Here is a 72,089-nt window from a genome sequence, read left to right as displayed (position 1 = left end):
ATGATTTGCAGTAGTTTAAAGATGTCTCGATTACGTATTAAAACATAGGCTGCATCGGCGTGCTTACAGACATAGAAAAAGAATTGCGATGTTAAGGATCTCTACATTTCTATCTTGTCTGTTTGTTTCAAATGGGATTTTTTCTTCAAGGAATATTTGTCAAAAGGAGGGGGTAATGTTTTTTTTATTTCTAATTTTATTTTAACGGGTTTGAGATACTGCACAAACAAACAATTAACCTCACCCTTTTTCAGTAATGCATTTACGAGTGAATCGGTGATTGAGTAAAGACCAGTGGCAAATATTGCTGTCAGTGTGTACGTTCAGTCGATTCGGGAAGATCATTTCAAATGAATTATGTGTTCGGCAATGATGATGAATGAGTCTTGATAAGGGGTTATTAAGGCTACGTAAAGTGTTTTTATCACAAATAAATATATCAAGTTTAGACAAATATTTCTGTAAAGAACTTTATTAATAAGTGTTATAAGTATCAATTTTATATAAAAATCGTTTCTTTTTTAATAATGCATGGTACAATTAATGTTCTGAATGCCTAGTTTTGTGTACACTTAACCTACACAAGGCCTACATCCATTGTCGACTGCATGTAGACAAAACATGATTTAAAATACATATAAACGGCCTGAGTCACAGAGCATATTACGTGTTTTGTGTCAAAGTGCGAAACGACACAAAGATGCAAGCAGTATTCTTAGTAAAATACAAGGCGGTTTGTACGTTTTTTTCATCATTGTCTATTAAAAAAATGTATCATTATGCACAAAAGAAAACCAACGTTGAAAACAATTTTAAGAAACACTATTTCCATTTTAACTATTATTAAATGAAATGCCACACATAGATGTAAAATGCATTTGTTTTATAATGAAGACACAATTAATATAAAAAAGAAGATGTGATATTATTGCCAATGAGACAACTTCCCTTGTTTCTTTGTTGTTATCGTTTTTCAAGAAATACACGTTCTTTTTTATGGCCAACAGATGTGTTGACAATGAAGCAGCATTTGTTTTTTTTAAGTGTTCACCACATTTTTTATGTTATTACGAGTAGACAGGAAAAAAAATATTACAGTCATTCCTTACAATTTGATTCTAAATTCTTTTTTAAACTGGAGTAATTCATGAAAAATCGTTGATGACGTCACGGTCACATGACAATATTATGTCTATGAGCTGATAAACAAACCAACGTCAGCCAATCAGAAGACGCGTTACATCCATAATTTAATTATTAAGTTATAATTTTCTATATGTCGACATACCTGTTAATAACATCTAATGTTAAAGCAAACATCGGATAATCCTGTAATATTAACACTTGATTTGATCCATCCATGTTACACTGATAAATCTTGCCCGTATATCGTTCTATCCAATACACATGATTGTATAATGGGTCAATTGCTATACCTATAGGGTTATTTGCCATTGTCACATTTTCTGTCTGGTACGTATAGTTTGATGGATAACGAAACCTTAAAAAAAAAACTTGCAAAACAAATTGTTATCAGTATCGTTACTCGTTTATATCGTTTTGAACATCGGTATACTACTGTTGCCTTTATTTATATATAATGAGAAAGTCTTAAAGGGTACAACATGACCAAAAAAAGAGTAAAATCATGATAAAATATTAAATATTTCGAATAACTTGTATAAGATAGGGGCGACATCTAACAGAGTGACATTCATTCAAACTTATAAGTCGAAATAAACTGACTACGCCAAGGTTAAAAACACAACATAAAAAGACAGCGACTAAGTTTCACGAACCCCTCTAAAACTGAGGTGTGTTCATCAGTAGATCCTGCTCCACACGAGACATCCATCGTGTTGCTCATGCAAGTTTAATTGCGTAGGTCACATTCTTGAAAAGGGGACATGATTGCAGTTATGACATTTTATACATATACGGTATCATCTGTTAATCAGATGTTCCGTAATGGTCAACGAAATCGAGATGACATCCGTTCAATTAACAAAATGAAGATTTCAACTTAACCATTTGGAACTATTGGTTCAGTAGCGTCCTTATGAGCATCACACCTCTCTCTAGAAAATCATCATAGGAAAGGGGCCGCTGTATTGTTGCTACATAGAAATGGGAAATTCAAAACCTGAAAGTTGAAATCATCTCTTTTATTTTAAAGGTTTGCTTTTAACAGACCCTCATTGTAAATTTCTACATGTAAGTCAAGATATGAGGCCGAAATAATTGTATCTATTGTATCTTTTTGTTCTAACTACATTTCCTTTCTCTTTTCAAGAATGACTTACCGAATTACACTATTTAACGGATTTGTAATAACATAACCAACACGACGGGTGCCACATGAGGCGCAGGATCTGCTTACCCTTCCAGTGCACCTGAGATCACCCCCAGATTTTTGTAGGGTTCGTGTCTTTAGTGTTCTATGTTGTGTCTGGTGTACTATTATTTGTTTGTTTGTCTTTTTATTTTTAAGCCTTGACGTTGTCAGTTTGTTTTCGAACTGCGAGTTTGAATGTCCCTCTTGTATATCATGCTTGATTGGATAGATATCCTACATAAGTAAGATGTAAAATTAGGTTGATGTGTGGTAATCAAACTAAAATATTAACCGTGGTCGTTATACAAATTATAAGATTTTAATATGCTGATATTTTTTTTCAGTATTGCTGTTTTTGAGGAGGAATGAATTCCTTTAACGTGTGCGTGCGAGTCCGGTACTAAAAGCTTAGTTACAGTAAAGTGTTGGTATGGACTTTTTTTTCAATAATGACTTCTAAGAAAAATGTTCTTTATTGTTTGTATCCAAAACCTTTCTCGGGCAAGTCTGTCGGCCCTTAACCAACCGTCGTTTCGGCCTATGTCAGTGATGATAAGGTTTTTGAGATCAGACAATAGGTGCCCAGGTTATCTAAATTGACGATTTACGGGGAGGTAGAGCTTGCGGGTGTAGTCACTTCGATACTCATTCGTGTGTCTGTTGAATGACTAGAAACGTTTGGCACGATTTTGATTTTTTTTATCCCGATTTTTTCTGTCGCTTAATCGATTAATGACTATTATTACAACTGTATCATCATTTAAAGGATGAAACTCGTATATATGTACAATACTGTAACTTTGAGTTTCCGGATAGCAATTTAACTGTTTTTAAAAGTAAAATGAATTTCATTTTTTGAGAACTTTAAATAACTCACTATATTAATTATGTTATGTCGTAACCATAACCATCGTTCCTATTAAATACTGAGGTTTTACAGCTTTAGAATGTGTATGATACAGAACAAATTTCTTGAACAACACGAATATGCATGTTAAATTAAAGGTGAAGATTTAAGAGAAGTTATTCAAACATGCATATAAACTTCAATACTTTAAATGTATAATACGGATAACATATATTGATGTATCATTCATACCATATTTTGAAATAAGTCTCAAATAGTTCGACATACCTTAATATGTCGTTTTTACTGTATCTTGGAAAATAAATATATCCATTTTTATAATCATAATCCATAGAATCAATTTCACTCTCTAGATTGGTCAAAAGATGTGTGACTGTCCTAGTCTGCAAATTTACTTCTGTAATCTTACCAAGCGTTGAAACAATAAGTTTGAATTGAACACCTTCAATGTGAATTAAAAATATATTATATATAATTGCCACAACGCTTTACTCTCAAAATCATAACTTATCAAATATAAGTTGCATCATTACAGAAAAGACATGGTTCTGATTTCTTCAAAACTGTGAACTTGTTTGTTTTTCATTTTCCTATGTATAATGGTATCCGTCTTCGCTTACTACATTATATATACACGATATAAGAGTACACCTTTAATAACGTTTATTGTGCGAAATGTACAAGTACGAAGCAATATCCCGTCAGAATGGGGACGTTTAAGATGATATACGTAGAAAAAGCGCCACACTTTTTTGTCGTATAGAACCCTTGCAACAAACCTCTCAGTGGTCCGTGCGTGGCCTATTGCAAAGCATATTATTTTGTTAATCCAATTCACCATCAATTTCTGGTTGGAGTCTACATAGTTGAAACATCTTCATGTACATATTGTATTTATTGTTAATTTGTTGTCATCCTTAACATTCGTGAATAAATTTGAGAAATGTAAGATACGTTGATTCATTTCATGTTTTACTGGGTTTATTCGTTGTACTTTTAAAGAAGATTAAGTTTGTCTTATTATGCCATTCTTTTCTTATTTAACCGTATATATTTTTAGAATTGTTTCTGGTATTTTTTGCTAATTGATTGTAATATTTTATTTGAAAGTGTTTCTAGTACTTACCTTGACCAATAAGGCAGAATAAAATAAACAGTTCAGACAAAACCACTAACTTGCACTTCATGTTAAACTGATCTAAAAATAATCTCTTCAGCATTTAATAACAGTTTTATATAAAATACATTACATTATGCAAACTTGATCAACGTCATTCATACCTCTTCGTCTATTTGTTATAAGTGAACTTGATTTACATTATTTTTATTTGACTCATTGCCCATCTCGTCAGATTTATAACTGTACACCTCTTTTGAGAATTTTTTTCTGGATTTAAATGTTAAAATGAACTGCAGTTGTAGAAAGTATGAGGTAGGACTATCAATTACTTATATTGCGAACAAAAAAAAAACAACATAGTAATTTTAACTTTCCAGTATACAATAATTGGCATGCGCACATTATTATTCATCCAAAGTTACACTAAACTAACTGCTGCAGCAATACCATATACGTATATTCTGATCCTGTAAGCAGTTAATGAATTTTGTTTGTAGTGCTATAGAAATATTACCAACAAAATGACTCTTCACATTATACCCAACAATTATATGTGTCAATAGTTCTCAGGAAATGCATGATGGAAAGTTTTCGAAACGATAGTTCAAGCTGAATTTAACAAGGAACAGTCAGAAAACAGATATACCACCAATTCGTTGAACATAATAAACATGGGCATTATATGACAAAAAAGAAACTGTGAAATCATGAATACTAAAATTACTCAAACATCTTAAAAATGAGAAAAGTAAACTAACACAAATACTAAACTTCAAAGATAATTGAAAACGGTCAGTCACTTATACAAAATCACGATATACTTTGGTTGAAATGCAATAAAAGTTACCAATTAAAGGGAGTTGACTCTTTAATTTGCAAAGATTCTAACAAAAACATGAATTGAAACCTTTCGAGTTATGAGACACACAGGCATGACAGACGTACCATTTTCTTTTATCCAGGATATGAGTGAACCCCAAAAAAGTATGGTTTTGTTCGATAATTTTCAGTCATGTAATGCATGCAATTTTCATTAACTGTCAAACAAAAATCAATCTCACCACATTTTTGTCATTTTTTTTTTACTGTAGTGTTGTTTATGTATGTGAATTCATTAAACCTTGCTTTACACATGGTGTCAGTGAACGTTGGTATGTGAAGGACACTTAATATAAAACGTCGTTATGTACTTGAAGTCAAAGAATGGTGTTATGATCATGACGTCTTTGAACGCTGGTGTGCACATGTTGTCATAGAAAAAAAAACATAATCACCGAGGCGAAACTGTGTAAAGTTACTTACCTAGTCAAACTTCAAGAAACTTGCATTCCAGAAATGTTTTGTAAACAAGATTCTTTCACCATATGCTTCAGTATCTCGTTACTGCAAAATGTAAGTGTGTGCTTTGTCCACATCAACGTTATGGTAGAACACATTTCGATGTACTTCAGTGGTTCTGAAAATAAGCTATTTAAATTGGGTGATATTGAATAGGTGATATTGTTATAAACATATTCACAGTATAGTAATATTGAACATATATAATTTTGTTCCAAAACGTATGATTGTTATTTGTTTTTACATGTTCAAAAAAGGGGAATTGAAAATAAATTGTCTGGACCTTTATATATTTTTATATATCATTTGTAAATGTATTTTAAATCTAATCTGATCGTGTACATTTATAATATATTTGCTACTAGACATTATACAATCAGTCCACCCACTCCTTTTAACAAATACAGATATTAATGTGTATAGATTAACTACACTCATATATAACTTTTTTATTGCCAGGTTGAACATATAAAATAGGAGCCGCTTTTAAACTTTCCCTGTAGCATATGCAGCTGTACAATCAATCATATTTGGTTTCAAGCAACACACACTCGAAGTTAAGACAAGGTTTCTTAAACTGATCATGCAATATAATTCTTGTATTACAATCATGTTGTTTTTGTACCAACTTTTATAATCTAGCAGAGCAAAATAATCATCGAAGTGCATTGTAATTTAGAAAATGATTCTTGGTTGTGGAAGAAACACACAAACAGAAAGGCGTGTCGAATAGGCAGATTGATAATAACTATGTCTATACGATGAATTAGATGGTATCCATCTGATGGTTTATTTATTCTTTCAACTGTTCAGTTGAATAGTTTAAGACTATACATATGATCTAAGTTATATCAAATATCATGTATTGGATGCTTATCCTCATAATTACCGTTTGAAAAGGCCAGGATTATTGTTAATATCCATAGTAGCCAGTAAGAAGTCGTTGGTTAACGCTGTCTTTCAATTCGTAAATCTTTTATGATATCAAAAAGTAAAATCTTAAAAATACTGAACTCCGAGGGAAATTCAAAACGGAAAGTCCCTGATCAAATGTCAAAATCATAAGCTTATACGCATTACACAAATGCAAAACTTGGTACAGGCATTTCCCTATGTCGAAAATGGTGGATTGAACCCAGTTTTGAAGCTCTTACTTGTAAGACAGTCCCATCAAATTCCTATTTATTGACAACGATACGTGAACACAAAAAATAGACATAAGAGGTAAACATGACAAAAATAGGGGTACAACAGCATACTTGGATGAAGAGTTGTCTCATTGGCACTCATACCACATCTTCCTATATCTGCAATGTATATATCAAATGTTTTATCCCCACAAGCGGGCTGTCTAAACTCAACATCATAGAATTTTTTTTTAATCTGTTGGGGAAAAAAGTATGTGAGGGCGGGTCCGTCTAATAAGGAAGTAGGTTCATGCAAAATAGCATCTTATTTCTAACATCTGTTGCCTTAATTATGTTAATTTATAGTGTTTGTTTTATGGTTTTTTTTTATCTCTTCTAATGTCTTGTTTTTACTGTATACTAAAATGAATGCAATACGTATATAATGTTAAATCGTTTCCGTATTTCTCACTTAATTCGGATATTGCGTACTGATTTGTTGGATGTATTCTAAACACTGTTGATCACATCTCCTTTAAATATTTGACATGCAGTGAGTGCACTTGTTGAAGAAAATAAAAGAAGGAACAAAGCGTTTTTATCTTTACAAAGACGCAAGTCATTTAAGATCTAGTATGTTAGTCTCATAAACGAAGTGATTTCGGAGTTAACACCTTTTTACTGTAATATAATATAGTTTTTGATCAATTTCATTCTTTAAAGAATGGTTAATACCTTTGTTTAAAAAGGACATCGATAAAATCAGTTGTGTGTTACTTAATAATTGCGTGTTAAGGACAATTTAGAAAATAGTTTCCGCAAAATGTTCAATAGCTGATATTTCAAAGTCAAGGACACGAATGCTGGTCAATTTTTGTTATTCTAAGTATATACTATCAATATATAACAATATTTGAAAAATCCTGTTATTCTAAAGCGCAGTAGTGAACTTCCTTAACACGCAAATATTAAGTAACACACAACTGATTTTATCGATGTCCTTTTTAAACAAAGATATTATTACCCTTTCTGTAAAGAATGAAATTGATCAAAAATTAGAAAATTGCAACACGTACTATCAATGTTATCAACATAAATATATTGTTTTTGTTATCAATTACAACTACATGAATTATTTCCATAATTTTTACTTCAAGGTTAAAGGTTACCGAGTACAAAAAACAATAACGATGTTACGTCAGGCTTACAAATACCCATTATATAAGAAAACAATAAGACATTAAGTGTATAAAATTTTCGTTTCTACGAGCTGTAAAATTCATACATAAATTCAACAGTAGTATGCCGCTCTTCAAAATTCATCAATCGATTGAGAGAAAAAAATCCGGGTTACAAACTAAAATTGGGGGAAATACATTGGCTCAAAACTGTCCGACCATCTGTAAAAAATTAAAGACGAAATAATTTTTGATTAAATTATATGTTTACCTTCACAATGTATTTTGATCTCGACCTAGCGATATTTACAGGTCAAAATATCCTGAGTTGAATGCTGGTAGTCTCCAATCTCAACCACTTTCGGTTTTCATGTCTGGTATCGCATCATATGTTTGATTATTCATCGTGACGTTCATGATTTTTAAATAATCCCAAGTATCTATTGTTTTTGTGAGTAACTGCAATTCACTTTCCATTTAGATGATTTGAAATAGTTGTTGTTATTATGAAGATAATGCAGTTTGAAATTTTGCGAATGGAGACATCCTTTTTTTCTGTATAAAAACAGCTTTCCACCTGCAATCTTTTGAAATTGAAGAGTTTTCTTTCTTTTTAAATAACCAAAACCATTCAATGAAAATGGGATCATTTTAATCTTTTTTAATTCACATTGATTTTTTCATAAGTTGTTTTATCTCTACAGTTGAAATTGCATCCTTTTCGAATATTTGTCAAATACGGTCATTTGATATATCAAAATGAACGTATAGATGCGCTCTTCTTAAAAATGAAATTTTATCCCGCTTTTCATTCCAGTTGGAGGGTCTGGGATCATTTAGTACAAACACATAAAAACTTCTCTGACGTTACATACCAAATGAATGTCCATAAAGCGTACATTTGAAATATCGAATTGACTTTAGGTTGATAGGCTCATTCAGCCTGAGATGTGAACGGTTTCAAATGGTATCTGATTATTAATTATTCTTCATAAATAATGAAAACATCACATATCTAATAAATGCGTTCGAACCACAAGCTCTTCTTGATTTACCTTCATTTAATGAGAATATTTGAAACCAAAGGATGTACAGTCCTTGGATGGTGTAAACTTCCCACTAACACCATACACCATTACACCATACACCATACACTATTATACCATACACCTTGTATCATTACACATTACACGTTACACATTACACCATACACCATTCCCCATTCTATCTACACGATCCAAAATTACCCATAACGCAATTAAATTTCAAAATAAGATTATTAATATTGTTTATGTTTACAATCCGAAAAATTAAAATAAAATGAACTTCGTTTTCAACCAATGAAATGTTGTACACCGTTCATTCACACCATTCCCGATCGCACGTTACACAATCACACCATTCCTCATACACCATCACACCATTCCCCTTACACCATACACCATAGCATCATACACCTTACACCACTGCACCATATGCCATACACCATTACACCATACACGGTTTTTTGGGAAGTTTACACCATCCAAGGGCTGTATAAAACTGAAACAGTTGCATAGCTTTATTATCACAAATGGTCAAATAATGTAGAATCGTACTACGGCCTTTTTCTAAACAGAAGAGCAATCCGTATGTCTTTAATTGTATTCTGTAGGACCATTTTAATCGTTAACTCTCGTATATGTAGCACCCTATTATCATCTACTCTATGAAACCTACATGTCACACATCATTATTCTCTATCTAAATTTATACCACTTCTATTACTATGTTCTTCATATTTTAACACCCTATAATTCAACACTATGAAGCAATTTATTATTCCCTATTTCTTATTCCAGCATTTCAATATTTTGTATTTTCCATGTTACAACACTTCGTTATTTTTTATTCCTGATATTGTTTAATACCAGCATCTTTATATTTTTTGTATATGGTCGCACCCAATTATTCTCTATTCGTTGTATTGTCAAACACCTTTGTTTTCTATTCTCCATAATGTCGAACCCCATTATTTTCTATTCTTTTCTATTCTTTGTATTTTCGCACCCCATTATTTCCTATTATTTGTATTGTCGCAGCACATTTTCTATTCATTGAATTATTTAACTCCATTATTTTCTATTCTTTGTATTGTCGCACCCCATTATTTTCTATTCTTGTTATTGTCGCAACCAATTATTTTATATTCATTCTATTTCTTAACCCCATGTTTCTCTATTCATTGTATTGTCACTACCCATTATTCGCTATTTGTTGTATTGTCGCACCCCGTTATTCTATATTCTTTGTATTGTCGCACCCCATTATTCTATATTCTTTGTATTGTCACACCCCATTATTCTATATTCTTTGTATTGTCGTACCCCATTATTCTATATTCTTTGTATTGTCGTACCCCATTATTCTATATTCTTTGTATTGTCGTACCCCATTATTCTATATTCTTTGTATTGTCGTACCCCATTATTCTATATTCTTTGTATTGTCGTACCCCGTTATTCTATATTCTTTGTATTGTCGTACCCCATTATTCTATATTCTTTGTATTGTCGTACCCCATTATTATATATTCTTTGTATTGTCGTACCCCGTTATTCTATATTCTTTGTATTGTCGTACCCCATTATTCTATATTCTTTGTATTGTCGTACCCCATTATTCTATATTCTTTGTATTGTCGTACCCCGTTATTTTATATTCTTTGTATTGTCGTACCCCGTTATTCTATATTCTTTGTATTGTCGTACCCCGTTATTCTATATTCTTTGTATTGTCGTACCCCGTTATTCTATATTCTTTGTATTGTCACACCCCATTATTCTATATTCTTTGTATTGTCGCACCCCGTTATTCTATATTCTTCGTACCCCATTATTCTATATTCTTTGTATTGTCGTACCCCATTATTTTCTATTCTTTGTATTGTCGCACCCCATTATTCTATATTCTTTGTATTGTCGTACCCCGTTATTCTATATTCTTTGTATTGTCGCACCCCATTATTCTATATTCTTTGTATTGTCGTACCCCGTTATTCTATATTCTTTGTATTGTCGCACCCCATTATTCTATATTCTTTGTATTGTCGCACCCCGTTATTCTATATTCTTTGTATTGTCGTACCCCATTATTCTATATTCTTTGTATTGTCGTACCCCGTTATTCTATATTATTTGTATTGTCGTACCCCATTATTCTATATTCTTTGTATTGTCGTACCCCATTATTCTATATTCTTTGTATTGTCGTACCCCATTATTCTATATTCTTTGTATTGTCGTACCCCATTATTCTATATTCTTTGTATTGTCGTACCCCGTTATTATATATTCTTTGTATTGTCGTACCCCGTTATTCTATATTCTTTGTATTGTCGTACCCCGTTATTCTATATTCTTTGTATTGTCGTACCCCGTTATTCTATATTCTTTGTATTGTCGTACCCCGTTATTCTATATTCTTTTTATTGTCGTACCCCGTTATTCTATATTCTTTGTATTGTCGCACCCCGTTATTCTATATTCTTTGTATTGTCGTACCCCGTTATTCTATATTCTTTGTATTGTCGTACCCCGTTATTCTATATTCTTTGTATTGTCGTACCCCGTTATTCTATATTCTTTGTATTGTCGTACCCCATTATTCTATATTCTTTGTATTGTCGTACCCCATCATTCTATATTCTTTGTATTGTCGTACCCCATTATTCTATATTCTTTGTATTGTCGTACCCCGTTATTCTATATTCTTCGTACCCCATTATTCTATATTCTTTGTATTGTCGTACCCCGTTATTCTATATTCTTTGTATTGTCGTACCCCGTTATTCTATATTCTTTGTATTGTCGTACCCCGTTATTCTATATTCTTTGTATTGTCGTACCCCATTATTCTATATTCTTTGTATTGTCGTACCCCGTTATTCTATATTATTTGTATTGTCGTACCCCATTATTCTATATTCTTTGTATTGTCGTACCCCATTATTCTATATTCTTTGTATTGTCGTACCCCATTATTCTATATTCTTTGTATTGTCGTACCCCATTATTCTATATTCTTTGTATTGTCGTACCCCGTTATTCTATATTCTTCGTACCCCATTATTCTATATTCTTTGTATTGTCGTACCCCGTTATTCTATATTCTTTGTATTGTCGTACCCCGTTATTCTATATTCTTTGTATTGTCGTACCCCGTTATTCTATATTCTTTGTATTCTCGTACCCCGTTATTCTATATTCTTTGTATTGTCGTACCCCGTTATTCTATATTCTTTTTATTGTCGTACCCCGTTATTCTATATTCTTTGTATTGTCGCACCCCGTTATTCTATATTCTTTGTATTGTCGCACCCCGTTATTCTATATTCTTTGTATTGTCGTACCCCGTTATTCTATATTCTTTGTATTGTCGTACCCCATTATTCTATATTCTTTGTATTGTCGTACCCCATTATTCTATATTCTTTGTATTGTCGTACCCCGTTATTCTATATTCTTCGTACCCCATTATTCTATATTCTTTGTATTGTCGTACCCCGTTATTCTATATTCTTTGTATTGTCGTACCCCGTTATTCTATATTCTTTGTATTGTCGTACCCCGTTATTCTATATTCTTTGTATTGTCGCACCCCGTTATTCTATATTCTTTGTATTGTCGCACCCCGTTATTCTATATTCTTTGTATTGTCGCACCCCGTTATTCTATATTCTTTGTATTGTCGCACCCCATTATTCTATATTCTTTGTATTGTCGCACCCCATGTTTCTATATTCTTTGTATTGTCGCACCCCATTATTCTATATTCTTTGTATTGTCGTACCCCATTATTCTATATTCTTTGTATTGTCGTACCCCATTATTCTATATTCTTTGTATTGTCGTACCCCGTTATTCTATATTCTTTGTATTGTCGTACCCCGTTATTCTATATTCTTTGTATTGTCGTACCCCGTTATTCTATATTCTTTGTATTGTCGTACCCCATTATTCTATATTCTTTGTATTGTCGTACCCCATTATTCTATATTCTTTGTATTGTCGTACCCCGTTATTCTATATTCTTCGTACCCCATTATTCTATATTCTTTGTATTGTCGTACCCCATTATTCTATATTCTTTGTATTGTCGCACCCCGTTATTCTATATTCTTTGTATTGTCGCACCCCATTATTCTATATTCTTTGTATTGTCGTACCCCATTATTCTATATTCTTTGTATTGTCGTACCCCATTATTCTATATTCTTTGTATTGTCGCACCCCGTTATTCTATATTCTTTGTATTGTCGTACCCCATTATTCTATATTCTTTGTATTGTCGCACCCCATTATTCTATATTCTTTGTATTGTCGTACCCCATTATTCTACATTCTTTGTATTGTCGTACCCCATTATTCTACATTCTTTGTATTGTCGTACCCCATTTCTTTCTACTTGTTGTTAGATCTCTAACATTCTCTATTCTTTACAAATGTAGTGTAGCATCCAAGTATTCTATATTTTTATAGAGTAGCACCTCATTAGTCATGTTAGTGTCTATTCTCTATAGTGTAGCAACCCATTACTCATGTTATTCTCTTTTCTTTGTTTTATATGTTCACATTACTAGTATCCTCTTTTATTTGTTCTGTGGCATCCCGTCAATATATTTTCCTTATAATTTTCGGATCCAATTATTTTTTTGTGTATTTCATAGCACCCCAATAGTCTCTTGTCTTACTACTCAAGAGCCCTGTTATATCAATCTTTATATTGAACCATCACAGTATACTATGTTCTTTTAATTTAGTGTGTATCCATTCTTTTGATGTGTTTGAGCTTTTGTTTTTTGCCATTTAATTAACAACTTTCTGTTTTGAATTGACCTGGGAGTTCGGTTTTTTTGTGATTTTACTTTAAGCACCCAACTGTACTCTACTCTTGATAGTGTTACAGCTCATAATGCTTTTCTTTATTTTGTGTTCTTTAGATACTCATCTCAACCATAATGCAAACCTACTTAAACAATTAGACTATCTCTTTAAACATTATTATTTACAGTAAATGTATGTATCTGTACTATCTGACACAAACAATAGAAATGTATAATCGGTTAAAGTTAGTTTGATAACTTCTCCATCGGAACGGAAAGGGAGTTTCCGTATTTACAATGAATGATGTCATGCAGTGTACATTATATCAATATAAATTCATGATTATTTTTAATTGACTAACTATGCAAAAAGAATATGTGGTTTATTGCAATTCAGACAATATCCACAAGAGACCAAATGACACAGAAATGTATTATGCAGTTAATGCTTACCTATTTACGAAATAGCTTTCAATATTACACAAACATGTAATAATGAAAGAAAAACGTATGAATTGCCTGTTTTCGAACTTAATAAATAAATTAAAAAGAACATCCTTGTTTAAATCCTATATCAAGAAATTGTTCAGTAAAATATAGTTTATCAGTTGTATTATTTCAAGATGGTACAATTAAATCGAATCATGTCAACACACACATTTGTTTAATGCATGCACGTTCTGACGTATTGTTCACTGAAAACAGCCTACTAAAATCGCCTTTTGCATTTTAAGACGGTAAATGTTTTTGTTCAAGTTTCTTTTAGAACTTCTCAAACACAAGTTGGCTTATATTCTGCTTTGGTAATTAAAGCCATTGACCAAAATACTTGAACAGCAGTATGGCTAATGCATATATATGTAATCTCAATTTACATTTTTCGAATGTCCCCTGTTGAATATATTTATTACTAACATCATAGTCTGTGTTACGTTCACAAGCTTTTCCGATTGTGTTATTAGTGTGTATTATAAATGTGTTGTGGTACTCATTCTTGCATTCTCATATCTGTTACTATTCCTTTAAATGTTTCATTTAAATTAATGAAAGTCCTTGTAATCATTCTTTTGGTAAAAATTTGAAATACGAGATAACTCCAGAATTTGGCTTCACCGCATGTAGTGTGTCTTTTACAAACCCATACGCTCTTCTTTCGTGCCATTCATTTTTAAAGTTCAAGAAGTGTAGTTGTGATCAATTATTTCCACTGCCGACATATCTATCAAATATAAATATAAATATTTAAAATATGAAGTTTTGTATGATATTCAGGGAAACAATCTCTATTACTGATAAATTGCATGTAAATTAACAAAATGAAGGTCATCGTGTAGGCTTCCATATAGTTAATCAACAATTATAGGACATAAAACATGATAAATATATGTTTTCCATTCACCTCAACTGTACACCTGTTTATAGCTTCAACACGCAATGTAAAAACTCATAAATTATACTTGGCTTATAATACTCTCGTTATAGTTTCTACCCTGTATTCGCTTTTAGGTAACGTTATTTGATGTCGCGTGTACGTTTGTTTTGCATACAATTGATGCCGTACGTTAAGGAAGAGTCTGTATATTTTAAAGGGGACATTTACACATGATTGTTTAAATAAATGTGTTCAATGATGTCTTTTTGTTCACATGTCTGTGAATTTTAAGATGCCAGAATTGACAATCAAACACATAGAAGATCTGATAAATCATCGTTTAGAAAAAAATATGAAAGCGGGGGCGAAAGATACAAAATGGACACTCTGAGTCATAGATAATAAATAAACGAAGAACGCCATGGCTTACAAAGAAAAAGACAAACGAAAGTAGGTACATAAAAGTACACAAAATAGAAAAAATAGAAAAATGAAATTAAGGACTACGATTATGAATTGTACGCATCATATGACACTAAGAAATTTTTGGAATATCATAAGTTTCTATTTTCACTAATTTGAACATGTACTTTAAATTAACAATACTTACAATGTTGGATATATTCAACAGATGGTTAATTTAAAATCTGTAAGTCCGGTACGTTAAGCAAAATCTTCGTATGAAAAATAAAATGTCTTTGTTCAAAATACAGGTAACAGGATTCACGTAAACACTTGTTTGTATACTCATATCATTTAAAAAAATATGTACTGATTCTGTTTCGTCGTTGGATACTCTATATTTTAGTTTTGTGTATAATTTACTTTATTATTTTGTAGACAAGTGTTTGTGTAATGTGATATACTCTGTATATTCTAGTCTGCGGATAAAAAAGCTGTTATGCAGTTGATACACACTTGCAAGTATCACATGTGCGCGAAAAATAATAAGAAAAAAAGTGTGTTCAGTTTAACTGTAGATATAAGAAGATATGGTATGAGTGCTAGTAACACAAATTACGTTCCAAGTTACAAGTTGTAAAAAATATGTGTATATTTTAAAAAAAACCATATCTTCTTATTTAAAATCAATTTGAAATAACAATCATTTGGTTGTGCATATGTACTTTTAAACATGTTTGTGCTAGTTTATATAACACACTTTGATCAGAGCGTCACTAATGAGTTTTATGTAGACGAAACGCGCGTCTGGCGTACTAAATTATAATCCTAGTACCTTTGATAACTATTTGAATTACTCACCTGTGAATACAAGAAGAGTTAATTAAGTTCATGTTTGTAAAAACCTCATATTTTAACTCATGTCCTTAAGGAACAGGGAATCATGATTATATCAAATCAATAAAACATATGTTTGTTTAAAATCATTATATTAACATGTACAAATTTAAACATATGTATAATCAAATATCAATAATTCATAAGATGACGTTCATTGATTTGCAAACCATTTCTTCATGGAGTAATATAATTCGAAAAAAAGAAAGTGGATACAGGTTTTGTTTCAAATATCACATGATCAAATTAGTCAAACCAAACATTAAAAATGTATGACACAACTTGACATGTAAGATTGATGTTAACTTGTAATTAAGTATCTAGAAAACATCTTAACTATATTGTAAAATGTCACTAATGTTCATTGTCAATGCCCTCGAAATTAGATTTTCGAAAGAACAGAGATCTGCAGTTTATTTTATTTTTTATTATTGTTTCCTTTTTTAACTGGAAATTGATTCACTTGATCGTGTAGGTATACAAAGTAGCGTATGCTTATTCGGTTGTACTATTAGGTTGGCTAGGTTGTTTTGTTCATTGATAACTCATATATGGTCTTGAAGTCATAAAACTTTCGACTAAATTTTTATTTGTACTCATACTCCAAAATTAACCAATCAAAATGCTGGATTTTAGGTTTGGAGCATGATTTTTGTGCTTCGAGCACTGTGCAAAGTTTTATGACTTCAACCCCTGATGTCTGAGTTTGGAGCGTGAATAAATGACTGCTCTCTCATATTCATAGACATCTTTTAACATTAATATTGGTTGTATAACAATTTCGTTAATTAAGCTGTTTAATATAAACCCCGAATTTTTAATGTTTAACGAACTACAAAGTTTCTATATGAATGTATGAAGACTTACCATTTACGACGAATAAGGTATCTACGAAAATGCAAGGTTTCATCATTCTACGAAAATTGATAAAAACAAAAGTGCATACATGAAGCTAGATACTAGTGGTAGTTAGCGTTAACATTCTTTTAATTTAAGGTGGTACCCAACACTTTCACTAAAATTAATTTAGCTCGTTTAATTTTCATAAAATTTTGACAAAGTATTTACTTTCACCCTTTGACAAAAATATATAAAAACAAACAAAATTTTGAACCAACCATTTTGTCAGAAATATTACACTGGTTATATAGCAATTTGACAAACACTGATTTTGATCATTGACAAGCTTAATATTCCCTTTACACTATAACGTAATTAAAACGTTTAGATGATTTTACAGAGTTATCTCCCTGTAGTGAAAGGTACCACCTTAATGCGAATTAATAGTTATGAGATAATGTTGATCATATAGTTGTAAAGCACAAGCAGTACATAACTATTATCCGATATTGAGACATAGACACAAAAAAAAAGGTAATCATCGTTAGTGAATGACAGATAAAAGTTGCAGATAAAATTGTATAAATGATATAACTATATAATATAGGCATTATATATTTAGGTCAATAATTCAAACACTTTGATGCAAACATTATTTTAACATATTCATCCTTATTTAGGGGCAATATACATTGTGGGTATGCATGTGACAAATTACTATTTACACATATTGAATTTCATATCATCAAATTAAAAGATATAGCCAACCATATATGAATTGATTCGTTTAGACATATCGAAATTTTTTTAACCTATTTGGCTTATGTGTCATGTAATCTTATCATTAAAATATTTAATTTATTGTCTGGATATATATCGACAAATGCATGCAAACATGTATATGTATCATTCTTTGATTAAGTTGCGAACATTCAAATACGAAATAACAGATGATTTTAGTCTATTTTGTAGGGTTTTTTATATCGACTTAATTTTCAAACAGTTCAAGATTTAGCAGAGAGTTTTTTCTAAACCCGAAGTATGTTGATACATGTTATGTTTATCATTTGCAATTAGTGAAATTTAATTTTGTGCAGAAAAAAAAGTGGTATCGTTAATTTGATTTTATTTAGATCGATCGACAAATATAAACATTATACAAATATGTAAGATAATTAATTTTAACCCTTTTTTCTAATACGTTTATTCTTACCATCATGAAAAAGTACACTATTAATTCCAGTCGTATCTGTGTGTATGACCTCTGCCATTGTAATTGGTGATACTGTGACCTTTAATATTTGATTACCACTTGAGCAATATATTTTGCTACCATAAACATTAATTCCTATGTTTGTTCTGGTTTTATTCGTGCTGACAACTTTGATAGCATTAGCTCCATTGAGATCAGAAGATTCTAAATCCCCTTTTTGATATTCCATCCAATACAAACGATTCTTATAAGCATCTGAAATAGCAATGGTGGTCTTGGATTCATTATTAAACATCAGTTTTTATAGTTGAATATTACAATATGGTGTCACATGGCATTCATGTCGTTATTATATTGAAATATAATAAACACACTTATTATCTGAAATCGCAATGGTGTTCTTGGATTTTTGTTTCAATTTCAGTTAGGTAAAAAGGGGAATTAAAGGTAAAACGTTTGGCATCTTTTGTGTAAACGAAATGTGCACTTTGACAATATATGATGGTGATATTATTTTCCTATTTCCTTTACGTTATGGAAACTGTTGCTCATTAATTTACGATAAGATATTTGTATATTAAGTCACAATATCTGTATAAGTACTTAGACAAAAGAAACAGCGATTTAATTCAGTTTTGATAGTTGAATATTTAAATATGGTGTCACATGGCATTCAAGTCGTTATTATATTGCAATATAATAAACCCATTTACTTGTTCACATTTTACAAACGATTAATTGCCGTGTTTATTGGTAATTACAGGTAATACATAACACAATGATATAAATACACACATAGTACTAGTTATACGTATAATGATAATAAAATTGTTTATTAACAGCCTAGATATCGGGTTCAACAATGATTTTGAATATAGTTTCGCAGTAATCAACATTGCCCACTATACTTTCTCAAATCGAACGTTGCAACAAAGGTTGAAATTGATCTTTTTTCTTGGAATCAACACCAGTCTTACATCATAACAAACTGCAAGGAAGTTGCGTCTAAAACTTATACTCAAAATTGATTGGTTAGTTATCTCTGATTTTATCTGAACTAGTGTTTAAATGTTAATTTAGAATTTCTATTGAATGATACTACAAAATTGAAAATTAAAACTTAATAATAAATATCTGCATAATTATTACCAGTTCTACCAAAAATAGAAATACCCAAAATGTAATTTAAAGCTTTTTTTGCTGAGATTCAAAGAGTTGTACATCAATAGGAACTGTGTAATATGTAAGTATGCTATAGATGCCCTTTGCCTATTTTTTATATTATCATTGTCATGTTGACCTTCTCAAATTTAACTACTCTTTTGTTAGAGAATAGAAACTTGAATTATAGCTCAACTGTAATTGTTTAACATTGGTTGCTCTCAATTCATAAAATACTCGCTTAAGGAAATATTATAAAAATATAGCCTTTGTATGAGGTTGATACAATGATATATTGACCTGAAAGAAGTATATTGACTGAGGACGAAGTCCGAGGTCGATATACTTCTTTGGGTCGATATATCCTGTATTGACCTTATACAAAGGCTATATTTGTTATATTATTAATTTGTTTCCTTGACAATAACAACATATAAGTTGTTAATTCTTTTTAATTTATTTTTTTGACATCTTATGTATTTGAAAAAAAATTTCGTCAAAAAATCGATCACAGATATCTTTTGTTTCAAAACGTTTAAAGACATCATGAAATTCATTACATGACGTCACCAAGTAAATCGGTTTCTAGATATTCTAAAAATAACAGTGCAATATGCTTTTTGCTATCCGCCGTTTTCTCTCTACCTTCAAAAATATAGTTTAACATGTGACTATCCCTAAACGAATCAAATTTGTTAAAATATACGAATTAATAATATTAAGGAAAAAGTAAAATCGCAAAAAACTGAACTCCGAGGAAAATTCAAAACGGAAAGTCCCTCATCAAATGGAAATGTACTTTCAAACGAGATTATGGTACTAGGGTTAGGCGTAATTTCGTATCCTTCCATAAACGTGAACTAATTTTAGTAAGCAAACGAATGGTGACATAACGCTCCTATACTCTTTTTCCATTACATGTTCAAAATACATTGTTGTATATTCTTTTCGTGGTTTTACTTTACATATAAATGTAATACATAATTTATCAATACTACATCAATGCTTCAGATTTATAAATATTATGAATAAAAACAAATTTGTTGTTTTTATATTATGGCCAACTAGATTGAAAAACGTCCGGCTGCCACCTCAAAAAAGAGGCTCTTAAGAGCCTGAATCGCTCATCTGATTTTATTTAGCTCAATTCATTCAGCAATAATGATTTATATTTTTGAATTATAAGGTATATCGGTGTTTGCCTAAAAATGCTACTAAAATTGTTTTTGTTTTGGTCATTTATGCCTCAAAATAAATATCCAAATTATGTTATTTGTGTTTAAGAAACAAAATATAACAAGCATTCTGTGATAATACATAATCCCCTACTGGTTAAAAAATATTGTATTGGAACAAAATTCTAAGTTGATCTATAAATTGCATGATGTAAACTAAATCAAGTCAATATCTTCAAGCATGACAAATAAAAGTGTTGAACCTGATTATTACAGTGAATATTCTAATTCAAAGGACCATAACTCTAGAAAATAATCAGATATGAACAACATTTGAACTTCATCGGTAACTTGTCGGGAGAAAATTATATAACAATTTTCAAATCAATATCCTCAAGTATGATGACAAAAAGTGCAGGAAACTTGTTATTTGGGTGAATTTTCTAAGTCTAAGGACCATAACTCTAAACAAAATCATCAGACAAGGACAACATCAAACTTCAACTATAACGTGTCAAGATAAAACTATACATCAATTATCAAATCAATATCTTCAAGAGAGAAAAAAAGTGCGGACAACTGATTATTTTAGGGATTTTTTAAGTCAAAGGAGCATAACTCTGCACAAATTTAAATAAAATAATTAAGAAAAAGGAAAATGTCTTTAAAGTAAACAACCTTCTTACAGTAGCCCAACAATACATTCTGTATTTGGCCTGAAAACTTCATAACAGATATATATGTACCTAATAATCACGTTAAGTCCCTTTCATGTTTCCTCTAACTGCTTTAGTTTATGAGATATAAGCTAACAACTGCATTTGACTCTTATGTTCTTATTTTAGCAACAGTGGTCATGTGTGTTGATAGTTGTTGATAAAATTTCAGATAGAATTTATAAACCAGTTACCCTAAGGAAGATTCAATTAAGTAGAGAAGTATAAGGCCCAGTCATTTCAGGTGACGATTTTTAAATGTAAGCAAATATATTGAACAAATTGTGTTAATTTGTATTCAAAGGGCAATAACTTCTAAGGGATCAATCGACTATTTTGGTAATTTTCACTTTTTTGTAGATTTTGCAATGTACTCTGCTAAATGTTTTCTGGTAGCATTTTATCTGTATCTTCGAAAATATTCAAGATAATAACCCAACACTGCATACTTTCCTTAAAATTAACTTATAAGTGGCACCAACCCAACAATGGTTAGTTTGATTTGTCTAAAAATTTCGGGTCTTTACCTGTTCAACATTGTATCCGTAGTCAGATTTGCTCTAAATTATTCAGTTTTTAAAATATAAGCCGAAAACTGTGTTTGACCCCTTTGTTTTATTTTTTGCCATGGTTGCCATGTTTGTTGATGAATCAAAACTTTGGATATATAAATAAACAAGATACCCTAAGGAACATTCATTTAAAGTTTGAAGGTATTTGACCCAGCAGTTTCAGAGGAGAAGATTTCTTTAATAAAAAAAAAATGGAGAGGCGATAACAAACGACGGACAATAACGGGCGCCAAGTGATGGCCAAGTGAGCTAAAACAGTTTGACATAATTTTTTTTTATAATTACACAAAATTTCCAGAGTTCTCTTTTTTGATCGAGGCTATCGATCATCGGAACCACACATGTTATACACATGTCGTCTTATTCTTTTAACACAAACCGTTGTGTGTACATACCTATACCCAAACCAGTGACATCTACCGACTCTTTGACAGTCTGCTTTTCACCACTTGTTAATCTATATCTTCTTATTTTGTTTGTCTTTGTACTATAATACAACCAGCTGCAATTACATAATAAAAGGAAATGAAATCAAACCTGAAAGAGTTATGAATGGATGGTGTTAGTCGACATCAGATCAGGTGTTGGCATATTCTTTAAAAGGAACATTATGTCGCTTTGCTTCCATCACATGAACACATTTAATTCTTTTACAAAAATGTTTATAACGTCGATGTATTTTCCATTTTGTTCGATATCATTAAGTTTATATCATGTGGGTATATTCAACAGCGAATCCCTCATGTTTATTCTGTGGCATTTACAAATTAACTGATTCTAATTTATGATGTAAGATCCAATTAAAAGCTTTTTTATTCAGTCTAATTTCAAACATTATCAGAATTGGTTGACGTTTATGGATGATAGATGATAACGGATACTATCACGTTACCTTTCCACGATTGTGTCTTACTGAATTAGACGTGTAACCGGGATTAACTAAAATGAACAAAACACGACCGGTGCCACATGTGGAGCAGGTTCTGTTTGTCTTTCCGGGATCACCTTCATTTTTTGTTGGTTAAATAATATCAGTAATACATAGATATCACTCATTCAAAATCAAATCGTCACCTTAGACACGAGTATAACGAAAAAAATGGTGATGTAAAATTACCGTTTGACGGACCTCCCAAAAAAAACCAATCTTCTTATGTATAGTATTGTTTTGTTAAGACTTCTTGTGTAAAAAAGATATATATCAATATTTGAAAAAAGACAGTTTTTGCTTAAAATTTATACCTGTTTACATAATCTAATGTAATAGCATATAGTTGATCATCTTGAAGAATTAATATCTTATCTGTCCCATCAAAATTACATCTATATATCTTTTGTTGGTATATTTCAGTCCAATACACATGATTCAATAACGGGTCAATAACAAGAGCTATTGGTTCCCTGGCAGCTGCTACGAATTGTGTGCTATAAGCTGTATCTGATGGATAACGAAATCTATGAGAAGTAAATAATAGTCTTTTGTATAATTTTACACTTCCTAACAATTATTACAAAAATTAAAAAAAAGAAAACATACAAAACAAGCGCCAGTATGTGGAGTATATATCACCAAATTGGTACAATATTCCCAACGTGTATTTTTTATCATAATTTCCTAAATAAGGGTTGTTGATCAGAAGGAAGCAATTAAACCAAGAGTTCCAAATTGTGAGGTTGAAATCTACCCTTTACAATTTTATGGACGCCATAACGAGTTACTGGGCCGTTGTGATATATCTGTTTCACATATGATATTGGATAAGTTACTAATCTCGTAACTACAAGCCTGTTCCCTTTTCACGAATGTGACCTAACATAAACATGGGTTTATAATAACATGAGTAACACGACAGGTTCAACATCATGCACATGTGGAGGAGGAACGCTTACATTTTCAAAGCATCGAGATCACCCCAGTTTTGAGGGATTCGTGTTGCTGATCGTTTTGTTTCGTGTACAATTGATTATAGGAACGCTTACATTTCCGGAGCATCGAGATCACCCTAGTTTTGTTTGTCTGTTTGTCTTTGTCTTTAATAGCCATGGCGTTGTCAATTCATTTTTTATCTATGACTTTAGCTGTCCCTCTGGTATATTTCGCTTTTTCTTGTCAGAGGTAAGAATATTGACTAAGATATTGCATTAGAAATATGAAAAATAAGCATGAAAAATAAAATAAAATGTTTTAGTCCCATGTGAACAACTGATAATGCAAAGAACAAATTATCAACTTATGAACTTATATTTGAAAGTTGTTAGCGTTCATCCTATCAGTATGATTCCTCAAAACTATCTTATTATTTCACCGTTACTTTTTTCAATACATGACCATTAATTTCATTCATTTACGATCCCTATACGATATTATGTTGTTTGTTGCAATCAGTTGAACACGACTTACCTGATAAGAACAGAGCATATCACAACACTATAAAGTAACAAAGTAGAATCTATGTCTATGTTGCAACATTCTAGCTGCGCATGCATACAGATTATATTTTCCCCAGTAGATACGATTGTCCCGGACTTATATTTCTTATCACGATTTTCTTGAGTGTAAACCAGAAGTCACAAGCGCTGAAGTTAAAATAAGCCCTTCGTAAGATTTACAGACGCCATCACAATATGGGCAAATGTTATTATAGACATGAAATATTCGTTTCACTCATGATGAAGATTGTTTGTCTGTTTATCTTTGTCTTATATAGCCATGTCGTTGTCAATTTATTTGTTATCTATGAGTTTGGATATCCCTCTGGTATATTTCGCTTTTCTTGTCAGAGGTGAGAATATTGACCAAGATATTGCATTAAAATATGAAAAATAGTCATGAAAAATAAAACAAAATGTGTTGATCCCATGTAATCAACTAATAATGCAAAGAACAAATTATCAACTTATTAACTTACATTTGAAAGTTGTTAGCGTTCATCCTATCAGTATGATTCCTCAAACCTATCTTATTATTTCACTGTCGCATGTTTCAATACATGTCTTATGTAGACGAAACGCGCGTCTGGCGTACTAAATTATAATCTTGGTACCTTTGATTACTATTTACACCACTGGGTCGATGCCACTGCTGCTGACTTTTCGTCCCCGAGGGTATCACAAGCCCAGTAGTTAACATTTCGGTGTTGACATGAATATCAATGATGGTCATTATTATAAATTTCCTGTTTACAAAACTTACGTTAGCCGTATTTGGAACAACTTTTTGGAATTTTTAATCCTCAATGCTCTTCAACTTTGTACTTGTTTGGATTTATAAATATTTTGATATGAGCGTCACTGATGAGTCCTATGTAGACGGAACTATTTTGACAACATACACATACATATATTAATTTCAAGATTATAAGAAAGTACTTTAATTGATTACCTTCGAATGTCGTTTTTATTATGCCTCAGGAAAAACACATATCCAGTTTTATAATCATAGTCTAGGGAATATATATTACTTTGCAGATTCGATACCAAAGTGGATACTACTCCATTTAGCAAGTTTCTTTCTTTGATTGAACCATGAATTGAAAAGATTATCTTGTTTTGAAGCCCTGGAATTAAATAGAAAAAAATATATTTTATTATAATTACATTTAGTTTTTTTTTCCATCTTTTCGTTTACTGTATAAGCCAAGCAAAGAACGTTTTGGCTGTGGTTGCTGTATATTGTATTGGAATTTTTACGAAGAAAGGCTTAACTGTCTACTTTAAACACATTGAATCAATAGAAATTACCGTTTCAGATGCTTTGTGTGGTGTCGTACGTTGGTTGTTTTTTTCGGACATTATTTTCTGTTGCTATCTTAATCTCTGTATACATTATTACATGTCTTATTTAAATATCAAAATAGTATGTTGTGATAACATACAGAGTTTAAGCATGTGTGAGTCTCACAGATTCATTTCACAGAGGCTTTGACATATTCGTAATGTTTTAATCAAAAACAAATTCACCGTATCTCTGTTCTGTTTTGCTTTCTGGTTTGCTTCTTTTGTTGTGACGTTCTGTTGATAAGAGATTAGAAAAAAAATGACCAAGAAATCAGCTAACCATGCTGACCATGGCATGTTTATTCAAAAAGAAGATAATCAACAATTTTTTTATCACAATTCACGTCAAATTACAGTAAATGGGCAATGCCAGACTTTGTCTTATATTTTTATATACACCTTATCCTTGTTGAATGGTATCTCAAAATAAATGCCATTATCTTTTCCCCTTAAATATACTGATTGCATTCGTTCGAAATAGGCGCCTTTTTGTATAGAAAGCTCATACAATAAGCGAAAAATGTCCTAAAAATTTGACTTCAAATCACCAAATTTCCAAAGTTTACTCAATATATTTTTTCTTAAAATACTATATGGTCTTAATACAAAAAAAATGATCATCCTTTTGTAAGGAAATATAAACGTATATAACATGTATAAGGTATCAATGATTACCTTTTAACTTGATACCAATTGTATTTATCATTTGTCGTAAAGAGAATTGCGTGCTCGTTTTGTTCCATTAATTTAAAACTATTACGTGAATGTCTATTTGAAAACAAATATGTGCCTTATTTGGTTTTCCCGTTTGAAAGGTTTTTCACTAGTATTTTTATTATGTAGCTTGCTATTCGGTGTAAACCAAAGCTCCGTGTTGGAGGCCGTACCTTGACTTACTTTTATAAAATGTATTTGGATGGAGAGTTGTCTCATTGGCTGTCATATATCTACTTACCTCTACCGAAGAAGCAGACAAAAATAAGCAGCTCAATAAAAACACAAATACTGTATTTCATCACGATGTTATCTGCAAAGTATAAATAATTTATTGTTAATAATTCAAAGTAAAAACCAATCCTTAAAGCAAATTATTATAACATGTATAATATATTGAAAATAAAACATTTTGAAATTGTGAATAATCATATCGTTTATTTGCATCGGGCATTCTCTGTCTATGTTGTTGGATTTTTATTCAGACTGTGTTGAGCTACTTTTTTGTTTGATAAATGGCTTAGTATTATTTGCATTCCCTTGGAATAAATATAAGTGATAGTAGTAAATTTTGTAAACCTCTGTTTAATGAAACTATTAAGCGAAAACAAATCCGAGTTCAATATAAAACCGAGTGGAAATTATCAGTTGTAATGGAGAACAACGGAACAACCTTACTGCAAAAAATTCAACACACATAGAAACGGACTAGTTTGTAGCAATAGCCCTATACCTGACTTGATGCATACATTTGAGAAGATTTGGTATGAGTGCCTTTTAGACTCTCAATCCAAGTCACAATTTGTACAAAGTCAACCATTATTGGTCAAAGTGCGATCTTCAAAACGAAGCCTACTCTTACATCGAATAGCAAGCTATAAAGGGCCCAAAAATTGACTACTGGAAAACCATTTAGACACTTGTGAATCAGATCAACAAACGACAACCGCTAAACATCAGTTTCCTGACTTAGGACAGATGCGAAAAAAACCTTCATGGTTTCCTGAAACAATAATGTTACATCACAATCTAACAAGGAACACTATAAAACAGTATATTTTACGAAAATAAGATGTGTAAGTAACGAGATTACCACTAGTATCACTTACCCTGAGATGTACTATACAATGAATTGCAAAAGTATAATATATTTCCAATCAAGAATCCTATTGACAAGCAAGGTAAATAATGAAATGCAAATATAAATTGTTGTTACTAAATTCTTCCGTATCAAATTCCAGTTTGATGAAAGAATGACCTTTCAGTTAATATTATGCTTCTTTTGTGTAAAAACAAGGTTTGACGTTCCGCATCCTTTGTAATAGTTTTTCAAATATCTCGCTACGAGTGTATTATGTTTACATTTAACACAAGTAATGAATACACAAAAAGTGTTCAACGATAGAGACATGGATACTAAGAGTTGTAACAAATAAATTATTCTAAACTATATACCTTTAATACAGATAATTTTCATATTATTGCTTTTAACCATGTCATTTGTACTGTTCAACCTTTGTATTTTAATTCAAGTAAAAGAATGTGATATGCTCACACTTTAATTTTGTTGAGTTTGTAAAAAAAATGTATAATCAAACATATTTAGAAATACTTACCAACTATATCAGCTAGTAAGTTAACAAATGATATTCCATATCGATACGACTGATATCACTCTGTACAATAACAAGTATTTTCTCATAAAAACTATACTTGATACGGTCGACGCACTTCAGAAACATGATACAACGAAAATATAAACCATAAGGTATGATGTCTTATATGAAAGGATTAGCCAATTTACGTGAATTCATTAAATATTTCACGTCTACATAAGTAAATATTTTTGAAGATTGGTTGCCAATGAGACAATTATCAGTTAGAGATAAAAACAAAACGGAGACGAAAGCAATTACAGGTGTACGATATGCAAAAATGAGAAATACATATATGCACAGTCAGCCCTAAAAGACCCCGACATTAAAATGTGAAACAATTCGAATGAGACAAATAACAGTATAATTAATGTATTGCAACCAACGAAAAAAATGTTGCCAGCTATGAAGAGAAGACAAATTTGGACATTCACTTAAAGACTAGAATGGGTACAACATTTTTGTCAGCGCTCGACGTTTTCCCAGCTTTTTTTAAAAAAAATAACATCAAAAAAATTTAAACACTAGTAATAAATTGCTTACCTTAAACCGGTAGAATGGTAGAAGCACACATGATTTAATAAACATAACAACTATATACTAAGCTAAACTATAAGAGTACAAACAGTGTACTAATCATACGTTACCGTTTTTAAATCATACCTTGTTACAGTGTAGATAATACTACAAACGTACAGATAGTATATAGTTGACTGGAATTCTTTTTTCAGTGCTAAGAATTCAACATTTACAACGCTAACGATGTAATAAACTCTGTTTATTGAGAAATATATGAACACATGATACGGAAAACCAAAATGTGCAAAACATAGATGTCTTATTCAACAATTAGGTAATTACCAACTCATACACTAGACTTCTAACCTAACTCTGGAGTATGATGGAGTTGTCTATCTTTGTCCTAATCCCAGCACCCAATGCAAAATACCTTCCACCTGTCAATCGAAGAATTAGTTTATCTTTATGGACTCATTAAATATTAGAAAAGGATTGCAGAAAAATCTTCCAATGTTACAAAAACAAATTAATAACCTTTCGTGCACAATGGAAGGCTTTAAAACGAAAAAACAATTTAGTCGGAAAAATCATATACATATATAACTTATATGGTTTGTCAATAAGTTATTACAAGTTGGTGTAGGTCTGTTGACTTTTTCTTTTGCGATCTCACGGTAATGACCATGTAGCATATTTGATTTGTACACTTATTATGTCTTTCCACTTTACTGTGGAAAGACCTATTGTATTTCTTCTGACTATGAGGTCTTTCCACTTTTCTGTGGAAAGACCTATTGTATTTGTTCGGATTATTATTATTATTATTAGGTCTTTCCACTTTTCTGTGGTAAGACCTATTGTATTTGTTCTGATTATTATTATTATTAGGATGTATTTCCACTTTTCTGTGGAAAGATCTATTGTATTTCTTCTGATTATTTTTTTTTCTTCCGCCTAATTTTGTTCTTGCGATAAATATTTGTTTCCCAATATGTCGCTTAGATATTTTTCATATTGTATCGTATAGTTTATGCGATTTTAAATTTCACCCTGCTTAGACAAACAATTTACTTTGTAAGAGTTATCTCCCCGATCACTGTTTTATAAAATTGGTCATTATATCCTTCGCAGGATTTGTCCTATTTTGACCGAAGCGATATGAACACTCCATATGAGAGTTATTTCCATTTATGCATTTGATATAAGTGATATGCATTTCTACCTTGTTAACCTTAAAATATAGAGACCTAGGATATTTTGATTTGAGGTCCTTGATACAAAAATAAGAAAATCAGGTCAAGGTGAAAGGTCAAGGTCAATTCAAAATTTTGACTTTTGCTTATTTTTGCATTTTCTCCAACACTTTTAAAGATATATATATATAAAAGAACAAGTGCAAAATGTTTGCTATACTGTTGTAAAGATATCTTATTTTTGGTCTGAAACAATCCAATTGCATCTTATTAGAGTTACTGTCTCTGAAATGTTTAATTATAAGGTTAATTGTTTATTACTTTAACTTGGTCCATTATAAAGCCATATGACCTTTAACAAAAGGTCGGATGACATCTGACGTTGAAAAATAACAACCGGAAGTCACATTGAAAAAAACACCTATTAGTTGTGGAGTTACTAATACCGCAAATTCTGAAGAAGTGGCATTTTATCTATTCATACAAATCACACGACATGCGTGCATAACCGTAAATCTTAGAAACCTAAAGATATTCAATCATTGTAACAGAAACCATAGATGAAGTTACCTATCGTATTAGACAAAATGTGTTTTTTTTCTTTTTCAGAATTTTGCGGTATTTATAACTCCACAACTAATAGGTGTTACTATGTATAGCTTGCTGTCAGAAAGGGTAATCCATCCGATCTGTACGATATGTCCGATCAATCAAAGATGTGTATATACTTTAAGGCTGACGAATTGGTTACTTGAGTTTGACTCGAACTTGACTGATCGGTAGCTGATCGATAACCACTGATTGATCGTTAAAATAGTAAGGCTTATATTGCAAGTACTATAGTTGAATAACTCTTCGTCTTGTGGACTCTGGTTGATAGTTGTTTTAATCGTACCACATCCTTCTCCTTTTTAAAAGAGGGACGAAAGATACCAAAGGGACAGTCAAACTCATAAATCTAAAACAAACTGACAACGCCATGGCTAAAAATGAAAAAGACAAACAGAAAAACAATAGTACACATGACACAACATAGAAAACTAAAGAATAAACAACACGAACCCCACCAAAAACTAGGGGTGATCTCAGGTGCTCCGGAAGGGTAAGCAGATCCTGCTCCACATGCGGCACCCGTCGTGTTGCTTATGTGATTACAAATCCGGTAAATAGTCTAATTCGGTAGGTCAAATTCATGAAAGGGAAGGGGATTGTAGTTACGACGTGAGGAACATATCCGATATCATTTGTGAAATGGTTATTCCATAACGGTCAACCAACTCGTGATGGCGTCCGTAAAATTTACGAAGGGATGATTTCAACTTCACCATTTGGAACTCTTGATTTAATAGCTTCCTTGTGAGCAGTAACCCTCTATCAAGAAAATCATGATAGGAAATGCAAGCACGGGAATATCGTATCAATTGAGAGATATATACCCCGTATGTAGGTGCTGCTGGAATGTTGCTACTTAGAAATGGAAAGTTCACAATTGGAAAGCTGAAATCATCTCTTTTGTCGTAAAGTTTTGTCTTCAACCGACCCTCATTGTCAATTTCTAGATGTAAGTCAAGATATGAAGCTGACTTAACTGTATCTGTAGTATCCTTTATCTCCAATTCGATGGGATAGATGCGTTCCACATAGTCACCAAATTTTGAATTGTTTAGTGAAAGAACGTCATCTATATAGCGGAAAGTAGAGTTAAAGGATATTGCTAACTTCTTATCTTTCTTCCTAAGAAGTTCCTGCATGAAGTCAGCCTCATAATAATAAAGAAACAAGTCAGCAAGTAGAGGGGCACAGTTTGTTCCCATTGGTATGCCGACAGTCTGTTGAAAAACACGTCCTCCGAACGTAACAAATATGTTGTCAATCAAGAAATCAAGCATCTTGATAATATCGGTTTCAGAGAATTTTTTGTTTGAATCAGAGTGATTCTTTACAAAGTAGGATTTATCCCTCCCTAAGACAAGATACTTGTATCTACGTTGGCCATTCTTTTTTATGAAGCAAAGTAATACCAACTCTTTTAATTTGTCTTTAAGTTTGGAATGTGGAATACTTGTGTAAAGAGTAGAGAAGTCAAATGTTTTAATACTGTTACAAGATGAAAGAGAGTTAGATTGTATGTACTCTAAAAGATCTTTGGAATTTTTAAGTATCCACATCTGATTCACGCCACCTCTAGAATAGGCAGTTTCACAATAACTTTGAAGCCCGTCTTTGATTGCTGATAAAATGGATGTTAATAATTTAGAAAGAGGTTTTGTGGAGCACTTGGAAGACCCAGCAATATACCGCTGTTTGTAAGGACACTTATGTAGTTTAGGTATCCAATACAGTGATGGAAGATCCAGTTCTTCATCTTTGGTTGAAATACCAAAGGAACAAAGAACAGACCTATGATTATCCAGGATTTCCTCTTTGGTAAGTGTCGTGAGGGTATATGTTGAGTTTCCAAGTGAATTGTCTATACCTAATTCGTTTATCAAGCAATTAATGTAATGACTTTTACAGACAAAAACGATGTTATTTGGGGCTTTGTCTGCGGGGACAACAACATATTTATCATGGAGATCGGATAGGTGTTTAGCAACATTTGGGTCTTTAAAAATTGACGTAGCATGGGCATTGATGGACCCATTCAGTTTCTTAATTCTGATTTGTATTAAGGACCTCACTGCCTTTATCCATTCGGATAGAGTGTCTACGTCTTCCTTCTCGCGCTTAGCCCATTGCCTGGCATAATCCTCGACTGAATCCATCAAAATTTTAAAGTTGTATTTCCAATTGATGGATTTAGGCTCACGATATTTCGGACCTTTCGATAACACGTTTCGTAGAGAAGTGTTATTAACAATGTTAAGGTCACCGGTAATAACGTGGCCAGCGGGATTATATGTGAATTGGGAACTAGCACAAGTGCAATCAGGAGGTTTAGACTTGAAGTCGTCAATATCGAGATCCTGCAAAACGCGTTTGTAATTGAAAATTTTAGTTGCAATAGGTTTGGTATAGGTATAAGAAATTATTGGTACAGACTGGTCTTTAAAATAAGGAGGTATTTTCGATTGAACTAATTTATGATGAAGGATATTGCCAAGGTTGACGCCATCGAGACCTTTGTTGGCAAAGGAAAGATTTAGAAAATATCTTTTCTCTTTTTCATCTTTTCCAATGCGAACTGGCTTGAAAAGTCTGTGACTTGCAATATCCGAAATTATAGCTTGAAGTTTGTATTGGTTTGAATGAGGGTTTGTAACAGTGGATTCCAAACATAAATTGAACAGAGAATGAAGTTTTGAAAGGGGTAATGAATAAAGTTTCGTGCGAATGTGATGAATACCTAACGGTTTTTGTATGAATGGCAGCAAGTCATTAATAGAGACATCATGCAGAGAGGGTGATGTATAATGACGATGACCATGACTGCGTCTACGTCGAGGAGTCGAGTTGAAAATATTCATCACATTCACCGAGTTACACGAAGGACTAGATAGAATACCTATACCATCAATTTTGTCATTGCAGCCATACGGTGTTGCAGTTCCCAATTGTCTAATCCAGTAGTCTTCTTTTTGTCTACGGAGAGTCGTTGAAAGATTAGGATTGTTAGAGCTATGGTATATCTTTTCGATAATGCGAACTGTCATAGAAACGATGGAATGATCGGGCTGATTGAAATGCTGGTATAGAATGTCGTTAGCATTGAGGTTAATGTCTGATCTATGACCGCACATCCGTTTGTTTAGCCTTCCTTTCGTTTCACCGACGTATACCAATCCGCAAAGGTTGCACTCTAATCCGTAAACGACATTTATCGATTTACAATTCAGATCATCGTAACTTCTGGTAAAATATGACTTCTTGGTCAAATTGCTAGTGAATTCAGCATCTGTAATTAAAATAGCACAAGTTTTGCAGCCTTTGGTCTCACATTTTGAAATGCGACAGTGTTGTACTGTGTCATCAAAATCCAAAATATCTTTAAGGAGAACTGAACATGGCTGTATATGTGTAATGTTGCTGCTGTCACTAGGACGATGATCTGAATGAGTCGTGTTTGGGATATTTATCATGTCTGGTGATGAGGGGACACCTGCCGTATCAGACGACACCGTGTCCATGGTGACGTCTGTTTCGGACCTTTTTATACTGGGCGACGTCCGAGCCAGTTTCCTGTTAGTTCTTCGTAAGTTCATGCAATTGTAGTTTTGCTAATGGGCGGATGATGTCCTCGGGGACAAAATGTCCACCAGCAGAGACATCGACCCAGTGGTAATAAAAGAGGGACGAAAGATACCAAAGGGACAGTCAAACTCATAAATCTAAAACAAACTGACAACGCCATGGCTAAAAATGAAAAAGACAAACAGAAAAACAATAGTACACATGACACAACATAGAAAACTAAAGAATAAACAACACGAACCCCACCAAAAACTAGGGGTGATCTCAGGTGCTCCGGAAGGGTAAGCAGATCCTGCTCCACATGCGGCACCCGTCGTGTTGCTTATGTGATTACAAATCCGGTAAATAGTCTAATTCGGTAGGTCAAATTCATGAAAGGGAAGGGGATTGTAGTTACGACGTGAGGAACATATCCGATATCATTTGTGAAATGGTTATTCCATAACGGTCAACCAACTCGTGATGGCGTCCGTAAAATTTACGAAGGGATGATTTCAACTTCACCATTTGGAACTCTTGATTTAATAGCTTCCTTGTGAGCAGTAACCCTCTATCAAGAAAATCATGATAGGAAATGCAAGCACGGGAATATCGTATCAATTGAGAGATATATACCCCGTATGCAGGTGCTGCTGGAATGTTGCTACTTAGAAATGGAAAGTTCACAATTGGAAAGCTGAAATCATCTCTTTTGTCGTAAAGTTTTGTCTTCAACCGACCCTCATTGTCAATTTCTAGATGTAAGTCAAGATATGAAGCTGACTTAACTGTATCTGTAGTATCCTTTATCTCCAATTCGATGGGATAGATGCGTTCCACATAGTCACCAAATTTTGAATTGTTTAGTGAAAGAACGTCATCTATATAGCGGAAAGTAGAGTTAAAGGATATTGCTAACTTCTTATCTTTCTTCCTAAGAAGTTCCTGCATGAAGTCAGCCTCATAATAATAAAGAAACAAGTCAGCAAGTAGAGGGGCACAGTTTGTTCCCATTGGTATGCCGACAGTCTGTTGAAAAACACGTCCTCCGAACGTAACAAATATGTTGTCAATCAAGAAATCAAGCATCTTGATAATATAAATGGTGCGACAAGATACACAAAAAACAATTTGTTCCTAGATTTCGTTGTTTTCTTCCTAAAGGTTGAATATCTCTTTAAAACTTTCCCCCTCCCTTTTCACAAGGTATCTTTCTGAGTAATATAAACTGACAGCTGTATTTTTTTAGTTTAATATAGTCAGGTATAAGATTTTGCTGTATTCTAGCAGAGTTTAAAGTTTTTTTATTATCATTTTTACACGATATACAGCAACACGTTCATTTCAAAGACGACACCATATGCATTCGACATATTTGTTTTCATTTTATAGGTAGCAAAGGTTCGACTGTATAAAATGGTTGTAAGTATAATTATATAGCTGAAATATATAATTTTTTATTTATCATTTACTTATTTGATGTAATGATATTGTAGTTTAAAATTTTTCAAGACAACACCTATTCTGGGTGTTTTATATTTGTGTGTTATAATACTTAATTGTGCTTATATAATGAGATGTTTTTTTCTATACCCTAATTTGAATCATAGTTTATTCAAATTGCAAAAATGATCAAAATTAAAATCAATTTAAAAATGTGTGATGAATAATGTCATGCATATATATGTTCTCGGAAAAACTCAGTAAGAAACTACAATACGTACAATAAACGTTTTAAAAGTATCATGATATTCATCGCAAATACCTATGTTAGAAGTTTATAACATTGTTATGATAGATAAAGCGATCAAATGGCGAGTAATTGAAAAGATGTCTTTTTACACAATACAAAACATTGGATACCGACCATGAGCTATAAAAGACTATCAATTGGCTAGATGTTAAAAAGTTCAATTAATGAACCATCAATAAAGGTAGCCATTTATGGCAACAAACACTTGATCAGAGGTTCACGATGAAATAATTGAAAATTTTTAACACAACCGTTTTGATGATATACCGGATTTAAAACAAATGCAAATACATGTACAACTTTAAATTTATATGTGAACGAGTTGTGTAATCTTAAATTTTAGAATTATGTTCCTCCGACTGGAATGTGGGAGGTATCATACTTACGAAATAACCAGACATTTGAATTTACTACAGAGTTAGATTTTGCTGGAGGGATAATTGAGGGTCGTGGATTTCATGACGACCATTTGTTTAACGTAAATGGCTACTGGTATAAAAATAACGGAAGAATACAATTTCTTAAGCAGTACCAGGATTTACACATGGAGCATTATCAAGGGTATCTATTGAACAACTTAACTGCTTCTGGGTATTTTGGCAATGCTATAAATTTCCGTATTACGCACTTTCAGAGTTGTTTAAACTAAAGAATTGTTTTTTGATTACACAACATCTCATATATCGTTCTACGAGGTATAAACACTTATATCTAATTAATTTACACTATAGTTACTGACTAGAGGTGTGTAGTATATAAAGATATAAAATAGCACGTACTTAAATATAGGAATATATATAAATCAAATTTTCTATTAAAATGAGGATGCATAATGGGAAAAAATGAAGTTCAGCTGGATTTGATATATTGAAACAGCAAGCCATACAAAAAAGGAAACAACTGTGGTTCTCAAAAGTGTGAAGAATTTTACTCATTTGCCTGTTTTAAAAAAATGCTAAGTTTCTTACAAAACTATATATCTACCTATCTTGTGTTGTAAAACAATTTCACTACACAGCAAAATTAAGGCAACAGTAGTATACCGCTGTTAAAAACTCGTAAACCTATGGAAAAAAACAAAATCGGGGTAACCAACTAAAACTGAGGGAAACGCATTAAATATAAGAGGAGAACAACGACACAACATTAAAATGTAACACACACAGAAACGGACTTAGCATTATACAAATATCCGATGAGAACAACAGACATAACATCAAAACCAAACTCATGAATCTGGGACAGAAAAGCACCGTGACACGTCCCACAACGATGCGAATGCACACTCAAATGCAAGAGAAAACAAACGACACAACGGAAACACAACGTAAAAAAGTTACACACATAGGAACGAACTATGATATAACAATGGCCATTTTCCTGACTTGGTACAGGACTTTTTTAAAGAAAAAATGGTGGGTTGAACCAGGTTTTGTGGCATGCCAAACCTCGCACTTTAATGGCAATGTTAAATATAACATCAAAATGACAACATAATATTACAGGACTACAATAAAAATAAATAAGAGAACGTATTAGGCAAAGAAACACATGAATAATAGATAACAAAAGGCATCAGGTTTAAAATCCAATACGCCAAAAACGCGCCTCGTCCACATAAGACTTACCAGATACGCCCAGATATAAAAGTTCGAAAGTAAAAAAAAAGTACAAAGTTGTACAGCACTGAGAATCAAAATATTCGATATTCAATCTGTTAGCAGTCGGTTTATATTCAAATTAAAATAACAATAATAATATTCGAAAAAATTAAAAACTGATACTCATAGTTAATAGGAAGGCAAATAAATGTAGAACATTGTTGTATGACCCCTTCAAGCAGTCGAAACACAGAAGTAATAATAAATAACACACGCCGAGGTGTATCAACTAGAGGACAAATCACCATTTGCAGGTTACTGCTGGAACACTGAAGTACAAAGATTAAATGTTCACTATAATGGTACAATCAAAATTGTCTTTTTAGACCTATAATTTTCGTAACCGCATTTTCAATCCGGTTTGGGTTAAACTAATATTACGTTTGGTTAAATAAGCTCTTCATCAGAAATAAAACTTTTAATTTTCAAATGTTATGGCCCTGAGATTCCTGCATAGAAACTTACTTAACTGTTATGATGTATCTTTCACATGGTTATGTTACAATACTGTCTAAGGTTACGGTGAAGATTCGCGTTGATTTAAACGTTAAACTTACTGCCTTTGTATTCACCTGCTATAAGTCAAGAGCCTGTTCTTAAAATGTTGTCTTTTGTAAGTTTTTTTTCTTTTTTTTTTTTATCTAGATGGAATCGTTAGTTTGTCTGTTATAATTGTTTACACTAGTCATTTTCGGGCACTTTCTAACTTGCTGTTCGATGTTATCCTGTGTCATAGGCCGTATTTTGGCCAATAATTGTTAACATTTATACATTGTGACTTATATGGGGTGTTGTCGCACTGGTACTCTAACCACATCGTTTTATTTATATTGGCAAATTATCCTTTAAAAATAAACATCAATTCAATAAAAAAAACAATTGTTCAGAGAACAATTGAAGGTCTTTCCAGAACAATTTTCAAAGTTATTGAAAAGAAGCTAGTTGTTGTTTCCTCAAAATCAATATAGGCATCTATTCATAGGTTTCTTCACACTGATGGGATAAATAAGTGGTTTCTGTATTTTTTGTTACAGATTATTGGAGATCATTAGCTACTTCTGGTGAAGTAAATGTCACTTCCGATCTCATATGATAGCTTCTTTCACACTGATTCCAAAAACATATAGTTCCTATATACTTTTTCCTGTAAAACTTACGGTTTATAGAAAGTCATTTCTAGTCTTGAGTGATAAGTTTATGTATTTAAATTAAAAAATATATTGATTCCGAGTACTTTTTTCAATGAAAAAAGTGCAAAAATGGCAACTTCCGGTTTTCTCAAGGTCACTGCCGGTTGTCATTTTTTAAGTTCATATATCACCCAACCTTTTGTATCAGGTCATATGGCTTTATAATGAAGCAAGTTGAAGTAATAATCAATTAGATGACATTAGATTGTTTCAGACTATATGTAACATATCTTTATTACAATAAAGCAAACATTTTGCACGTATACTTTTATACATATCTTTTAAAGTATTGGAGAAAATGCAAAATCAAGGAAAAGTCACAATTGATAACCTGACCTTGACCTAATCAATGATATTTTAAACTCATAAATGCACAACAAACATATAATGATGTTACACAGAATAAGAAAATAAAACACATACTGACAAACAAGATTTCCTACAACACAACATAACATATCAACGTCTGAAGAGGACGAACTTCACTAATAGAGGGACGAAGGATAACAGAGGGACAGTCAAAAACCTAAATCGAAAACAAACTGACAACGCCATGGTTGAAAATGAAAAAGACAAACAGACAAACAATAGTACACATGACACAACATAGAAAACTAAAGAATAAGCAACAGGAACCCCACCAAAAACTAGGGGTGATCGCATGTGCTCCGGAAGGGTAAGCAGATCCTGTCTCACCTGTGACACCGTCGTGTTGCTTATGTGATAACAAATACGGTAAATGGTATAAAATACCGTGTTTGATTTCAAGATTGGCACCTACCATGACGCTCGTTAAAGCAGGGCAACACTATATTTTGTGGATCATTTAAATGTTAGCTACTTTACTTTTGACAAAAGAAGCTATTTTGCTACATCCCTCTTCCGAAACTAAGTGTGCAATATGTAATACTGTACAGTGCTAAAACTTTACTGGAATAAGTTAACATGAAACACAGAACAAACAATACTTTGATTTGTAGCATTTACCTGTATTGTACTAATCATATGGTATATCTCTCAATTATAAACAATCCTAATAATTAATGCTCGGACAATTTATATCTTGTTGTTCTTAGTAATAAAAAATGTATGTTTTATGAATTAAAAACCTGTACATGAATCATATCAATAACACAAAAACATGGCTTATAATCGTCACATTTGTAATCTTAATCAATCTTAAGAATGTGCATTAAATATTTGATGTTTGAACATTGACATGTCTGCAGCGCGGGTAACTGCATTGAGTATGAATTCAATCTGTTCTTGTTAGTTTTGGCACTCATTTGTTTCTGTAAAACCAAAACAATTTTTTTAAAGTTTATAACGAGTATTTCAATATGGTTTATAGAATTAATGGATGGCCTTACCATGGCTATTATTAATTCAGAGAGTTAGAAACTTATTTTTGTTTGAATATCTGAATATAATAATAACAAGGCACCCTCACCACATGCAATATAAACATTAAATACATTAATGTTAGAATCTATACTTCTATAACATAAACATGATCAATGTCGTTTTCGACAGGAACAAACAATTGATCAAAATATGTTGAAAGGGTGTGATTTCATCAAAACAGGCAAACAACTATATTTATACGCCAGCGAAAACGACAAAACAGTTATCACATGAGTACAATGTCGATATCGATTGTGTCCTTTGTCACAATCACACGGTGTGACATCTATTGGAAATGATCGACGTTATAAAGGTATTTGTTCAACCTCCATCCATATTTTACTATTTTAAAATGCATAACTAATGTGTCTGCAAATTTACAAAATGTTTCTGCTATTCAGACCAAATTATTTTAAAAGTATTGTGTGACCTTATGAGATACATAATTGAGGTGTATACATTTTTTATAATTGTTTACAAAATAATGTTAAAATTTTGCAGTTTAGAATCATTGGAACAATCACATAATGAGGTTAGGGTTTATGTTATGGGTTAGGGTTGTAACTCTCATAATGATCATAATATACTATTGGCAGTTTAAGCTTCTGCATTATTCTAGAGTTTCCTTTCGACAGTTTTCTATGAATATTCCTTCTTTAGTGACAATTATATATATATAAAGATACTTGTATTCTCAGCCGATCATTGGAGTTTTTGGATTGACTTTTTTTTATTTACGAGCGACATAATACTAGATTGTGAACTCATTGAACATCTATATTCCATTTGAATTCATAGTAAAGAGAGGAATTCCGAATAAAGAAAAGTCAAAATATTAGACATGTATTTGAACAGATAAGTTGACATTTTAATTTGTATTATATGACTTGTAAAATTGCATACAAATCTTGTTGAATTCTTTGTCTTTTGTTGGCTACAATGTAAAGGTGATCATATTAAACAGAACTGTTTAAAGATGAGTAATAACATTGTTGAATGTACAAATAACTTTAATATGAACATACATGTCTATCATGTTGTTTTTTTGGCAAAAAGTTTTGTTACAAATTATTCTGTTATTTTTCTCAATTGATTGTGTCATCTTTTACATGTTGGGGAATTTTATAGCCACACGGTATGTGTTATTATCATTGTTAATGGCCGTACGGTTCATCATAATTGTTTTATCAGTACTCATACTATATCTTCTGTTTTATAATGTTTACTGTATCGCTTACAAACCATATTATAATCTGTTTACAACTTTATTGTTCAATTTCCAGTTAACAGAAATAAAAAGAAAAAAACTCGAATATTCAGCATTCAGTGATATTGAAAACAGTTAATCCGTCAAATCTGTTACACGAGTAACAGTGTTGTTTCAATTTGTAATAGTAATATTAGTTCTCAAAGGTCTCATTGGTTAGTTGTTAGGTATGATTTATAGCAAACTTTTCTAAGATTGTCCGTTTAAAAACTAATAAATCACAATGAAACTTCGGTTTTAACTTCGAAATGTTTTTCCTAATCACTATCGATTTGTATATATATATATCGTGCTTTCAATCATTGGCATGAAGCTTTACTGAAAAGGTATATTAAGAAAAGCGTGTCGAACGCATTCATTTTATGCTGAATTGTTTTCGTGTTTTTATACAAACTAGCACATGTCAACAATGGAATGTAATGTCATACAGAGTGATGTGTTATGCTGTACTACTGTAATAGAGTAAAATTTATATTTTGCAACTGTTATCTGAAGTCAGTTATCATGGCATTGTACTGATTTTGTTTACTTGTTTAAATGGAACTTCTACACATACACGTATCAAGTAAATACAGAAATGATGAACAAATATTTACTCACCGTTGAAAATCCGTGCGGGCCGAAATGTATTATTGCTCTTACATTTTTTTTACATATAATATAATTGTACAGTTCTTAAAAGCAAAGACAAGGATAATACAATATCGAGATTATAAATATTTATACTAAGATTAAGTAAACTATTGATAGAAAGATACACCATCGAATATGAAAAAAAATATACTTTAAATAAATCATGATTCGGCAATTATAATAATATGAACCATAATACGAATAACAGGAAAATGAAGCATTAAATATTTGTTAATAAAGCTAGACCACACAGTCAAAAAGATTTATCAAGCTTTTGTTAGAATGCAGAATAAACTATGTTGAAGAATATAAGCATACTAATAGTATAGATGTGTATTTTCAAGCATGTTATTCCGGATAAATTTTATATAGTTAGATGTATTCTCGTTTTTTGTAAATATAGAGAACTTAAGTGCAGTTCAGTAAATACATTAGCTAACTGCGTATATTTTCCTATTGTGGGTCTTTTTTTATCGAGTATGGTTACCATAGCGGATAAATTCTGCGTACATGAATTATAAGTAACTTTTTTTTATGAAGCACCTTTTAATTTGAAGTGCGTATGATTTCCTCATTTCTTCTTCGTTTTTGTGTAAATGAACCACTGGTTTTCCTTTCCGTTGTATTGCGTTTTTACAGTAGTGGTTTACCAATACGTTTATTCTTTATAAATCAGGTAATAAACAGTAACAAAAGAAACTTCATATATCGATTAGTGTCAACATCAAAGCGAAAGCAGCACCCAATAGTAAAAACAATTGAGAAAAACATGCATATAGTAATAACTAAAAGTAAAAATCCTTACAATGCCATATCCATCGAAACATGACAACATTCAAATTTCTAGTGTTTGTTAATTTTTCACAAATAAAAATTAAATTAAAGACATGATTTTTTTTTTCGAAAACATTAAATACATGCATCTTTCATTTCTAAAACCTCTATTGCATTGTGCGTTTAATCATCTATTCTTATTAAGTTTAACCTCCAATTCATCTAAATATATTAACGGTAAGTTCAAATTGATGCAAGTGTTGTAGCAACAATACCTTACTCTCCTTCTTTCATACAAATCTATCGAATTAAATGTATCACCTTTTGTACTTAATTGACATATCCCCCTTGTGGAAAAGGATTTGCTACTATTCCGGAGTTTCTGAAATCCTCCTCCGATGGAATTCGTGCTGCCTAGATATCTGAATTGTAGTTTGCATTTTTATGGTTTGTCTTTTGATCCTTTTTTTTTGGCTATTGCCTTGCCGGTTTATTGTCGACTTATAAGATTGAATATCACTTGCTTTCTTTCAACTTTTTGAATTATTATTAAACAACACAATGATATATTCAAGCTAAAAATAATATTTCCTCAAATAGAATTAGGTTTAAACCTACCCATTTCGTCATACAAAAGAACACCTAGAGTTTGTGCTGTATCTGTATGCATAACATAGGCTGTTGCTGCTTGTGATGATGTGACCTTCAGTAGCTGGGTACCATTGGTACAGTAGATGTTGCTATCATATACATATATGCCTATGCTTGTTTGTGTTTTGTTCGTACTAAATACGTCAATGATATTGGTTCCATTTAGAGATGACGATTTTAGTTCGCCTTTGTCATGTATCATATAGTAAAGTCGCCATCCATTGGTATCTGATATGAAAATTATGTCTACACTAAAGATGCATTCATCATAGTTATGATACTACATGAGCTATTTAAGATCAAAGTCACATACATGTCTTTGGGTTTTAAAATTGGTTCTAACATAATATTGTATATAAGCATTTCTTGACTAAAGGATAAATTATTGCACAAAATAAGGAAGTGAAATACCAAAGGAGAAACATTACATTATATCAATTGACATTTACACTCACTTCAAAACACTACATTGGGGCTTATCGCAAAGAACAGTACCATACACTGTTCTTTGCATTTATTTAGTCAATGTGAACATGTTAAGTAATTCATGAATTCATTGTTATATATTAAAAAATACAAACGTTGTGTAATATAATTAGTGTTTAAAAGATATTAAATAATATTTCTCAATCATACATAGCTGACTAAATCATATACATTGACAGTAAGAAGACAAATAAAAGAGCCAAATCTGTTTTTTTTTTTTTTTTAAATTACTTCCTGAATATATGTGTAGACTCAAAACAATGTCGATCAGTTACGTCAAATTTGTTGAATCATAAAGGATATTCTATTCGGTCCGTGTATATCTGCGTCCATTCGTTTTTTGTTTTGAAATATCATCAACAAAAGTCATAAAACGAAAGTGTTTTCATTTTTCGTTTTTGATTTCGTAAACACCAAAATGAAAAACAAAAGTGTTTTCGCTTTTCATTTTTGATTTCACAAAACAAAAAACAAACAAAAGTATTTTCATTTTTCATTTTTGATTTCACAAAACAAAAAACGAAAAACAAAAGTATTTTTATTTTTCATTTTTGATTTCACAAAAACAAAAAACGAAAAACGAAAGTGTATTCAATTTATCTTTCCACACACTGTTTAATTGTCATTCAAAAAATGACAATGTTGTCATGTGTCATTCATTTAAAGGTCGTTAAAGTATACATGCACAGCGGTTGTCAGATCAATACTACTTTAATCGAAGATAATGTCGACGGATGCAAAAGTCTTTAGCAATCGGAACAATATGGGTGTGTGATCTTTATAACTTTTAAGTTTAGAAAGGTCGATCCAAGATTATTAGACCAAGGTCCATCTGCCAGTATTTTACGAACTACGAGGACGATAATGTATTTTGCATGATCAAATTGTTTTAAATTTCCGCAATTTCACAATTCAAACTGGGATATAAAAGCCTTCAATTGGTTTGCCATTAGGAGCCTATAAGGTTTTAGTGTTGCTTATATGTGAAGACCATAAGGTGACATTAACTAGAGGCTGTTGATGGGGGATTATGAAATTGAGAATAGTGGACAAAAAATATAAATAATAGAGACAATGGACCAAAAAATAAATAAAATAGCTAGAATAATAGTGTTAAAATGTAATGATAAGAGAATAATTGTCAAAAAGTATAAAGAATGGAGAAATATGGTCTAAAATATCAAACATACAGAAATTTAAGAACTCCGAATCCAGACCATCATACTAGTTGCCTTAATGAACATTAGTTTGTCTCTGGGAGATTGTTATTGGTTATCATACGGTTTCTCTTTATTTCTATGTCTATTAATTAAGAAGCGTGCTTTCATTATTTGCCAACATTTTGCATATCTCATTATAAAAAAAAAGACTTTTATTTTGCAAACTACCATACATTTCAGGTAATTGTTCTGCATAGACCACACCACATTGGAGTCCCTGTAATTTTTTTTTCAAGTGGACCTCAGTTACCCACCCTTCCCCATCATTACATAAAAGTTAATAAACAAATGTCTACGGAAATACTTCTGTCCGCACAATGTGTATCGGGGAGCTGGGTAGCTGATGTCTGCTGGAGAAAAAAAATCAAGGTTGCTGTTTAGCTTATTTTTTTTCAAAGATAGGTCCACAGTTGAATAGTGTCTTTGACTGCTTAATTATATATTTAAAACTGATGATATAGTGGTTATATATTAATAAAAACATTTGAAGTACGTTTGAGTCTTATGCAATATTTGTGTTTATGTATTTGAAAACTGGCTGCTACCGACTGGCTGCTTGAGCCTGGTCTCACAAACTCCGCATTTTAATTACAGCCGATTACATTGAGTGTGTAGACAAAGGTAAAATCTTTGGATCGCTTGTTTGTTAGCTGAACTACGAAGTAACTAGGTAAGGTATACCACCCTCCTGTAGAAGGAGCCTAGTCCTACAGACAGATTGATTAGTCTGGTCTTAAAGGAAGGTAGTTTACCTAACCTAATAATACAAGCAAGCTAAGCAAGGATATTATATCTTTGCCTACACACTCAATGCAATCGGCTGTAACTTCTTTACATTACAGGTTGCAACACATTGCCAAATCATTGGGTTCCAATAAACGTTTGGAAAATAAAGTCAATGTGCTTTACCATAGGGTTTTATGCAGAACAATTACCGGAAATCTATTATGGAAACTTTCAAAAACAATATCAAAATCGAAATCTAACTGAACAATGAAGTTACTCACATTAAAAAAGGTTGAGACATTGAAGGCCAATTTTTTTTTTATTCTTGCGTGTTTTATTATAATCAGACGGTAATTTTAGAGTTTACAAAGAAATTTAATATTAAGACAAAAATCAATGTAGAGTTTCATTGGTGAAATTAACACTACATTACAAATAAAGGATTCTCAAATGATCATGACTTTTGCTTGTATTAAAATGATCCATCCATCAATCAATCAATCGATTGATCAATCAATAAAATTGAGAATGGAAATAAAATATGTGTCAAAGAAACAACGGCCTAACCAAAGAGCACAGCCGAAGGCCACCGATGAGTCTTCAACACAAGGAGAAAATTCCGCAACCAGAGGTGGGCTTCAGCTGGTCTCTAAATAAAATATGTACTGAAACGTCGCACGATACTGGTGTCACCTAACGTTACACACTCAAAGACGTAAGCCAAAATAAAAACGTTGGAATGCATGTTGTATAGATGGCTTTTTACAATAAATTTTAAAGGATTGATTTTTTTCCCTAAGAAATAATTAATTGTTTTTAGATAAATGATGTTAAGCTTTAGTTTTATTAACAAATTAAAATAAAAAGTAACTTGAATTGAAACCATTTGGTTAATATACATTTTAATTATAAAGGCAATCGAATACTTTTTTATGGATAAACTATGCACTGCAATGCACTCATCTTTGCACTCCAGAATGTCAAGGCGAAAGGACTATGGCATATCTAGCATGTCAGTTCTGCACAAATATATGCAAGGGAATTAGCGGGAACAATTATTATTGCTGGTTTTTTTTCTATTAATTTGTATTATAGCGGATCCGACTATTAAAGTCCGGAAAACACTTCAGTTCCGCGAGAAAATCTCTCCGGCCAACCCCTTAACTATGAATCGATAGAGCTTCAACATAAAACATTAATTTTAAAGTTTTCTTATTAAGCAACAAAATAAAATAGCCGTATTCCAAATCATCTGTGAAAACAGCAATAATGACAATTAGACGGAACGTTAGAAGTATATTTTATTAAATAACGTCAAAATCGTATGTGGGGACATTGTATCGGACATTTTAGTTTTATCTGATATCTCGTATACAGTCCGTGTAACGTAAAAGTTAACAATACGAACGATGCCCGAACCATGTACGGACGATGCCCGAACGATGTACGTACGCTTCCCGAACGATGTACGAATGCAAAAGAAACGCTGACCGAACGTTGTACGGACGCTGAACGAATGATGTACGAACGAAACCATGTACCATAAACCATACCATAAACGATAACATAAGCGCCCTTCTATCGTACAACGTATGATTTTGCGTACATCGTTTCATTTAGCGTATACCGTATCGTTTAGCGTACATCGTTTCGTTTAGCGTATATCGTATCGTGTAAGCGTACATCGTTTCTTGGCGTGCATAGTTTAGCGTACATGTTTTTTTAAATATAAAACAAAAATTGTGTTCTGTTTAATCTTTTGATATAGGTGATATGTGTAAAATTTAGATTGGATACATGTTTTAGTTTTTAATTTATAATTTAATAGATAATAATTTAATCTGACTCGATCTTGATCCAACATTATTTACATAAAAAGTTTGAAAAATAAACACTGAAATAAATTTGTTAAGTATTTTTATGTATTCTCTTTTTTAGCATGTATTTTAAAATCGACTGAATAGCAGTTTTATCTATATGTCGTAATTAAACCATATGTTTTTAGATTAAAGATATTTTTTATTCATTTTAAAATCAGACGAGAAAAAAAACAATTATTCGAAAAATTTCAAATAAAAACAATTTCTCATATGTGCCTCATCAACTCTAAACATAAATCCCTACCAATGTACAAACGATTGTGTATTATTTATCCTATAAATGCACTTGACTTTAAATAATCATCAACATTTGTCCGGCAAAAAACTAGACCACTCCCTCCATTCTTTAATTTTCTTATACCATTTTCCTCTGATCTTTATTTTACCCGTTATACACTATTCTAAATTTTTATTTTTTTTCTTTATTTTCCTGTATCTATATCTCTTTTATTCGGAGCAACCCACCCTAAATATACATATGATATACACGGTCTATAGGTGATCTCTTGTGCCGTGATACACATGTTTGCTTAACACAGGATGTACTTGTTTATATTTATTTATTGAATGCTTCTCTTTGTAACTTCATTGGGGTGTAAAAGCGTTGACCGAAGTACATTTTGTATTCTAAAAAATTGCGCACGGTCACCGCTTATACAACCCTATGAAGTTACAAAAAGAAGCATTCAATACTTATAAATACATTTTTTAGCTAGGATCATGAAAACACGATTTCTACCAAGTTTTTATTTACCTCTGCACTATATTGTGGGACCTCGTGTCATCATGAATGGTAGATTTTATTGTGTAATGAAATTGATTAAGGAATAAGGCAATATTGCAGTGTAGCCAATCAGAATAACGTATTATAATGAAACATACATCTAATTTTATTATATTAACATTGTAAATGTCCTCCTAATGATACATCTAATAGTTGTCACTGGACATTAAACAGCTAACTATAAATTCATCCGTTATGTTCTCAGTTTTGCTATAATGTGAAAATCATACAACATGATGATACAATAATTATTGCAGATTTGCACTAGGGAAATAATTGTTAACAAAACCACTCAGTCACATCCCTACGGCAAAAATTGAAGTCTAGCCTTTTCACATTAATATACGTTATTTCCATCTATTTCAATCTATTCTAAATAATTTTAAATAATTTTAAATCAAACGGTCATTTTTCTTATTTGCCATAAAAAAACAACAATTATTTTCATTTCTTATTTTAAACAGATCGATTGTTTTTCGATGATCGGTGCCTTTGAGCATTTATAAAACCGTGTTTGCCAGAAAGAAAGCTACATAGTAGTTATCAAAAGGTACCAGGATTATAATTTAGTACGCCAGACACCGTACGAAAGTCGTTATTTTACATAAACTATCAGTATTTTTTTTCTTTAACCAGAACGAAATACGAAACCACTTCTCGCAATTCGCTTTGGAGTTATTGTGCTTGTCTTTGGACAATATATAGCCTTGTTTCAAAAACAAAACGTATAAGAGTAATATATAAAACTGAACTAGAGTGAAGAGTTGGGAAGTAGGAATTCCGAATTTTAATTCCTGTATTGACCTCATACAAAGGCTATATTTGTTATATTATTAATTTCAGACCATTATGTATATTTGTATCAAAATCGTCATTTGATTTTGTTTGAATTATTTTATACATCATATTGTCTCCTTGACAATAACAACATATTAGTTGCAATGTTTTTCTATACCATTACATCATATTTGAATCGTAACGGTGCACTGGAATTGTCTAATCACTTTGAAAATTGCCGTTGGAAAATACTGCCAAGATCTGTTACAGAATAAGGTTGTCAAAGTTGAGAAAAACGCTTGGTACTTTTATATACTTTGTAGAAAGATAGAAAAACACTATAATTTTCGTCAGAACTCAAAGATTCTTCGATATGTCCCATTGTCCTCTGATTATTTTTAAAGATGATTAATTAAAAATGTGTATACCAAACATTTAAAATTTTACTCGGCGTTTATAAATAGCATTGAAAGTACAACAGCTCAAAAACGATAATCATTGATAAAATTAATGTAAATGAGCCACTCTTTCTCAAGTTGAGATGGAATATGTTCGTTATTTGATTTAACGAGTTTAACAATCGAAACCCCGGAAATTTCGTCTTATGACAAGCACGAAAAATGGCGAAACTGAACTTCCAACAGCGGACAATGATTTCTAATTATACAATGTTCTTTCAATTAATGTTTTAAATGCAATGTAGAACTTAGCAATTAAGACATTTCTTATCCCTTTTGAAATATATATATATATATATATATAAAGATCACTATAATAAATGTTCTTGTGTATAGAAATATATATAGATTACTAAAAATTCAACATTTCCGGTATGAATAGTTTTAATTCACTAGTACTTTCATGTTTAAATAACAATCTTCAGGTGAAACTATACATGATTAACGTAACTATGTAACGGTAGGTATGTAACGTCATAGTTGTCGTTGAGTATATAAAGGGAGATAAATCGTATTACACTTAGTCTATATATAAAAGTATGGAGCGTCATTATTACACAATAGAAAATGCATAGTTTGCATCCAATCGTGATTTAAATTTTGAAATAAAATGTTTTTCCTTTACTTCTCGTGTAATGTCACAACCCATATTCATTTTATAAAATGGGAATATTTTAAAAAATCCCCCTCCACATTCGTCTAAATGTTTGCTTAGGGGGATTTTTCTGTATTGTGGCTGCCTTATATGTTGTCTACGAATGCGCACTCTTTCTGTTACACTGTTCCCTGTTTGGCCGATATAAATTTCCTGGCAACCATTACATTTAATGCAATAAATTAAGTTCTCGGATTTACAGGTAATGTCTTCGTTGGTAAAAAGTGATAGACCATTAGGTATGTCCATTCCCTTGCCGACATGGATATACGGACATGCTCCACAACGACTATCTCGACATTTTGACACACTGAATGTTCTTTGTTGGTCGAATCGTGCTCGGGTCAATAGTCGTTTAAGGTTTTGTGGTTGCCGTTTACTTTGTAGAAGTGTTTCTGTATTAATTAAACGGCGCATCTTTTCATCCTGATCAAGAATAGGTAAATTTGCCTTTGCAACGGGAATAATTTTAAAGTTCCGTGGATTATGTGTAATAACGAACGGTATTTTATCGTTGTTATTACTCTGCTCCTCGCAGGTGGAGCGTAGTTGGTTGGTTGGGATCTGTTTTGCCATTTGAATTCCCCTTTCTATTAAAGTCTCTGGATAGTTTTGCTTGATCAAAAATGATTGTAGTTCCTCTAGACGGTCTTCTCTCAAATGTTTATCCTCGACTACTGTACATATTTTTCTTGCTAAACAATAGGGGATATTCCTTTTGGTATGAGATGGGTGGCACGAATTAAAATCTAAATACTGATGAGTATCAGTACCTTTGTAAAAAATATCGGTTTTAATTTCAGTGCCATCTTTAATAACAAGAATGTCTAGAAACGGTAATTGGTTAAAATTTTCATCCTTCGTAAATTTTATGGAGGTATGAAGGTTATTTAGTATGTCCGAAAATAGTTGGAGTTCTTCGTCGGATTTGTTCCAGATAATGAAGCAATCATCAAGGTATCTTTTCCATGATAATTCGAATTCTCTTGCAAATTCAACTCCAAAATTATTTTCAACTTCTTGATACAGTCTTTGTTCAAGGAAGCCCATGACTAATGTTGCATAGGTTGGTGCAAATTTTGTTCCCATTGCTGTCCCCCGATGTTGCAAATAGTTCTTGCCATTGAAATAGAAAGAATTGTTTTCAAGAATTAGTTTAGTAGAATCGAGTATAAAGTCAACAGTGAATCGATTTGGTATTGCATCTCGATGTTTTGCAACCCAATATTGTATTGCCTCTATTCCTAAATCGTGTGAAATGTTCGTATATAGGCTTGTGACATCGAAGCTTACTAAACGAGCGTGAACCGGTGCTATTTTTGGCAGGTGTGAGAGAAAATCTATATCGTCTCTTATATAGCTCGGTACATATTTACACAATGGTTTCAAAATTCTGTCTAAAAAGTTGCTTAGTCTGTGAGTGGGACTTGCTGGACCTGCAATGATGGGTCTAAGTTTAAGATCCGTCGGTTTTTGCACTTTTATGTATTCGTTTTGCTGAGAATTAATAGCCGATTGGATCTCCTTTGATTTATGGATTTTTGGAAGGCCATAAAAGTTACTCGTTTTCCTTTCGAAATTTTTCAAGTAATCATACTCTTTTTCCGTAGTGGCCGTTGTGTATTTGTTCAGTACGGTATTCATTCTTCTCTTGACTATATTATCAGGAATTTCTGAGTAAAATGTCGAATCATTGAGTTGTTCTTCAACTTTAATTCTATAGTAGTCTGAATCCATTATTACTATTGCCCCACCTTTATCGGCCTGCTTAATTACTATGCTTTTATCGTTTCTTAGATTTTGGAGTGCTGACTTTTCGCCTTTAGTTAAGTTGTGGTTGACTTTACTTGGTGTAAGTGGGTAGTTTGACAAATTTTCGATATAGTCATCTAAACACTTGTTTCTTCCGGTATTTGGAATAAAGGTAGATTTGTTTCTTACTAACGAGTCGTCCTCCTCACTTTCTTTATCCGCGAAATATTCAGTGAGTCTCAATCTTCGACAAAATTTCAACATGTCTGCTTTAAGTTCATCATGATCCACAGAGGGAGTTGGTGTAAATTTTAAACCCCTTTTAAGCAATTTCAGTTCATTGTCATTAAATACTCTGTTGGACAAATTTATAATTTTTGGATCGACTTTTAGGCATGTTTTAGACTGGTTTCTTCTGGATTTTTCTCCCTCTCGGGTATATATACATGAAGTCACATGCACGAAGAAGTTTGTCTGACGTATGAAAATTGAAAAGAAAAAAAGGCATGACAGAAGTTAAGAGAAAAAAGGCAGTATGGCCATCTTGCCAAAAAGAAAAGTCATGATGAACTTATGAAAAACACGTCAGGATACATTAATACCTAAGAAAGGCAGGACAGAATAGAGTGTAAAATAAAAAAAAACAGGACTACATTTACATCGAGATTACATTGAAAGAAAAATGCAGGACAATATTTTTCATCCTGGCCACAACTCCCACACCCCTACCCTGTAAAAATTTAATGGTATCTCCCTAGTGTTGATTTCGACAACGATCTTTAATCGTAACCGCAGAGAAATAGTCAGTTGTAAGTCGGTGTGACTCTATCCACCACCAACACATAACCACAAGCTGAGTGAGGAGACTTTCTTGCTATTAGACCTCTAGAACTATTTCCGACCTTGTCGTCTTATTTTTTAAATTACGTCATTGACGATCTGATCACTACAACGTTTTAACAAAATATTCGTTTCCGTGAAAACTAAGATTTGTTTAACTTTCAAATTTCATCGTGGTCTCTTCTCAGGATATAGCGGCGATCATTATGTTGGCTTTACAGCTGATTTCCTAATGCATGTAAAGCGAGACTTTGGTTAGCTTGATTGCTTAGTTTGTATCATTTATAATTGTAATTTGGATAATTTCCAATCATATTGTTTGAAGATCTCAATGTTATTTACAAAGCTTGAATTCATGTTTATACAAACAGAGCAAGCAAGCCTACCAAAGTTTTACTCTACAAGCATTAGGAAATTAGCTGTAAAGTCGACAAGATAACAGGTTAATGTATTCAAGTGAATTTAAGATTTGTTGAATTCTAAAGTACAATGGTTAAATCAATCTTTACTTTGATGTGCCACATGGGCATCCCTATAAAATAAGACAGTCCATGCGTGACCCATGGCATTAGATATTATGCATGTCAGTGGATATTTTCTTTGTAAAGCTAGCACTAATAACCTATATTATTTACGTGTCTGAAATATTTTGAAAAGTGAAACTAAACTCTTGAACAGACCATTCATGAACGTCGTTTATGTAAATTCTGGATTTACACGCATGAAAAACTCTTCACTTTTCGGGATTCGAGGAAAACAAATTTAGCAAACACTGTTGAGGAACACAAATAAAAAAGTAATTCTGTATCATAAATTTAATTTGTTGATATTTGCAACTCTTAAAATCAGCTGATAATTTTTTTTTTATCATGTTGAATAACCTAACAAATGGGGATACATGTAAACACGACTTCCCAAATTTAATCTAAAATTTAACTACGTTACCCAACACTTTTAATATTGAAACAGTACAAGATATAAATATATTTTTTTTTTATCAAATTCGAATACTGGGAGTTATATGAAGTCTGTTCATAGGATCTCATTTTTAATATAGGCGTGGAAATCCATCACTTTAATCCAATCAACTGTGCTTAATAATAAAGATTGACGTGCAATTGTGTCGGTGTAAAGTTAGATAAATATATTTATATTTCTGAACGTACATATGTCAGGGTTTAGGCTATTTCATTCGATAGAAGTATATGAAAAAAAAGGATTTTCTGATATTCTATCTTTAACTGAAAAAATGGCATTAAATCGTAGAGGCAGTCCCACTTTATGTGAAGAATAGAACATATTGAGCTTTTTTTGGATTTTCTTTGTCCAATAGCAAATGTCTGCCTGTACTACTGATTATATATATAACTTCCGGACTAGCAAACACAGGCAACCCAGTTACTAATCTTCCTGCTTCCAACTGAACGACATGTTCCAGATTGTTGGAATCTTGTTTAGTACAGTCATTCCATAACTCACGTGCATATTACCATGCCAAGAAATCCTAGCTAAAAATTCCGGTGGACCTCCTACGGCACCCATTAGTAGATACAGATTTAATTTCATTCAACAAATTAATTTATTACCTTTATGTACGTCTCGCTAAGAACACGACCATATACCAAATGGTCAATATTAATCATCCATGTAATTTGCTGTATGGGATATTTGCAGAATTTCAACGGAGGCAATTTCTTGGCATGATAATTGATCTTATAAGTGTATGCGAATAAGATAATTCCTAGTCAATCCATATTTCAATTTTTTAAGAAATTTAATCTTGTGCTTGCACACTTTAAAACGTTTTCTATATTGTATAGACTTTACCATTGGAATCAAAAGTAATACTTAAATGTTTATGACAGGAGACAATTCTACCGGAGTGTAGAAATACCGCAAATGACTTCTTAGTGCACTAAGAAGAAAGCTTTTGCACTAAGGACATCAAAACGATATTTTGAGACCCCAAAGAACATGGATATAAAAGGATATGAGTATATAACTCATATTTATAAAGTTTGGTATCAAAAGATATTGTAATTTTGAAGTAAAATGCTTTTTAATCGGCGCGTGCCACTCGGCAATCATCATGTTCAATAAACCTTATCCAATAAACAATTGTCTTGCCACCCACCAATCATCATGTTCAATCAACCTTATCCAATAAAAAATTGTCTTTCGATCGTTACTTATTGATTAATTTATGGTTGTTGTTGAATGCACCTAACGGTTTAGCATGGTATAATTTCAAGTTCATGAAAGAAAAATTAAAAATTGAATTTTGTGTTTACTTTGCCTTTGTTGAAATTTGTTTTTAAGGAAACTGAATATGTAAGCTTCTTTTTTTTTAAAGAGGCCAATTTTGAGATACAAATTGAGAAAAAAAAATGCTTCTGAGCTTTCATTTCCTATACATACTTTCATTATACCTTGAAAGACATATGAAAGTATGTGGCGTCCGTAGGGTTCTTCAAAACCCGATTACAAAAGTATTATAGACATTTTAAAACTTCAAGCGGTAAATACTATTTTATGTTTTAAAAAGAGAATATAAATCATAAGTGTCTTCTATGAACGATAAATTTATTACTGAATAAAAAAAAATTCATCGTTATTTTAACAATTGAAGATGAATATCATTTTCATTTATAATGTAATAAGCATAGTGATGTAAGAAATATAATGCACAATGTGGGAGAACTTAATAATTTAGTTAACTTAATCATATGACTCTAGAGCCCGTTCTGCCATGATTAATAATTTAAGAGACGCTTAAGAACTGGACAACTGTGGAAATAAATGATTTTAAGATTTGGAAATAAATGAAAGTGGTGTATGAATATATGAATATATACAACAAAAATAAGCGAAAGGAGATGTGGTATGGTTTTCCACAAAAGTTAAAATGAAGTAGATGGAAATAAATAAGTCATATTTACACTCTAAAAATGTGTTTAGGGCCTAAACATCAAGCTATACATATTTTTACTTGTAATGCATTTGTAAATAAGTTCTTATCCTAAATATGTTCCTCTCCTAAATACGTGAAGGAAAGTGTTTAAATTTAAACATGTTTAACCCTATATGTATTTAACCTGACAACATGTTAAACATATACATGTTTTGGTGCTGCCTCTAATTGTCAACAGAAATGATACATTCTCAGTAAATCACATCAGAAATTAGATTAGACTAAAACCTCATTAAAACTGAATATATTTGTTTTTGTAGAACATGAGTTTAGTCTCCCTTAAAACATAATAAATCATCATATAGAGACCAAGGCAGCAAAGATAGTCAAAATAATCTGTTTGCATTTGCCAGTATTCTATCCTTTTAAAATCCTTGCTATGAGGTTTGGTTGACATCAGAAAAATGAATGAAATATTGGCCACTGGACCTTAAGCAACCAAATATCATCCTCACCTTTCCGTGAAGAGTTCACAATTATTTGTCTTTTTAAAATTAAAAGGATAAAAAAAATATATGAGTTGAAAATACGCCATTACATTAGAAGTAAAAAAATATAACAGACAGAAATACAGAATAAACAACTGATTGAGGCACGTGTCGAGAAAACCTTAAATAACTAACTAATAAAAAAAGATATAATTATGAAACTTTTACAAAGTCTATTTCTTGATGCCATGTCCATTGTGACAGTTGTATCATTCCATCAGGTCCTTAATGCACATTTTTGTTCTTAGTGCACTAAGGAGGTCCTTTGCGGTATTTCTACGGACCCCAATTCTACTACTTGATTTTGAAGTTTTTATTTTAATATCATCTGGAGAAGAATTACAGGAGAATAGCATAGTAATTGTCTTGTTCCGATTAAAATCAATAAACCAATCCTTAGACCATGCTAAAATTTGTTCTAAATCGCTATTTAAGACATTCGCTATTGTGTTAGGACTAGTTCTTGAATAAGAAAGGGATGTTTCATCAGCACACAATCGAGTTAGACTTATCAAATTACCAGCTATGTCATATACATGAATAAGGAATAGTAGGGAACCTAATACAGAGCCTTGTGGAACTCCTGCATTAGTATTCTCAAAAGGCAAATATGAAACAGAAACGCATTTTGTATATTTGAAATATAACTAATTAAGTGATTAGATACAATTTCTTTTCAAATACGTTGCCCACTGCTGAAAATAATGAGATTGGTCTAAAATTGAGAAATCAGTAATTTGTCCCTGGTTTTGAAAATAAACATGCTCAAAGTCAACTCTCTTTAAAGAAGTTTTGAAAATAAAATGGCTAAATGCATGTTTTTTTTTTACATCAAGCACAAATAAATTTACATGTTACATTATGAGATCAAAATATCTTAAATTCCGCAGTCAGAGATACCATGTATATTCGCCTGAATATACCATATCGAGAATTTTACGTTCATACTCGTAAACAGTTTTATATATATAATATTCTGTTGAAAAATCATTTTTAAAATTAAAGGTAAACAGATAAGCATAACGTCTTCGCAATTTCTTGTTCAGATCCATGGACACAGATGTCAGAATGAATAAGAAAACACTAAACTCTTAAACAATATATTGTTAAATGGACACCAAACACATTTTGAAAGAATAGTGTACTGATAGATTTTCTTGTGTATTTTCTATGTTCTGAAAACTTCAACATCCCATCAACAATACTTAGATTAAAGTCCTAAGTTTTATAAAGTAAATATATTTTTTTTTAAATATCATTTGCAAGGCTGCATGTACATTGAACTATGATAATCGTTTTCATATATTTCTTTTCCGCCATGCATAAGTTTAATCTTTACTTTGACTTAATTCTCATGATATAATTTTTTTATGTATAATTTGTTTCAGAGATCGATTTATAAACATTATGCTTAAAATAATTAACCTAACAGAGCGATAGCACAGACAGATGTAGTAGTCTCAGCCGAAAACAATACGTAATATTGATAATATAAGCAAGTGTGACAAACCAATCACAAATTTGTTGTTTTGGATTATTCATGGTTGACTAGTTCTATATTAACCAATGACACGTGTCCTAATTTTTAAGAAAAGGGACAGAAAAAGTATTTAACAAAAATAACCGGTTTTTCAAAACTATATTTTCAAAATGCACTGCATAATTTAAACAGTTTTAAAGTGTTTCATTTTATTTTATGTTTGTGTCAATGTTCATGACTTACGAGTATTATATTTCTTGTGAAATTGATAGATGAGCGGTTTTTTTACAACTACCGAACAAAGGAATATATCGTAAACGTCAATTAATGGACAAGCAACCCAACGGGAAAAATAAAATTTAAGAGGCATCTTCATGTACATGTATAACTAGTTTGGAGTTAGAGAAAGCATTCAATGCCATATGATTCTATTCAGATTTGTGCGTTTTTCGATTTACGAATAAGTCAATAAGATAAAAAAAGTAATTGAAGCCAAACAAAAAAGGTACATGAAGTAACATAATAACATAAGTTTACATATACATATTTACCTAGTAGCATTTAATAAAACAACATTTGAACTTATTATTACCATTTTTTTTCAATTGTAATTTTATGTTTATGTATATTTAATGTTACCCGATATGGAGTTCTTCTAAAAATAAAAATCATTTGAATGGGTATTTCTGGTGTATATACATGTATCACACGTGCTATCTATATGCACAATATACGGAAATGACACGGCAGGGTATTGTAAAGTTACTGACGGAAGATTAATGTCAGGTGTATATCCCCGGACGAAGAATTTACTGGTGTGTCAAAACGTTTAAGTGTAATTTGTCATATTTGAATCGTGCTCATCTCTTCTTTTTTTATAATATGAATTGCGCCAATGAATGGAATTTGACACATTCCCCATTTCCATTCTCTATTTTATCTGAGACTACTATAACAGCTGTTATAGTAGTCTCAAATTTTATTAATTGTGTTATAAAAACCTCGAAACGATTAACTTATTTACACCTCCATGTAACATTAGAATACTGACTTCAACTGTTAAATAACTTTATAATTACTAAAATTACTAAAATTTGAAATCATGTACTTTAAGAAAGTCTCCTTCTGTATGCCATGTTTTTTGTGTCAATTCTATCATTCCATCAGGTCCTTAATGCACTATTGTGTTCTAAGTGCATGCCCTAAGGAGGCACTTTGCGGTATTTCTTCTTGTACCTTTAAATACCGGAAAGGACCTCCTCGGTGCACTAAGAACAAACATTTGAAAACAAGTCTAAAATATTTTCGCAATTAAATGATTGTTTTATTGGCGCAAATGAATGCTGCAGTTTTTACAATAAAGTGATGCAAAAAAAGAATTGGCGTAATTAACTTGTGGCGCAAATTAATTCTTTTTTTAGCGAAACTGGATATCGACCTTCAAAACATTGTGTGTACACAAACGAAACAGTATTCATCTTTTACGCAATCTAGCCGGAGAATAAAAGTTTTTGCAATTTGTGTAGGATTTCAATTTTAGAATGTAATGAACAAGTAAGAAGCTCGTTAGAAACCTTAAGCGAATTGGAAAATGAACTATACACGATGAAAGGGTAAAGTTTGGTGCGTCGATAGAAAATTTCATAGATGCATGTGATAATTGTAAAATTTCAAGTCTTTGAATAACATCCATTTGTAGAACTGATTATTTCGATCCTTCAAATATGTGTAAAATAATAATAAAAAAATATATTATTTAGTCTCTTTCATGTAAATACTGTAGATTTGTATTTGATCATCGATTGCAAACATAACGCCCAGTGACAAATATTTCATGTATTCGTACAAAGAACAAATCAACTTCTTTTAGAATACAATTGATTGGTTATTTAAGGTAAATGATTTGCGACAGAATAAGTGAAACTTGGCCAGAAGCTTACCTCTATGATAAAGAAATATAAATAAGATAAGTTATTTTTTAATTATGTATTTTACTTATACATGGACTTAAGCATTTTTAACAGTAAAAAAAAAACAGTTTTAACACCGACACCAGGAATCACAAGCGACGCTGGTTCCATAAATATCTTCAACGAATTTTTATATATCCCTGGCAGTTTTCGGTATATATTAGACTCTGACATTGAGGAGAACAAATACCATGGATGTGTTGTCTTTTTTTCTAATACATTTAGATATAAAACGTTTACTTCATATAAAACCTCATTTATATAACATTATATATAATTTATTGTGTCAAGGAAATATTTGGATCAGAGAAATATTTGGCGGAGGAGAGAGAGAGACATACAGACTTATATCGCGGTATTTGGTCACTTGTTGTTCATGTCAAAATGTGATGGGAGGAAACGTTTCCCCTTCGTTTTATATATATTCCATAATGATATTAGTAAGAGATTTAATCCAATCCAAACTAATAATTGTTTTTTTTTTTTTTTTTTTTATCTCGCATCTTTTTATATTAAATCATTTTAACTCAAAACTATAATAATTGAAATAACTTTCTGAAATAAAACCCTAACATACTTGTATATCAGACGCTTAACAAAACGATATACCATACGATTGATGAAACGCTAAACGATATTACATACCATACGATAAACGAAACGCTAAACGCTAAACGATACCATAAACCATACGACAAATAAAACGATTAACGATACCATGAAGCATACGTTATACAAAACCCTCAACGGGGACATTTACCATACGATGAACGAACGCTGACCGAACGTTGTACGGACGCTATACGAATGATGTACGAACGATGACCGAACTCTATACGAACGATTACCGAACGCTGTACGTACGATTCCCGAACGAAAAAAGTGTTAACTTTTACGTTACAGGGACTGTATTAGATTTCATTTATGGGAACTTAATATCAAAACAGAGATAATTTTTTGTACTTTTATCCATTATAATTTTTTTTTTATGTAGCGAATGGCACTGTATTAAATAAACATCATGAAAAAGCAGAAAACTTAACCCTACGTTTAATTTGGTTTGAAGGGGACAAAATGTCGGACATTGCTATTCATCTCGAATAATAAGAATTTATTTTAAAAATTCCTGATTGTTACATGAGGCGAAAGTGTGATCTATGTACAAAACACTAGTATAAGAATTATTAACTTTCGACATGGGGATTGCTCTGAAATTCCCTTTTTTGGGGACAATTTAACAAAAATTACGGCAACCTTTCGTGCATGGAACACATAATTTGTATCATATTGATCCCTTTTTTTTTATATATATTTCTGTCTTTTCGAGAGAAAAAAATCGACATTACGTCATCGCCCAATTATGAATTGCTTGTTCGGGACAAACTTTTATATCGTTTGGTAATAAAATTTATATGTTTTTTACGATATTCAGAATTTCACAAAACTAAAAGTGTAACGCGGGACAAGGAAATCATATTGCAAAATAAATGTTTTATTGAGTTTTAATTAATGAAAATGGTCTGTTTCATAAACAAAATTGCAATAATCTGAAAGAAGAGTTTAAAAGCTTTAAAATGATATACAACACTTTATAATATCAAACTTTATGTTTAAAAATTAATAAGATAATTGTGTCTTGTACGTGATTTAACCAAAGTAACACAAGTAGCGTGCGACGTTTCACTACTTTAGTGAAAATGGACGTCACACCACTTAACTTAGATAAAAAAACATAAACAAAATAACAAAGATCAGAGTCTCCTGTCTTGGGACAGGCGCAAAAATACGGCGGGGCTAAACATGCTTTGTGAGATCTCAACCCTCCCGAAATACAACTATATCTAGGTCATGTAGAATAAACATACACACAACAATATGCACAGAAAGACTCAATTTAAAAGAAATCCGAGTCCGATGACAAAATAGTAAACAAAAGAAACTACACAAAATGAATATGATTCATAAATCAACAAAGAACTACTAGCAGTAACTGACATGCCAGCTCCAGACCACAATTAAACATATCGAAAGAACACATAGATATAACAAGATGTGGTATGAGTGCCAATGAGACAACTCTCCATCCAAGTCACAGTGCGTAGAAGGAAACTATTATAGGTTAAAGTACCCTCTTCAACACGAATCCTTGGCTCACACCGAATAGCAAGTTATAAGGATCCCCCAAAATGACTAGTGTAGAACCATTCAAACGGGAAAACCAAAGGTCTAAACAATATATATAACTAGAGGCTCTAAAGAGCCTGTGTCGCTCACATTGGTCTATGTGTTTTGTTGATGGTGATGTGTTCGTAGATCTTACTTTACTAAACATTTCTGATACTTACAATTATCTCTATCTACAATGAACTTAGCCTAGTAGTTTCAGTGGAAAATATTTTGTAAAAATGTACAAATGTATGAAAATTGTTAAAAATTGACTATAAAGGGCAATAACTCCTTAAGGGGTCAATTGACCATTTTGGTCATGTTGACTTATTTGTAAGTCTTACTTTGCTGTACATTATTGTTGTTTACATTTTATCTCTATCTATAATGATATTCAAGATAATAACCAAACGCTGCAAAATTTTCTGTAAATTACCGATTAAGGGGCAGCAACCTAACAACAGGTTGTCTGATTCATCTGAAAATTTCAGGGCAGATAGATAATGACCTAATAAACAATTTTAACCCAGTCAGATTTGCTATTAATGCTTTGGTTTCTGAGATATAAGCCAAAATCTACATTTAACTCCATTGTTCTATTTTTATCCATGGCGACCATCTTGGTTAGTTGGCCAGGTCACCGGACATATTTCTTATACTAGATACCCTAATGATGATGGTGGCCAAGTTTGGTTGAATTTGGCTCAGTAGTTTCAGAGGAGAAGATTTTTGTAAAAGTTACGACGACGGACGACGGACGCCAAGATATGAGAAAAGCTCACTTGACCCTTCGGGCCAGGTGAGCTAAAAAACGAGAACGAGAACGACATAAACAAACGACAACTACTGTTTTTTGTGTGATTTTTTTATTACTAGACCAAATCTTTCATGATTTTTTATTATCTAGGACTGTATTTTTGATTGATAATTGATTACCAGGTTTAATAAAAACATATGTGTGTCTATAGCAAACATAGTAACTTTGGCTTGAAAGACGTTAATTGTCAAGAATAAAATCCTAAGATTGAACGCGTTCGTTCAACAATCTTATTAAACATGTTAAAATTAATATATAATATATTAATTTTCTCTTACACATAAGTATTACGAAATCAGAGATACACCTTTTAATTAGATAAGTTCGTCTAATTTACAAATGTAGTATTATCTCTAGTAAATTTACTGACTTCTTTGATAAAGGATTTGAATAAGAATACCACATTAATGCCCCAATCGCACTATCATATTTCCATGTCTAGTGGACCGTGAAATTGAGGGTCAGAACTCTATATTTGGCATTAAAATTAAAAAGATCATATGATATAGAATATGTGTACTGAGTTTCAAAAAAAAAAATACATCTGTACAATAACTTCACTTTCAGGTATAGAGATGTGCTTTTTTTCTGAGACAAGTGCTTGTGACAATTCAAAAGAACTTGCAGTCATCCGATGTTCAGTACTTCAATACTTTGATTGTTTAAAAACGAGGTAAAAATACCCTGCCACATTCGGTATGAGTTTTTGTTAGACCTTTTTTTTTCTTCTGTTTTCTATCGATGTCATGCGTTAAGCCCTTTTTTACTGATTTGTATAGTTTGTTCTTATGCTGTGATGTAACAAAACTGTCCCAGCTGTTTACAAGCATGTTAATTGTAATTCATGTTGTTTTAAAATAGGCCGTTATTTTTCTCAATAGAACTGTTTCATATTTTTCAATTCATGGACTATTGAAGGCGACAATACCGTATGTTTTTTTTTTCTCATTGTTGAAGATTATATGGTTGCCTATATATAATTGCTTACATCCACTACATTTGAACTTTGTGGGATAGTTGACTCATTTGCATTAATACCGAATCTCCTTATTAAAAGTTGAGGGGTGTGTGTATTTCTATGGAAAATTTCAATGTTTTTCTCCCAGGTCGGTCACCTAGTTTGAATAGAATATTTTGACATTTTGCTGTGCTCCTGGATTTGACTTAAGAGCCAACCAAAGCTCACGGCCTGTTGGTGGGTAGTTTATGACTATATGGTAAGCTCTGGATGTCTTTTTGAGTATTGCATACGGTGATTTGGTGATGTCTTCATGCCATGCATTGTCCCATTACTTTATATAGACAGCGTATCAGTCAACCGATCTATCAAAGTAGCTCTCCTCGCCTTTTGGATAGTCAGACGAAAAACAAGATATACACTGACTTAGCTTGGTATATACATGTTTATTTAATATACTCATATAAATATAAAAAAGAAGATGTGGTATGATTGTCAATGAGACAACTCTCCACAAGAGACCAAAATAACACAGAAAAATATCAACTATAGGTCATCATACGGCCTTCAACAATGAGCAAAGCCCATACCGCATAGTCAGTTATAAGAGGCCCCGAAATGACAATGTAAAACAATTCAAACAAGAAAACTAACGGCCTAATTAATGCACAAAAATTGAACGAAAAACAAACATGTAACACATAAACAAACGACAACCACTGAATTACAGGCTTCTGACTTGGGACAGGCACACACATTTTGAATGTGGCGGGGTTTAACATGTTAGCGGGATCCCAAATTCAAGTCAAATTGATATTTTAAAACAACCTAAAAGTAAAAAAGTGTAAAAAAAAATATTTTAATTAATGTTGAAAATATTATTGTGGTTGTGAGTGGAAAACTACTTAAAAATGTAGAAGTATTCAAAAGTAGCTCTCGCGTTTTTGTTCTGCGGCTACATTAACGGAACACCAATCAAGTAATCGATCTTCATAACTATGGCTTCAATATTCAATGGTATAAAATATCATGGTCTGCTTGTCGTAGAATCAAAAAGACTTCAAGTTTGAATAGATCTACGAAGACTAAAGAACGTTCATGTGTGGTTTGGCAATCGTACATGCCCACGACACCGATGTCCAGATATTGTTCGAAAGATGTTTTGAGAAGTTACGATGTTACCGGAAATGTAAAATTAAACTGTTACCGTATATTACAGAACACAAAACTGGCTATCTTTGCTGTAATTACAAGTTAAAAACCGGACATGGTTTACATTAAAGCTAAAAATCCCAATCCCACGGCATCAAATAATTTAAAAAAAACATATGACCTTTAACATTGGAGGGCTTAACTAGCATTGAGCCGTGTCTAGGTCCTAAATAGAAAATAAAGAGATGTGGAGTAAATGTACACGGGACAAAATCGCACACAATATGTATAAAAAAATAATTATTAATGAACAGGGCTTTTATTCCTGTTCTTCATCTTGAAAGGAGCTGGAGGGTCTTCAACGATGAACTAGACCATTGATCCTCATTATACAAAAGTATCATAGGTTAGTGCATCGGACTACAAAAACATAAGTTCCTGGTTCGATTCACGTTCCGGGGAGAAAATTTCCCATCCACTATTAATAAATATGTTTAAACTAACAATAGCCACACACACTTGACTTTGTGGATTACATTATGTTTTTCTTCGTGTCTTTTGATATTGTTCATACATGTAAATACTAAAAGTCTTACACTGTATCTATATATTTTTCTCCGAGACCAGAACATAATAAAACAGATAAAGCAAAACTTGCGCTTTAGATTAAGAAAGGGTCTGAAAGATTTTGTATCATTTTTTCCAGTTCTTCTGGGGTCCTTGAGCCTTTCCCTCGCCAACAATATATAGTTTGTTTTATTTGTAAAAGAGGCTAGTTACGCTTCTGTATTATCATCTTAGATTAACCTCTCCAACCTTAAAAGCAAAAATCACGCACCCTTATTGTTTAGATTGATAAATACTTTTGCATCTGTCGACATTATCTTCGATTAAAGTAGTGTTGATCTGACAACCGCTGTGCACGTATACTTTGACGACCTTAAATGAATGACAAATGACAACATTGTCATTTTTACAATGACAATTAAACAGTGTGGGTAAAGATAAATTAAATACACTTTCGTTTTTTGTTTTTGTGAAATCAAAAATGAAAATTGTAAAACACTTTCATTTTTCGATTTTAGTTTTTGAGAAATCAAAATTGAAAAATGAAAATACTTTTGTTTTTCGTTTTTTGTTTTGTGAATTCAAAAACGAAAAACGAAAACACTTTTGTTTTTCATTTTGGTTTTTAAGAAATCAAAAACGAAGAATGAAAACACTTTCGTTTTTTGGTTTTTGTTTTTGATATTTCAAAACGAAAAACGATTGGACGCAGATATACACGGAACCTATTCATTACCAATTATATTTCATATTATATTCATATTATAATCCTAGAAATAGCATACCTATACCCAAACCTGTTACTTCGACTGACTTTATAACTGTCTGATTTTCGGAACCATTTAATCTTGCTTTTCTAATCTTTCTTGTCGTTCCAAATGTACTGTAATACAGCCATCTATATTTAAAATTAAAAACAAACACAGTTCAAATGGACAGAATGAGAAATGGTTCACATGTCTATGAATTTATATGGATATAGTGTACGTTAAGGAGAACACTTAGTCCTTTATTGTCTTAATCAACATTATTTGATTTTGTATTTCATTATCCGTATTAAATTTACATTTCTTATAGACATGACGTCTAGTTTGATACCAAAACTTTTCGGCATTTTATAAATGACACCTCATCAATATGACATGCCATAGAAAACTTGCTTATTGTCAATACTGAATACTTTTTTGTGTGGATAAAATAAATGTAAGTGTTCCGTGAAAATTTTTTTTCTACCTATTGTTAGCTCTTTTCTAATAATGAGAAACAGACCTGTTTCGATGGTCTAGTGTTATAGCATATAGTCTGTCTTCTTTCAGTATACATGCTTTATTAAGCCTATTAAAATTGCATCTGCAAATCTTTCCTGTGTATCGTTCTGTCCAATATACATGTTCGTATACTGGATCAATCACTAGTGAAATTGGTTGCTCTGCAGTTGTCACATCTTCTTCTTTGTAAGATTTGTCGGATGGATAACGGAATCTGTAAAGATAATATAAGACAGTTTTATTATTTTACATTCAGTAACTAATAACAGGGATACTCGGGCTAACGCTGTAATGCGGGTAAATTGTAAAAACAGCAGATATGTTATAAAAGATATTTATTTGGGAAAAAAAAAAACATTCTACGAAGTGTTTTTACTGTGAATAATACTAGACCTCAAACTTGAAGATTTACCTATTCACCAGACTGTGCGAGAACAAAAACAAAACGTACATGTACCCCAAATAACATATAGTTTAATTTGTTCAAATAAAGTAACTGGTAACACTGGTTGCTTATCGATTTGATTTGACCAACATGAAACTGTTCCTGTTAAAATTTAATGAAACTAAACAATAGTATCAATATATGAAGTCATATTTAATTATATTCTTGACGTTTGTATACGTTTGTATACGTGTATATTGATTAATAGGGTAAGCCACGTGATGTCGTTTAAAACAGTAACGACATTAGTCATTTGATGTGCAATAAAGCCTTATATTAATAAGCAGGACTACTAAGATCATGAGAAGACACAACATTTTTAATATATTAATGACATTGGCTTTTTGAAAATCCGATATGAATTTTGATTTTTAAACCATAAACTTCGAAGAAAATTGATACCTAGGCATATTAATTTAAAATTGAAACCGTTTAGTACGGTTTTGGCATAACAAATCTGTCTCTATCGGTCTATGTAGTACAGATATTCGTTGATATAATTTTAATAACTAATATATATATAGGACTCTGAGCCGTAATAGTATTCCAAACTGCGATGGTCACGCTGATGAACGATGGTTTGACGCTGAAATGCGATGGTTGCATTGTGACGCTATCTTTTTGATAGCTGCGTCGGAGTGGAAGTGTGGTTACGCTGCATTGCGATGGAGTATATAAATCATATGTTCAATGATCAATGCTCAAAATTAAACCCTGAATTGACAATAATAATAATAGAAATACATGATTTAAAAATTTATGGAATATACTCTACCTTGATATGACGTTTAAATTATGTCTTGGAAAATAAATATATCCATTTTTATAATCACAATCTAAAGAATATATATTACTCCTTAAATTTTGCAAGAGAACTGATACGTCCCCTGAACGCAGGTCAATTTCCTTAATTGTATTTTCAGTCGAATATATCAGCTTATTTTGAAGACCTTGAAAGTAAAAATATGCATACATTATTAAACATGTCATATAGTTTGTCTCATTTGATACATTACAGCAACTTACGTTACGTTCTTACTGCATCTAACTCATACGTGACGTTATAAGTCTTTATTTATCCAACATATGTATAGATAAACAGCTGATTAATAGTTTTATTAAAAAAAAAAAGATATGGCACGATTGACTGTGAGTCCACATGACGCAGAAAACAACAACCACAGATCATCGTATCACCTTCAACAACGTGCAAAACCCTTACCGCATAGTCAGCTAAAAATAAGCACGGAATTAACAAATGTAAAACAATTCAATCGAAAATTAATGGCAATTATTATTCAAACAACTAAAGAAAATCAAATATGTAACCCACCAAAATACGATAACCACTAACTAGCAGCTTTAGGAACTGTTTTAATGTAAAAAAATAAACAGATTAAAAGTATTTACTAAAAACTGTGCACATAGCCCTTTTACGAATGTGTCTCATTTAAAGCGCACCGTATGTCACATGTGTTGTAATGAGATTTTATTTACAATAGCTGTGTATTTAATATTAAGTGATAGTGGCCTTTTATTCTTTGAAATGTACCACATGTATACGGCATCGTTAATAATTTCATACGTTCCGTTTCGTTTGATGACATAAAATTACGCAACAGCTATTGTTGGTTGCATATAACAATGGTTGTTCTTGTTGATATATATAACACACTTCAAAAGAATCTACACGTTATCCAGTAATCGATAAGGATAGCCACCATTCCAATTATGTTTCCTTACATGATTTTAATAGAATCGGAAAGTGTTTTTTTTTCTCCTGATGTATTCTTATGCAATTTTGAGTCGATATAATTTTGTCATTTCCCTCACGACGATTGTGATTTTCACATCGTTTTTACATTTTATTTTCAAATTCATTAGTAATGAACACATATCATTTCTTACCTTGACAAATCAAGCATGCAAAAACAACTAATTCAGACAGGCATTCCATGTTGATGCTATGTACAAAGCATAGAAACAAATTAAGCTTACTAGGTAAAGGTGATCATCTGAAAGGAATTGTGCACTTCTGAAACAAAAAATTTGCACGTATCAACGGTTTTGACAGCTTTGGAAATGCAGGGCTATACTCTACGTTGTGAAGATTTTTTTCTCTGTCGTGTTACACATGCAAAAAAATAGTTCAATACACACATTTTTTTTTAGAACATAGGAAATGCACTACCGTACTGACATGATATTGCAGTGAAAATTCATATATATATATATATATGTTACAGTGAATTTGTATAATCAGGGATAATGTAGAATCTCTGATTTTTCAGGGAATATGTAGAATCACAAAAATCTGTTGTAATTATATATAATCCCTGAAAATGACCAGTGATTTTACATAATCACTTAAAATTTTAAAAATTATTCTACAAATTCCCTTATATGATTTCAGGGATTGTCAATAATTTAAGGATCCTTTGTTTGATAAAAAAAAAATATAGACAAATTATAACTTTTTCTCTTTCATAATCTTTGCCAGTTGAAATAATATAGCACAGATAATAAACACAGATACTAATCTTAAAGATATAAACAACCCAGGGTTTCCAGATAAAGTTGAAGACTTCAAAATTAATAATATCAACATTTCCATTATAGCAATTACTTTACATTGTTTGTTTATTAAAAGCCATCGTCAAATGGATATTCAAATCCACAGAGCGTGTTATTTGTGGAATATGTAAAACAAATTATGAAGAAGAGTATGGAACATCTGTTTTGTGGGCTGTTTTTGTGTTTGTTTGTTGTTGTTGATCAAATGAACAAGAAAGTCAAACTGAGAGAACTTATGCATCTAAATGTATAGAAAATAACTATAACAGAACTAAAGATGACAAATAGAAAAAAATCTAAGAGAAAGCTGGCATTTGGTGTGATATTCTCATAGCAGGGTAAAAAGGGAAGGGAAACCCTAAAGAAACATAAGGGCATTTATTCACAAATAAGTCTGAAAAGGGATATCGCCTGGCCACAAACCATGATGTCTTGCTAGAACCAATTCGAAGTTGCTAATCCTCTTTTCTTTTTTTTTTGGGGGGGGGGGGTGGGGGGTGGGGGGTGGTACCTTCAGATGTTTTACTGAACACTTTATTTGTCTATGGCATGTCGTCAAACCTGATTCGATATGTGAAGGAAAAGGTTTTTTTAAGTGTGAATATTGTGATGAAAACAAATGTGAAGCATATTATTTTAATATAATGTGTTAACATGTTAATTTATTGTGCTTAGCATTCAAAACTAAAGACTCTTAAGAGCCTGTGTCGCTCACCTTGGTCTATGTGGATATTTAAAACAATGGACACAGATGGATTCATGAAAGAAATGTGTTTTGGTGATGGTGATGTGTTTGAAGATCTTACTTTACTGTACATTCTTGCTACTTACAATTATCTCTATCTATAATGAACTTGTAAAAATTGTAAAACAATGACTATAAAGGGCAAAACCTCCTTAAGGGGTTAACTGACCATTTTATTCATGTTGACTTAAAAAATGTATTTGTAGATCTTACTTTGCTGAACACTGTTGCTGTTTACAGTTTATCTCTATCTATAATGATATTCAAGATAATAACAGAAATCGGCAAAATTTCCTTTAAATTACCAATTCATATGCAGCAACCCACCAACCAGTTATCTGATTTAACTGAACATTTCTGTGTAGATGGATTTTGACTTGATAAACAATTTTGCCCTGTCAGATTTGCACTTTATGCTTTGGTTTCAGAGTTATAGGTCAAAAACTACATTTTACCCTTAAGTTCAATTTTTAGCCATGTTGGCCATCTTGGTAGATGGGCCGGGTCGCCGCACACATTTTCAAACAAGATACCCCAATGATGATTGTGGCAAATTTTGGTTAAATTTGGCCGAGTAGTTTCAGAGCAGAAGATTTTTGTAAAGGCTAACGACGACGAATGACGACAGACGCCGGACGCCAAGTGATGATAAAAGCTCACTTGTCCCTTTGGACCAGGTGAGCTGAAAAAGGGAGTTTTCATTTTGATATATTGTGCTTAACATTTTACAAAAATGTTGATGATGATGTGTTTATATGATTTTATAGAATAGATTATTTGACTTTTATTCAGTTTCTTTCGAAATAAAACTATTTCTTCAGTTCAGTTATTTTGTATAATCCCTGACAATTTTTCTAGTGATTATAAATATTCTCTAAACATTTTAGTGATTTTACAAATCACTGTAACATGTATAAATGATATGTTTACATCACTTTCAAAAAATCAAAATAATAAGGATTTGTTACCCCATGAATAGTTTACCTAGGCTATATTTGTCAAAACCTCTGGATAATTTGGTCACTTATGCTCATTTACTTCGAATCATTTTTTTATTTGAGTATTAGTGGCGAGTATTGTGTAGGCAAAACGCGCGTGAGTTATACAAAATTATAAACAAGTTATATGTCATGAGTTTTTTCCAGTCTTTGTTATCTCTAGTAAACAGCGTCTTAACCCTTGTGTGAAGAAATCAAACAAAAAAAAAACAATGAACACTTAATCAGGCCCTTTTGCACCAGTATGACTATAAAGGAATACGTGGTGATAGTAAGTAGATAACCATGTGTGCCACATCACCTACAAATGTATGATAGATTCAAGATTATTCCAAATTCGTTTTTGTAAACAAAAAACTTTTTCAAAAAGGTAT

The 72,089-nt window shown here is 31.8% G+C and overlaps 1 protein-coding gene and 2 long non-coding RNA genes across 4 annotated transcripts in view; all 3 read right to left on the bottom strand.

Moving 5' to 3' along the window:
- Positions 1-3,636, bottom strand: part of LOC143058961 (uncharacterized) — an 8,605-nt gene extending 4,969 nt beyond the window's left edge. Inside the window, exons 1-2 of the long non-coding RNA XR_012973307.1 lie at positions 3,471-3,636; positions 1,289-1,501 (exon numbers count right to left, since the gene is read on the bottom strand). This is a non-coding gene — a long non-coding RNA (uncharacterized LOC143058961). The remainder of the gene's footprint in view (positions 1-1,288; positions 1,502-3,470) is intronic.
- Positions 3,637-16,692: 13,056 nt separating this feature from the next.
- Positions 16,693-28,361, bottom strand: LOC143058540 (uncharacterized). 2 transcript variants are annotated; one of them, XR_012973109.1, is made up of 6 exons: positions 28,285-28,361; positions 26,910-26,981; positions 25,560-25,734; positions 23,420-23,632; positions 22,573-22,679; positions 16,693-18,808 (listed from the first exon to the last, which is right to left on the bottom strand). It is a non-coding gene; the product is annotated as an uncharacterized LOC143058540 (long non-coding RNA). The 2 variants fall into 2 exon arrangements; XR_012973108.1 differs by lacking the exon at positions 28,285-28,361 and adding an exon at positions 27,778-28,012.
- A 14,694-nt stretch (positions 28,362-43,055) lies between these two features.
- LOC143059584 (low-density lipoprotein receptor-related protein 6-like) lies at positions 43,056-69,434 on the bottom strand. Its single transcript, XM_076233101.1, has 5 exons — positions 69,307-69,434; positions 68,174-68,348; positions 66,955-67,167; positions 66,471-66,583; positions 43,056-43,766 (listed from the first exon to the last, which is right to left on the bottom strand). The coding sequence occupies exons 1-5, from the start codon at positions 69,353-69,355 to the stop codon at positions 43,480-43,482; spliced, it is 837 nt and encodes a 278-aa protein (XP_076089216.1). The 5' UTR covers positions 69,356-69,434; the 3' UTR covers positions 43,056-43,479.
- Positions 69,435-72,089: the final 2,655 nt, after the last annotated feature.

This window comes from Mytilus galloprovincialis, chromosome 14 (genome assembly GCF_965363235.1).
Source record: "Mytilus galloprovincialis chromosome 14, xbMytGall1.hap1.1, whole genome shotgun sequence".
NCBI lineage: Eukaryota > Metazoa > Mollusca > Bivalvia > Mytilida > Mytilidae > Mytilus > Mytilus galloprovincialis.
The sequence above is the reverse complement of the archived record's forward strand: the minus strand, read 5'-3'. Positions and strand labels throughout refer to the sequence as shown.

Bases quoted from the DNA above. Each gene is read 5' to 3' on its own strand.
- LOC143059584 (XM_076233101.1), bottom strand. From the start codon at position 69,355: ATGGAATGCCTGTCTGAATTAGTTGTTTTTGCATGCTTGATTTGTCAA. The intron at 67,168-68,173 runs GTAGAGTATATT...TTATCTTTACAG, and splicing joins AATTTAAACGTCATATCAAG to ATTCCGTTATCCATCCGACA. The intron at 43,767-66,470 runs GTATGCTATTTC...TTTTCATATCAG, and splicing joins AGTAACAGGTTTGGGTATAG to ATACCAATGGATGGCGACTT.